The following is a 72,089-nucleotide window of genomic DNA, read 5'->3' as shown; positions in this document are numbered from 1 at the left end:
ACAGCCCCGGAGGTAAACCTGTCACGTCCTCGAACATGATGTTTATCTTCTCAAGCATGTCAATCTGTAAATTGTGACACAAAATACTGAATAAGAAACTAAGAAACGACTGATTAGAAACTTATTTATTAAACGAAAATTAATACTAACCTGGTCTTGCCTCATTCTTTCTAGCCTGCGACCGTTCGTACTCAGTGCTCTCAAGACGGTTGCCAGAGAATGTATCATTTGATTCCACATATCCTCCATCAAAGCCCACGGAGCAGGATGACCGGGTCGAGCGGGAGGTACAGGATGATCGTGACTTTCGAGAGGAGCGGGATGATCAGGACGAGCGGGAGGTGCGGGATGATCGGGACGTTCAAACTGAAATGAATAATAATAAACTACTAACTACTTAATAAATTATAAACAAATCACTTATTAATAAATAATCTAACCTAACTAATTAATAAATTATATAATTATAAAATTTATTAGTAAATAATCTACTAACTAATTAATAGATTATAAACTAATCACTTATTACTAAATAATTTAGCCTAACTAATTAATAAATTATAAACTAATCACTAATTAATAAATAAACTAGAACTTACGCCGGCTTCGTCATCGTCTTCATCACTGCACAACTTCTCCTCTTCGTGTTGTCTGAGTACGCCGGCTTCTTTCGCCGTTGACTCTACTAAGTCAATCTCTTCCTCAATATTACATGGCTCAACCACGTCTTCGCCTTTAGTCGGATAGAGTGATTGACTGAGTTGCGTCTCTAGTAGCTCGAAGAACTCGTGCTCTCCGGTCCGTGGTCTCAACATTTGAAAAACACCGAGCTACAAGACAACAAAATTTATTAATATTTATAAGTTAGATAATTGTAGTTATAAAATATTTTTAAAAATTATAAATTACCGTTTTTTTGAGCAAAATCTTCTCCACGTCCTTGCGCGTGATCACTCGAGTGCTTGATCAAGAATTCGTCCTCGGTACTCGAACACCGGCATTATTCCCGAATTGCTTACCAATCTCCGGGATCGCCTCGAACGCCCAATATTGCACCGCGTGCAAATTCCCTGATAAGGAATACTTCGCCTCCTTCTATAGGACATTCTCTTTGAGAGATTTCTCCTTTACTCGTTCGTAGTACCGCAACAAGTTTACCGAGAGGGAAGACATCGTCTCAGCCCACGAGATGTTCCCCCATGGCAGAGAATAGAAGAACGGCAAATCCTCAACCATGTATAGGTACTTGTCGTTGATTGCCTTGTTGTGTTCTAGTCCGAGGAGATATCCCAAGACAAACACACATAATCCAAGCTTGTACGCGTCGTTTGGATCTTGACATGTCTTGAACGCGCTAATCAAGACGTCGAACCTGGCGTTTGACACGCCGTTCAAGTAATCTTTAATGAGCCTATCGCTCCTCTGCTCATTCTGCTCCTCCTTCGATGGACCATCTTCCATGCTCATTCCGGTTATCAATGCGTATTCGAGTCTCCCGAATCTCATGCGTTTATTTCCTATTCTGAAATGAATCTCCCCCCTTTTTGTTGGGTTGATCTTACGTAGAAGAAGAGAGTGTAGAAGTACCGTAGTAAAGTTTAGTGTGCTCCCTTCGAAGAATTGAGCGAACGGACTCTCCGCGACCATTTGAAGTAGACCGAGATCGGTGAATTTTTCTTTCACCGTCTTAAAATGCCCCGAACCACCGTATGTGATTCGACCGGCAAAGTCGTGGTCGCATAAATACGTCAATTTATCCTACATATTTAATTATCACAAAATATTAATAGAATTAAACATAACTCCAAGAATTCATAATAAAAAAAAAACAACAACAAACTTCTGCCTTGTTTGGTATGCATCTCAAAAACAATTTTTGAGTTTTTGAGATAAAAAAAATTGGAAACAAAAAGTGAAAATTGTGTTTGGTAAATTTTTTTAAAAAATTTTGAAGTTGTTTTGTAAAAGAGTAAAGAAAACTGAAAACAAATAAAAGGTGTTTTTGAAAAAAAATAATAAATTATTCTCTTCTCTCCTCATTCAAAAACAAAAATGAACACTGTACCAAACAGTTTTTTCAATTTCTCAAAAACAAAAATGAAAACTGTACCAAACAACTTTTTGAAAACAACTGCAAAATAATTTATCAGTACAACTACAAAAATTAGAAAATAGAAAACAAAAACTTTTTGAGTGAACTACCAAACGGGCCATTCATAACTCCAAGAATTCATAATTAAAAAAAAAACTAATTACATAAAACAACTAATTAGTATGTTGTTCATCATTTAAAAAATCTAGTTACAAAAAACAACTAATTAGTTTGTTGTTCATAATAAAAAAACAATTAATCATTAATTAGAAAAAAACAACTATTTATGATGTTCATAATTAAAAAAAAAAACAACTAATCATTAATTAGACAAACAACTAATCATTAATTAGACTAATTATGTTGTTTATAATTAAAAACAATACAAAAAACTCTTTTTCTTTATCTTAAATTATTTTAAAAAAAAAAACTGTCGGAACTCGTCGGCCATCGGAAACTGTTGGAATACGTCGGAATCGGTCGAAAATTTCCGATGAAGATCGTCAGAATTCATCGGAAACTATCGGATCCGACAGTTTCCGATGGATTCCGATGGTCTTCATCGGAAATTCCCAGAAATTAAAAAAAAAAAAATTCACCTCCAAATCTCATTCAAATCAACCTAAAATAACTAATAACCACTCAAATCTTGTATCCTATCATTCCTACACTAATCAAACCATGAAAAAACTATAAAAAAAACTAACCTTTTTTGTCATTTGGTGAAGGTTGGAGCTATGGTGGTTTCGGTCTCTTCGGTCGGAGGTGTGTCGGAGCTTCGGTCGGAGGCGTGTCGGAACCCGTCGGAATGGGTGTGTCGGATTTGAGGGGGGTATAGGTTGAGATTTGGTGTGGAGAGAAAGTGAGAGTGAGAGAGTGAGAATAAAAGAGATGAGAGTTTATTTTGAAATGAGGGTATTTTCGTCTTAAAAGTGTCCAAAAGTCCAATTTTGGATATTTTTTAAGTAACGGGTCTAATGGTGATATTTTCATAGTTTTTTGGTCTAACTTTTAGCATATAAAAGAAGCTTTATTCGCAAAACCAATGACGTCACCAAGAGGTTACTCGAACAAGAGTTGGGGAATATGGAAAAGTCAGGTCATAGCTTTTATTCATCATCAAAGCTCTCTAATGCAATTCTGCTATGACGAGGTTTTACTCGATTTCGGAAAGTGCCCGCCAAATGTTCGACGAAATTCATGAACCGAATTTTAGCTGGGTTGACGCCTAATTTGATTCAATTCTTGCTCGCAAGCTCTCTAATTTAATCCCTTTTTCTTTTTTGCTATAGTTTCTAGTTGACTGAATTTATTTTCTTGAGCTAGAGCTTTGACTCTTAAGAAAAATGTCGTCATGGAATTTCTGAGAAATTATAAAGACCAAGCACCAGTCTCAGGTATCAAATTATGTTGATGCGTTTTATATCATACTTTTATGATTTATTTGATAACGTTGTAAATTGTGTGTTATGATTTAGTTGATATGGAAACAACTAAATATCAAATTATTACGTTCAAACTTCAAACTAATCATATATTGATTTTTTTTTTCTCCGTAGCTATGCACTCATTTGGCTGATTTATTAAGAAGACGAGCATGATGAAAAAGAGTAAAAACAGATCTGGTGGCAGTTTTTATTTGATTGCCCAGCTTATTGCTGTTGGTAGTTGCTTAATATGCCTTTGACTTGATGATCTCCTTACTCATCTGACTCGCTTTTTCCATACAATCTTGTATTTTGTACTCGATCTCTTATCATTCATTCCACACAATGTCACCTCATCTAATTAATTTCAAACTCATATCTCTTCTTTAGATGGGGGAATGAACTATGGGCAGAGATCTTGGGGTTATTTGGCAATGTCGTTTTGAGTTCGAGATTTGAATATAGTAGGCTTTGCTTCCTCTTCTATCACTGGTGTTCCTTGAGTTGCTTTGAAGCTGATGTTCATGTAATCCGATCATCAATCAAACTATCACAAACTTTAAGGATTACTGCAATATTTCATGTAATCCTATTGAGGAGCCACGATGCCTAACTAATAGCAGCTCGGGGAACTGAGGCGCTGAAGATGGACACTGGCGAAATTGGCGGGATTTAAGGCAGTCTCTTTGGCCCGCTCTTGGGCAAAAGAAAATATGGCTTCTTTCTAATGCAAAAAACATGGTTCAGCCATGTTTGGATTCTGATGACTGCCCAGACTGGAAGCTACTGGGGAACCTCGAACGTTGCTGTTCTCTTTTTTCAGTTTATTGCTTCTTTTAAGCTTGTTTGGATACAAAGAGAATGTAATGTAATCGCTCTTAAGATTTTGTAAATGTGCAGTCGACCCAAGCATTTTGCTGGGCTATGAGTGACAGCTATTTTATGCCTTCTGATAAAAATAAAAATAAAGTTTATGCCTGACTACATAAGATATAAGGTAGAATCAAATTATTGAGTGGTTCTGAAATTGTTTGAGAAATTTGGTGAAATATGATCAACATTAAATCTGTTTAATATCTTACCAGTTAAATATTAGGAAAATATGACTTATTTGACCAAAATACCTTAAAAGCTAAAAACTAATTGAGAAAAACTATATAATTTTGTAGTTTGTCGCATAACATGTCCTTTTTTTCTCTCCCAATGTCCTAATCCGGTCCTGCGCATTAATTATTTTAGCCATTAAATATATTTTACTTTTAATGAGCTTATATATAATTATGTATTTTACTTTTAATGAGTCATATATTGACACTTTGGAGATAAACAAAACTTGTTTTACCAAATTTCTCAACTGTTTCTTCACTTGTTCTTCAAATTCTTAATTTTTAAGTGGAAGCTACTGGGGAACCTCGAACGTTGCTGTTCTCTTTTTTCAGTTTATTGCTTCTTTTAAGCTTGTTTGGATACAAAGAGAATGTAATGTAATCGCTCTTAAGATTTTGTAAATGTGCAGTCGACCCAAGCATTTTGCTGGGCTATGAGTGACAGCTATTTTATGCCTTCTGATAAAAATAAAAATAAAGTTTATGCCTGACTACATAAGATATAAAGTAGAATCAAATTATTGAGTGGTTCTGAAATTGTTTGAGAAATTTGGTGAAATATGATCAACATTAAATCTGTTTAATATCTTACCAGTTAAATATTAGGAAAATATGACTTATTTGACCAAAATACCTTAAAAGCTAAAAACTAATTGAGAAAAACTATATAATTTTGTAGTTTGTCGCATAACATGTCCTTTTTTTCTCTCCCAATGTCCTAATCCGGTCCTGCGCATTAATTATTTTAGCCATTAAATATATTTTACTTTTAATGAGCATATATATAATTATGTATTTTACTTTTAATGAGTCATATATTGACACTTTGGAGATAAACAAAACTTGTTTTACCAAATTTCTCAACTGTTTCTTCACTTGTTCTTCAAATTCTTAATTTTTAAGTGTCAAATAAGGTGGGGAATTGATCTTTTTATAGCAATCAAATAGCCCAAATTATTGCTTGTTTATATATATTTTTTTCAGAGAGAAATCTATCATTAACTAGAAACGACCATATCAATTGCAAATGCAAGTTGAGTACAAGATGGGTTTTAAATGGGTTTCCACAACGGCAGAGCTTTTTGTTGTGGAAGTCCCGTTGTGGTATCCAATATTCGTAGTAGTGTTTCAAATAACCAACAAATAGTATATTTATAGTTATAAGCTTCTCGGGCTAGTAAATGGGCTACATTGTTTTCCTCATGGAAAATGAATGAGCAAGATCCACCACTAGCCTTTTTCCGATACTCTTCAGACGATCGAGTAGACTCCCGGCGGGGGCACCGCTACAAACATAATCGTTTTCCACTGTGTCACCTTCAGGTGATGTGTCTTGGCAAGTAAGACTTTTGAGTATGGTTAATCTTTGTAAGTAAATGTATGAAAAAAAATTGAAAAATCGTAAATCGTAATCCGGACAAGACCACTAGTTTTTTAACAGTTAATTCGGTATAAAACGATTTTTGTCTAATTCTATATGGTCCGGTTTTTCTGTGACAACACAGTTTCTCGACCGTCCTTCATAACTTAATTCTTTTAGTTTAGAAAAAAATGTGGATAATTTTTTTTAATTTTTTTTAAATATCATTTCATTTATTTATAAAGTTTAAACTTTTACATAAAACAACTTTGAAAATAACCATAACATTCAAAGTCTTACAAAAATCGTTTGACGAAAATAAGAGAATTACTTAATTCGAAATTCAAAATCAAAGTAGATGGTTGAAAATACAGAACGGAAATAAAGTCATGATACTCAACATCAATTCGTAAAAAATAATTGAACTTTAAAAATATCGTAAGCATAAAAAAAATCTCAAACCAAGTGTTTAGAAATTTTTGTAGTGGAAGTCTTTTAAATAACGAGCGGAACCAAAACTCCAACCCCATAGCCATCGAACGCCACTGATCCATTTTCCTCACTTGTTCATTTGTTGTTTACCTACAACACGGACAAATACACATGGAATGAGATAACGCTCAGCGAGTATAACTATAACTCACAAAAATGATGAGTGATACAATGCATGAATCAATTATTATTGTATTAATACTAAATGATGACATAAACTTCTCTAATTTATGTATAACATATTTTAGTTCGGGGTGTCTCTAGAGTAGTCGTACCAATTTCAGTGTACGCTTTGGAAACGAACTACGGAGCTGTGACCTCCCATAGTTCACACCATCTTATAAATATATATCGTATGAGAAAACTCTTTATGAGTCGTAGGTCGGCTCGGCAGAATTCTCTTAATAACTCTGTAGCTCGAGGCGGTATGATTCTCTTACTTATCTTATCATTTGATTATTTGCGTTGCATGCAAAGATGATATATGACATAAACATAAATAATAACATGGAGAAGCATAGGAGTATGTTATGAAAAAAAAAATGAACTAATCTCATACATTAGATCATCAGAAAAGACAAATCATAATTTATCACGACAATCCACTCGATAACACATAAACACACATATAAAAATAACAAACATAAATACGATAACGCATATCAATCAATCCAGATCACACACCCATCATATTTAATTTTGAACAAATCCGTGTGGTAGTGAGGTGTTATTATTCTCACCTTATTTCGAGAACGTACGACCTTAGACTTTTGGACGATTGGAAAAGCTATTCGGCTCTAGACCTAATCGAATGAATAACAATTAGGTTCCAATAGTCACTTTTGGACGTAACAAAGTTTATGAAAAAACTCAGAGACGGGACGCGAAAGAGAAAATACGAAAATATTCTTTGCCCTATTTCGGCAAAATCTCAATTTCAGAGAAAAATTATGGAAGAAATCCAGAAGCTAGAGAAAACTAATTTGAACGTTTTTGTATTCAGTGGCAAGACCAAATTCGGATTCCATAATAACAAAAATTAAATAAACGGTATGAGCAACGGTCTAAAATAAAATATTTGATATACTTTCACAGATTAAAAACTCATAAAATTTTATTGTATAACAACAACACGTAAAAGTATCTCGTATAATAATTTCATGCCAAAATACATTCCGTGGATATTTAAAAATTACAAAACTATTTTATAAGCTTGTTTGGATTCAAAGAGAATATAATGTAATTGCTCTTAAGATTTTGTAAATGTGCAGTCAACCCAAGCCATTTGCTGGGCTATGAGTGACAACTATTTTATGCCTTACTTCTGATAAATATAAACAAAAAGTTTATGCCTTACTACATAAGATATAAAGTAGAATCAAGTTATTGAGTGGTTCTAAAATTGTTTGAGAAATTTGGTGAAATATGATCAACATCAAATTTGTTTTATATCTTATTGTGTTAGGAAAATACGACTTATTTGACCAAAATACCTCAAACGCTGAAAACTAATTGAGAAAAACTATGGGGCCGTTTGGTTATGTTTTCTGTTCCCGTTTTCTGTTTTCTGATTCTAAATTCTATAAAACAGTTTTAGAAAAACTGTTTGGTTATGAATTTAGAAAACAGATTTAGAATCATGTTTATGTTTTCTTTGAAATTTGTTTAGAAAACAGAAAACAATGAAAGTTGTTATCTATTTTATCTCTATACAATTGAATGGAAAACATAATCAAACAACATTTAAAATATTCTGAAACGTAATTCTAAATCTGTTTTTTAAATTTAAAAATTAGAATCAGAAAACAGAATTTAAAAACAGAGAACGAGTTTAGAAAACTAAACCAAACGGCCCCTAATAAAAAATTTATAGTTTCTCGCATAATTTGTCTTTTTTTTTTTCAATGTCCTAATCCGGTCACGCGCAGTAATTATTTTAGCCATTAAATATAGGGCCGGCTAAACAACTAGCCAAAACAACACACTTAGGTATTAGGAAAATAGCCAATTTATCATAGCAACATTTTAATATTCCAATAATACCCTTATGTTAATATTATTAACTATCATAGTAAATAATATCATCCATAACAAAAAATATTAGTAAAATCTTATTAACAATAACGAAAACTACAGTAAATCTTATTTGTTGTAATAAGAACAACAGTAAATCTTATTTACTGTAACAAGAACAATAGTAAATATTATTTACCGTAACAAGAAAACAACAAATCTTATTTACCGTAACAAGAATAACAGTAAATCTTATTTACCGTAACAAGAACAATAGTAAATATTATTTACCGTAACAAGAAAACAACAAATCTTATTTACAGTAACAAGAATAATAGTAAATCTTATTTACCGTAACAAGAACAATAGTAAATATTATTTACCGTAACAAGAAAACAACAAATCATATTTACCGTAACAAGAATAACAGTATATCTTATTTACCGTAACAAGAACAATAGTAAATCTTATTTACCGTAACAAGAACAATAGTAAATCTTATTTACCGTAACAAGAACAATAGTAAATCTTATTTACCGTAACAAGAACAAAAGTAAATCTTATTTACCATAACAAGAACAATAATAAATCTTATTTACCGTAACAAGAACAATAGTAAATATTATTTACCATTGAGTAAATCATTCGTTTCTATGGTAAATATAATAGTAAATCTAATTTACTACATATTTGTTAGACAATTCTAGGACAAACACTTTCAATAGAATTGCTAGCACATTTTCTAGTTAATTTAATAGTAAATCTGATAGTAAATCATATTAACCATTGAGTAAATAATTCGTTTATATGGTAAATATACCAGTAAATCCGATTTACTACATATTCCGAAGAATGACTCACGCTTGGATTTTTATATATAAATATATTTTTGGAAATTTACATACAACGTAAAAGTCATATTCATAATAGAGAAAATAATTTCGAAAAAAAAACTCTCTAATACCATTTTTTGTAGTTGTTGAGTTTGGTTCATGTTGTTTCTGAGAATTTGAGAGTTTTCTTCTCAGTTTTTTTTTCCTTATAAAAAATAGTAAAACAACGAAAAAGTAAAAGAGATTTTACGGAAGACATAGATTAGCGTTGTCTTGATCGTTCCATTGGTTCTGGCTCCAGTACTGTTGATCAACGTTATTCGTGAGATCAAACAGTCCTTGATCTTTGCACTGTTGCCAATTGCCCAGCGATCCGAACCTTCCGCCGTTGGATCTCTCTTGCTGCAACATCGATAGATCAACCTGAGCCGTCTGATCGATCATCAAACTCTCCAGAGCCTTGAGTTGATCGTTTTCATGACCCGGATTAACGTCCTTCTGGCATATTCCACGATTGGCTGATCAGACTGGTTGAGCCTGAACAGCGAGATCGAGCCGAACTCGAACGACAATGCCGATCCGACTCCGACTCGCCGAGGCTCCCGATCTCCGAGAAGAGTCCGCAGCCGGAGGAGCCTCCTTCGAGAACCGAATTCGCCGCCGCGGCGGGAGGCTTGGCGAGTTTCGGCTCGGGATTCGACGGCGGCGCCGACGCGGCCTCGGCGGTGGTGGTTGTCGCCGTGAGGCTGGAGCTCTCGCTGCTGGAGTGAGAGTTCGTCGTCGTCTTCATCCTCTCCTCCTCCGCCGGCGCCGCCGCGGAATTCGCCTTCTGTTTGGATCGCTTGGTTTTCCGGCATCCGCCGCCGACGGAGACGTTGCGGAGGACGCCGCCTTTGGTCCAGTATCTCCGGCAGCTCTTGCAGAAGTGACGTGGCTGAGAGAGGTTGTAGTTGTTGTAGAAACCGAACTTCGTGTTCGCTGAAGGTGTCTGTGAACTTTCCTTCACGAAGATGGGTATCGAAGATTTGGACAAAATGGATACGGTTATGTAGGGATGAGGGTATTTTTGGTAACCTAATTTCACTTTGGCTATTATTTTAAATAAGTTAATAGATTGGCTATAATTTTAAATTACCCCTTATAAACAAGTTAGTTGTTAACAAATCTCTTAAATATATTTTACTTTTTAATGAGTCATATGTATTACGTATTTTACTTTTAATGAGTCATATATTGATACTTTTGAGATAAACAAACATGTTTTTACCGAATTTCTCAACTGTTTCTTCACTTGTTCTTCAAATTCTTAATTTTCAAGTGTCAAATAAGGTGGGGAATTGATCTTTCTATAGCAATCAAATAGCCCAAACTATTGCTTGTTTATATTTTTTTTTTCAGAGAGAAATCTATCATTAACCAGGAGAAACCATATCAATGGCTAATGCAAGTTTAGTACAAGATGGGTTTTCAAATAACCAAAAAATACTATATTTATAATTAGAATTAATCCCATTTTTACCTCCTGGACTCGTACCTCGGTTACATTTCACCTCCTGGACTCGGAAATGTTGTATAACTCAACTCACAACTCAATCACGTGTTGCAAGGCCCCACTTCTGTCAGTATTTAGACGTTAAATTTCACGTTTTGATGACATGACAAAATTTTAAAGGCTATAAGAGTATTTTATATTATTCTAAATACTTTTAATATTTAAATATTGTTATCAGATATATAAATTGTTATTAAATAATTAAATATTTCTATTATTCTCTCTCTCTCTCTCTCTCTCTCTTTCCTTTCTTCTTCTTTTCTTCTCTGCAATTTTTTCCTTCCATTAAAAAACAGCATTATCAAACTCAGGTAACCCAAACAATAACAATCCTCCTGAACCATGTAACCCAACCAAACAACAACACACTTTATATATAAGACTAAACCAAGAAATGACCTATAAAATCAAACCCAGGATTTCAATACAGAATATATTGCTAGCTGAGGAAGAAAATAATTATTCTTGGATGAGATATTGTAAGGTGGCAGTTGCAGAAAACAAAAAGTACATCGCATCGCACTTGATAATGGTTTCCAGATTTTTTTTCTAATTTTAAAGACATAAAATCAAGGAGTAATAATAATCTCTCTCTGCATATTATATATACAAACGAAACGACATTCAAAGACGGAATCATATATCCATCGGAAAAAATGGTGACTCGGCGGAATCCAAGACGTTCCTGACAGCACCAACTTCAACATCGACGCCCTCGCTAGTTTCGCCGTCGAAGACCACAACAAGAAACAGGTTCCAATTCTTTCTTTCTCTTAATCCTAGTAGTGTTTGTTTGTAGATTTCGATTTCGATTTCGATTTCGATTTCGATTTCAATTCTGTGGCAGAAATCGTTGAAACCTTTTTTTCTTCTTCTTTTTTTTTGCGTTTGTCGATCGAAGAACGCGCTCCTGGAGTTTGTGCGGGTCGTTCACGCGAAACAGCAGCCCGTGGCAGGCACGCTGTACTACCTAACCCTGGAGGTCATGGACAGTGGTGTTAAGAAATTACGAACCGAAGATTTGGGAGAAGAAAGAGAGAGAGAGAGAGAGAGAGAGAGAGAGAGAGAGAGAGAGAGAGAGAGAGAGAGAGAGAGAGAGAAAAGAAGAAGAAATATAAGAAGAAGAAAGGAAAGATAGAGAGAGAGAGAGAGAGAGAGAGAGGAGAAAGAGAGAATAATAGAAATATTTAAATATTTAATAAAAATTAATATATCTGATAACAATATTTAAATATTAAAAATATTTAGAATAATAGAAAATACTATTATATCATTTTAAATCTTGCCACGTCATCAAAACGTGAAACTTAACGTCCAAATACTGACGGAAGTGGGGCCTTGTAACACGTGTTTGAGTTGTGAGTTGATCAGTTTTGCAACATTTTCGAGTCCAGGGGGCGAAATGTAACTGAGGTACGAGTCCAGGGGAAAAAATGGGATTTATTCTTATAATTATAAGCTTCTCGGACTAGTAAATGGGATACATTGTTTTCCTCATGGAAAACGAATGAGCAAGATCCACCACTAGCCTTTTTCCAATACTCTTCAGACGATCGAGTAGACTCCCGTCCACCGTGCTACAAAAATAATCGTTTTCCACTATGTCACCTTCAGGTAATGTGTCTTGGTGTGTAAGACTTTTGAGTATGGTTAATCTTTGTAAGTAAATGTATGACAAAAATTGAAAATCGTAAATCGGACAAGACCGTCAGTTTTTTTAAGTGCTAATTTGGTTTAAAGCGGTTTTTGTCTGTTCTTGTTGGTCCGATTTTTCAGACCAGTCTAAAACAGTTCAGTTCGATTCAAAGGTTTGGACTGCGGTTTAGACCGGACGGACTTGTCTTAATGTTTCAAGTATTTTTTTTTTAAAATAAAGTAATTATAAGATATTTTAGGTCGAACAACTTAACTTAACTTATATATGTTTAAAACAGTTTATAATGGTCTAAATCGGATTGGAACAATCTCAAATGGTCTGGCCGTCTAGCTTGGTTTATTTTCTCAAATGGTATGGTCCGGTCTAAAAGGTTTCAAATCTTGAAACTACAAAGACTAGATTGTCAGTGATTAGTGATGGTGTCCGGACGAGTGTAGCTGCAATCCTTCAGCACAAAAAAAGACATAAGTACGGAGATAAAGGGCATTTGTGGCGGCGACCATGCTGCAAAATCTCATTGCGAACAACCGTGTCATTGACCCCGGAAGATTATAGATGTAATCCATCGCATATTGACACCAATGAGTACTGGAGCCCGATTTTCGCATGATAAGGTCCACTAATCCCCATTCGGTTCTGTCGTAGACCTTGCTCATGTTGACCTTAAGGTTGATCCACTCGCTCTTCCCTTTCTTTCTCATGTCCAAGGAGTGCATGAGCTCAAAATTCATAATGATGTTTTACATGATTAGTCGACCAGACACAGGTGCACTTTATTTTTTTATTTTTAAAACAGAGCAGTCCAGAAAAAGCTTTAGTCGATTAGCAAGAGTCTGTGTAACGGTTTTATGTACCACATTACAGAGAGTACTAGTCTCCCATTTTCCATGGTTTCTTCACTCTCGACATAAGAACATAATCGTCGTATGATTTCTTACGGATGAAGAAATATCATTGAGGATGAAAAGACTAAGAATGGAGAGTTAACTTCCCACGATATACTCCACATTCTTTGGTAAAAAGCACATTGGAATCCATCCGGACCAGGTGACTTGTTGAATTCCATATCAAAATCCGGTTTGACTTAAATAGTATTAGTTGATTTTGTTAAAATTGGTGATGAGGTTTGTAATAATATATTATGATAATCATCGGCCATTTTAGTCCTACAGTTTAATTATATTCCTAAATTTGAATGGAAAATTTATGCGATAGTGTAAATTTAATTTCCATTCTCACGTATTACAAACGTTGAAAAAAAAAGCGACCAAAACATTAGTAAGAACTTAATTACACATACTACAGGTGTTCTAACAACATGAACACGTTAAAGTGGAAGCAAAAAGGATCGAGTTACCTCCGACCATTATTGTGTTTTCAACCTTTGAATAACTCAAAAGATGTCATTAAACAGCTTTGGTTGGAACTCTGTTTATTATATAAACATTATTATAGAAACAGCCGTCTTTAGTGTTTCAGTCCACAAGAATTGAGGAAGTTTTGTGTTACTCCTCCTACTTCTCACAATGTCCATTAAATTTTAGTTTCTTCTTTCTGATACACCAATTTGGTCCGGAGTACCAAGCATAGTGTATTGGACAATTATCCCATGTTCATGATGGAACTTCACAAATGGCCCAAGTGCTTGTCCATTCTCAGTATATCTACCATAATACTCTCCACCTCTATCTGATCTCACTATCTTGATTTGTTTACCGCATTGTTTCTCTACTTTAGTTTTGAAAACTTTAAAGGCGTCTAAAGTTGCGTCTTTAGACTGAAGTAAATAGAGATACATAAATCGTGAAAAATCATCTATAGAGGGGATAAAATATTTTGGACTACTTGCATCCATGTCAGGACAACAAATATCTGTATGTATGACTTCTAACACTCCGTACTTCTCTTTGCAGACTACTACAAAATACTTATTAGAGGTCGCTATATTTGCGTCGGGTACATTTTAAAGTGATGCACAAAAAAATATTTTGGAGCTCGGTTGACGTGGAGAAGAGTAAAATAAAGGCCATTAATTAAACCAAAATTGGTCACGTGGCCTTGCGTCGCTCAAAAAGCGAACGACGCCACGTGTCGTGGGGCCTCGCTCGCTTTTTAACGACGTCAGGCCACGTGTCGTGGGGCGTCGCTCGCTTTTTGGGCGTCACTAGCATACGCGTCGCTCAAAAAGCGACGTCCAAAATATAACACGTTGCTTTTTGAGCGACTCTAAAGGGGTATTTTGTAGTAGTGGCACCCTTTTTAGAATTGTTGGTTTGTTTTCCCTTAATGCAATCCACACAAGTCTCAAAGTTAGTAAAATCAAGAGCACTAAGTACTCCTTCATCCACTAACCTTTTAATTCTCAAAATGGAGATATGTCCCAATCTCCGGTGCCATAATAGAGAAGAATTTTCGTTCATAATACAACGCTTCAATCTAGCAGTAACATTCAAGGAGTTATAAGCACCATCATTTTGCGATGTAATTGAATAAAGACCATCAAACAACATATCATACCCAACAATTTCAGATTTATTTAATAATGTAAAAATAGTATCCGGAAAGTTAAAGTTAAAACCAAAGGGCACAAGTCTTGAAACTAAAATTAAATTCTTTGAAAAACTGGGAACATAAACGGTTTTTTTCCAAATGCAAAATAAATCCACTACTCAACACCAAATTGCAAGAATCGATAGCCTCCACATATGAGCCCACTGGCTTCCGTAGGTTTTGCATACCTTGCTAGGTATTTGAGACATGGATTGTAGAACTAGAGTTAATCCACCAAGTATTATGACAAACATTTATTAGATTTGATTTATAACACACAAACAAAAGTTGAATACCTTTCTTGTCAAGCCAATTTTTAAATTTAGAGAAATCTTTCTTCATGTGCCCCTTCTTCTTGCAAAAGAAACACTTTGACTCGTTCTTAATGTCCGGTTTGACAAGGATCTTGCCTTTGTCTTTGGCACGATCTTTCTTCTTACTTTCAGAGAAGGTCAGATTCACTTTCTCACCCTCTTCCATAGTCAGTCGATGCTCTCCTTGAACACACATGGTCATAAGTTCATTAATTGACCATTTATCCTTATGTATGTTATAAGAAATCTTAAAAGGGCCATATTGCTGGGGCAGAGTGCACAGAACGAAGTGAAACCAAAAATGTTTATGAAATATCAACTTCTAACGTCTTTAATTGAGCCGCAATATCCTTCATGTGCATGATATGATCACGCACACCTCCAATCCCAGTAAGTTTTATAGATGAGAATTGCATGATAAGGGTACTTGCCAAAGCCTTATCTAAAGTGAGAAATGGTTCGTCTATTGCTTTCATTAAGAGACGAACATTGTCATATTGCTCAATAGAACCCCTAATCCCAAAAGATACTTTGGTCTTTATGAACATAACGCAAAGGCGATTAGATTTCTCCCACTTTTCATAAAGATAGTAAATTATTCATCCATCCAGTTGAAGGAGAACTCTATCTTTGCATACCTTAAATTTGTCCCTTTTAATTGTTCGGGAACATCACATTTAACATCAGAGTAACTAACAGATTGACTAGTTGCAATTACAGAGATAAAACATGCTTATTAAAATTTGTTTTGAAAAAAATAGCTGTATCATGTTTTACCAATGTAAACTCATGTTTTTTACTCAATGAATCTAGAGACATAAAACTTGCATGTTGGCTAAAATTTTAATTCTATTAGATTCACACGATCATGAATATATAACTATCAAACTATATTCATTTTTCTAATACCTGTGGTTAATTAGAAAATATAATTTGATATTTTATCCTAATTAATCATACAAATATTACAAAATTCCAGTGGGTAGATTCCATAATATATAATATGATTAACCTCAACTATTGTTTTTAAGTGATCTTAACTGTAAATATATAATCTAAATTAATTAAAGATGCTGTGACTACTCTCTAATTAATTAAAATAATATAAATCACTAAAAAATATAACCAAAGCTAAATAATATTGTGCCAGTCATTAATTAATTCTCTAAATGTTATATGCATACTACAAAGTAATAAAATAATAAAATATATAACTTATGACATAGGAGCACAATATAATTTACACTAAATATTTGCACAAAATACTTAATATAATGCAATATAGCGTTATTTATAAATACTTAATAAAGAGCAGTATAACTTTATTTATTTTCTTTATAACATATATAATTCAAAACATATAATAAATAAATAAATATGTATCATGTACACTAAACTAAATGTGTACCATAATTATAATATCATATATGCATCAGCCCAAAACAAAGTTCTGGGGTAAAAATGACAGAAACCAAAATAAATGATAAAATTTCAGAAAAACGACAATATTCAGAAAATGATATAACGGAAATAAAACGATAATATTCAGAAATGACGCAATAAATGTCAAAGACCAAACGACATGTCGTTTTCTATCGTCTTCTCTAGATGGGTTATTACGACCCGGTTGAAACCTGTTTCATGACACTACTACAAATTAACATATTAGGTGCGGAAGGGTATCATGTCGCACCTAAATGTCGCATATTAGGTGCGACATGTCGCACCAGATAATCCTCCAAGCGACTAAAAATTTCGCTGATGATTAGTGCTATCCGGTGCGACTCTGTCGCACCCAATATGATAATGTCGCACCTGATACTATTGGGTGCGACATTTGTCGCACCTAATACCATTAGATGCGACAATGTCGCACCTAATGGGTTTAAAAATTTAAAACGGTCAGAAATTCCCCCCGAATATTTTTGGTTCTGGAATTCTACATTAGGTGCGACATTGTAGCACCTAATAGTCATATTAGGTGCGACACTTATGACTATTAGGTGCGACAGTGTCGCACCTAATAGTTTTAGGGTATTTTAAATACCCGAGCGTCTTCTTCTTCGCCCAAACCGCCTCTCTCTCTCTCTCTCTCTCTCTCTCTCTCTCTCTCTCTCCGACGCGCGTTCTTCTTCCTCCGCCGTGACCTCCCCCGCCGCCGTGACCTCCCCGCCACCGTGACCCCTTCGTCGTCCTCCTCCAATGTACGTCTCTCTCTCTCTCTATCTATCTCTCTCTCTCTCTCTCTTATTCTCTGTCTCTCCGACTTGCAGGTCGTCCCCCGCGCCGCCCGTGACCACCTCGGCTCAGCCCGGTGTCCCCCACCGCCCGTGACCTCCCCGCGCCGCCCATGACCTCCCCGCGCCGCCCGTGACCTCCCCGGCACCGTGACCACCTCGGCTCAGCCCGGTGTCCCCCGCCGCCCGTGACCTCCCCGCGCCGCCCATGACCTCCCCGTCGCCCGTGACCTCCCCGGCACCGTGACGTACGTCTCTCTCTCTCTCTCTCTCTCTCTCTCTCTCTCTCTCTCTTATTTTTGTCTTTCTCCGACCTGCAGGTCGTCCCCCGTCGCCCGTGACCACCTCGGCTCAGCCCGGTCGTCCCCCGCCGCCCGTGACCATCCCTCGACTCAGCCCGGTCCTCCCCCCGTACCCGCTGCCACCCTAACAGCCCTCGACCCGCCGCTCTCGGCCCAGCCGCTGCCGCCTAAATAGCCCCCGGCCCTCTCTTGGCTCAGCCCCGGCCTCGCGTTTAGCTCGTCGCCTCGTCGTCGCCTCGGAAAAGGTTAGATTAGAAATGGATTGAAATTATGTGTTTGAAATGGATAAATGTTTAGTTAATTAGTAATTTTGAAATGGATTAAAATTAATTAGTAATATATATGAAAAATAGTAATATGTTAGATTAGAAATGGATTGAAATTATGTGTTTGAAGTGGATAAATGTTTAGTTAATTAGTAATTTTGAAATGGATTGAAATTAATTAGTAATATATATGAAAATAGTAATATGTTTAGTTAATTAATTAATTAGTATTGAAATTGAATTTGAAATGGATATATGTTTAAATTAGAATATTGAGTTAAATGGTTGAAATTAAAATGAATAAATGTTGAAATTGGAATGTTGAGTTAAATTGTTATATGTTGAAATTAGAAAGTTGAATTAGAATATTGAAATGGATATTCGTCTGTTAATTAGTTAATTAGTATCATATGTAGTTCGATTAATTACTAATATATTTTAAAATGATTAGTAACATGTTACATTTAATGTAATTATTGAAAATTTATTGCGACCGAGCCATAGAGGCTCGGTTTAGTATTTAGTATGTTAATAGGATAGACCTGGTTGGTTATATATGTGTTTTTTTTTTAAATTGCAGATTTTGGTTAGTCAATATTTTAGGGGATACTCTGCCGAATTTTCGGTAGAATAATAATTATATGTAATATAACGAATTCTAACCATTTTTTCAAATTAATATATATTTTTCACAATTTCTCTTTCACTCTCACTTATTCGATCTCGAATCTTTCAAATGTTAACGAGTCACTCTCAATTTCCTAACAATTCATCACTCTCAATTTCATAACAATTCACTTTTAATTTCAAATATTCACTCTCAATTTTACCTCTCAGTTTTACCTCTCAATGTCAATAATTCACTCTTACAAATTAAAATGAATTCTAACGATTCATTTTTATCTCCCAATTTCCCGTCTCATTCAGAAGAATGTCAAATCCAAGTAGGGACTGGATTACCGAGAACAATCGGTTGAGTTTGCAATATAAAACAGGGGTTAACGAGTTTATCCGCGTTGCAAGCAAACTCCCGAACGAAAACGGTCATTATTGTTGTCCTTGTAAGTCTTCCAATAACGTGAGATGTCTGGACATCGGGGTCGTAAAGAATCACCTTTTGAACAAGGGGTTTACCCCGGGATACACCGAATGGTATCATCACGGCGAACGTCGAATGGTAGAAGATGCCAGCGAGACTAACCAAAGAGGAGTCGGTGGATTGCACGATGCTCTCCATGATATAATGGATCACGAGGACTTCGACGATTTTACGGTTCCGTCTACGAGTGAAGTGCGTGCAGATGAGCAAGTGGAAGATTTGTTCGTTGAGTTGGAAGCAGAATTGTACCCTGGGTGCAAAGAGTTTCGTCTTTGTCGTTCTTGGTTTCGTTGATGCACATCAAAGTCACGAACCATTGGACGAACAAGTCGTTTACAGAATTGTTGCAGCTCTTGAGGAAGTCTCACCCAATTGGTAACCGAATTCTGGAAAAAGACTACGAGGCAAAGGCGAAGCTGAAGCGTTTCAGCATGGGATACGATATGATCGACGCGTGCATCAACAATTGTGTGTTATTTCGAAAAGATCTCGAGAAAGCTGAGGTGTGCCCAATTTGCAATGAGAGCAGATGGAAGCCAACCGGGAAGAATGCATCACAAAAGATATTACGACACTTTCCCTTGAAAGATCGATTGAAGCGATTGTACGCTTCTCGACACACGTCGCTTGAGATGCAGTGGCATGAACGAGATCGCGTCAAAGAAGAAGGCGTTTTGCGACATCCTGCAGATGGTTCGACGTGGAAGAATCTAGATGAGAGATACCCAAATTTCGCTGCAGAGCCTCGTAACGTACGTATGGGACTAGCTTCTGATGGGTTCAACCCGTTTGGGGAAATGAGTCTAGCGTATAGTATGTGGCCCGTGGTACTAACTGCGTACAACTTGCCACCTTGGTTGTGCATGAAAAAAGAGTATTTGCTGCTAACGCTTTTGATACCTTGACCGAGCTCACCTGGAAAAGACATGGACGTGTTTTTAGAACCACTAGCTGAAGAGCTGAAAGAATTGTGGGATAATGGATTCCAAGTGCGAGACGGGGCGAACGATGAAGTTTTTCGGTTGCGTGCCACGCTTCTATGGATGATAAACGACTTTCCGGCTCAATCGTATTTGTCGGGATGGAGTGGCCAAGGGTATCTTGCTTGCCCTACGTGCAACATTGAGACGCCATCTATGAAAATTAGGAACATGATTGTCTACTATGACCATCGTCGATTCTTGCCTACGCCTCACTGATTGAGGAAAAGCACTGATCACTACGGAAATCGTCACGAGAAGCGCCTGAAACCTGTCAAGTTGACTGCGCAAGACATACTCGATCAGTTGACTAGTGTGTCTTCCACGACAACCGGCAAGAATATCGGTAAACGAAAACGTGTTGAGTGCGAATTGAATTGGACCAAAAAGAGCATCTTCTATAAGTTGTCTTACTGGTCAGAATTGGAGTTGAAGCACAACATGGACGTCATGCATATAGAGAAGAACGTGTGCGAGAATCTTCTCGGGACGATGCTCAGCTTGGAAAAGAAGAACTACGATACAGAGAAGTCGAGATTTGACTTGATGGACTTGAAAATCAAGTCTTCTCTGCACTTGAGACAACAAAGGAATGGGTGGTACAAACCGCCAGCAACGTACACGTTAACACTTGAGCAGAGACACCGGTTTACCGAGTTCCTCCAATATGTTAAATTCCCAGACGGGCTCGCTGGAAATTTGAAGAAAAATGTAACTGCTGACGGGAAGCTCACAGGTTTGAAGTCGCACGATTGTCACGTGATCATGCAGAGGCTGTTGGCTAATGGTATTCGCCCTTTTGTGCCAAAACCGGTATTCGCCCTTTTGTGCCAAAACAGATACAAGAGACGATCTCAGAGCTCTGCAACTTTTTCAAGTTGATCAGTTCTAGAACCCTGAGAGTGGACGATCTCGAAAAAGCGCAAGATTCAATCATTGAGATATTGTGTAAGCTTGAGATGATATTTCCGCCAGCTTTTTTCACAATCATGGTTCATGTGGCAATTCATCTACCAGATGAAGCGTTGTGTGGCGGTCCGGTGCATATGCGATGGATGTACCCAATTGAGAGATACCTTGGAACGTTAAAACAATTTTTCAGAAATAGAGCGTGACCCGAAGGCTCCATTGCGAAAGCGTACGTTGTAGAAGAGGCATTGACATTTGTTGCAAGGTATCTCGAAGATAAGAAAACTGTCGATGAAGTTCAAGTGCGGGAACTTAATGTTTTCCGATCTGAAAACTGTGTGCCTTACGGGATGATGAAGCCGATAGTTTTAGACGACGACCAAAAAGAGAAGACGGAGTGGTACATTTTTACCAATTGTCCAGAAATCGATCCGTATTTGATGTAAGAGAATCTTTCATTTAAATATGTATATAATCTAGCTCATTGATTTACATCTAATTACGTAATGTTAACAGTGAGCATTTGGAACTTATACAAAATAACTCTGAAGCTGGAACTGCAGATTCTGATCTCGAAGCAATGCACAGAAAAGAATTCAAAATTTGGTTTGCGAAAAAGGTAAACTGAAAGGATTCATTTGCTGAAAGCATACTAAAATTGCTAATGACATCATCTTAATTTGCATATTCCAGATTTATGACATGAAAGTTAGTGGTTTCGACGTGTCTGATTACGCATTGTCTACGGGATCTATGCAAATTGCTCATCAGTATCCAAGTTTCTTTGTGAATGGCGTGAAGTTCATCACTCGTCGTCGTGATAACTAACGAATCACCCAGAATAGCGGTGTTTGTGTGCCCCTGAACGACTTCAACTTTTACGGTCGAATGGAAGACGTAATCGTGCTGAACTATACACATAACTGTCGTGCCGTACTGTTTAAATGCATATGGTATGGTGACAAGTACAATGCAGGACGTATAGTGCACGTTGATAAGATCACCGGAGCAACGAGTTCGTATACCGCTAAAGAGTGGTTTACAGAAGAGCCGTTTATACTCGCGACTCAAGCGAAGCAAGTGTTTTACATCCAAGATCTCAGTAAGGGTCGCGAATGGGAAATCGTTCAGGAATGCAATCAACGTGGGATATGGGACATTCCTGAAGTAGATCCGACCACTTCAGCATCGATTCCATTGACAATAGAATTGTCAAATATCGACCGTCTTAATCATCGACACGAAACTGCTACGGCCGAGCTTGTTACTGTCGTTGAAGATGATGAAGAAGTGGATGAAGAAGATGAGGTGTTTGCCGTTTTTGAGGGAGACGATGTTGATGTCGATACTAACATTACATCGCGTGACAACGATGAATGACTAACACCATGTAATAACCGTAGTCGTCGAATACTATTTACAAAGTTATTAAAAATACTAACTACAATTCATTTTGCAGGATGTCTACTTTAGGTCAGGACCCATCAAGAGGAGAGCGTGACCCCCCGCAGATGCCGAGGAAGAAGCGGGGACCAACGACTGGCGTCGTTTCTGCGAGAGCTCGTGTTGGGACCCCTGGAGCGAACACAGTTCGCTACGATCAGACTGCGCATGCGTTCTACCAAGACGTCAGGGAGCAAAATCCGTTGATCGGGACGTTCCAAAACCGATTAAGAAACCTGATCAAGAGTACCATTCCAGTCGACCTCTCAGACTGGAATCATGTGCCTGCGTAGAGTGTGGTGGCTCTTATGAACTTGATTCATAACGAGTATAACTTCGTTTATGAACATCCCGAGAGTGGCGAGCTGGTGGCTGCAGATCCTATTCGCAACGAGATTGATATGGCTATCATTCGCGATGCGAAGAGGATGCACCGTGGCCAGAAGTCGAGGTTGTCGCAGCTCTTCTTCAAGACATTTTGCGGGAGTAAGGATCTCGCTAAAAATGAAACTCCCGAAGGCTACAACAAGGAAGCTTGGTTGAAAGCAATAGAGACGTTCGACTCGCCGGAGCATAAGGTATGAGTTGAACTTCCGATGGTTATTCGAATTTCTTAAAATTAAACTTAACGAATTTATGTCTTGCAGGCGAAATCTCTCCGCAACCGGGAAAATTCGAAGATGAAGAAGACGAAGGCGAGACAAGGGTCGCTTAGTTTTTTTGGTCATCGCTCGAGGAACGTAAGTCTCTTAATATTAATATGCAATATACATGTGATTCATATTTTAATGTTGAAAAATTACAGCGAAGCACTACTACAAAATTGATTTTCTGATGCGCAAGACTATCAGATGCGACTAGTCGCATCTAAAAGTCGCATCTAAATAACTTTTAGATGCGACTAGTCGCATCGGATAGTCAATCAGAAGCCGAAAAAATTCGCTCAAATTGTCTTTTGATTTTGACAATCCGATGCGACTAGTCGCACCTGAAAATATGTTGAAACTTTCAGGTGCGACTATGTCGCATCAGATAGTTTTAAATTTTTGAGCGGGCCTCATCTCCCCCTCTTTTATTTCATTAATCTGACGTGGCAAATGAAATTTTAATTTTTTTTTAATTACAATCCGGTGCGACTAGTCGCACCTGATGAGTTATCAGGTGCGACTAGTCGCATCTGAAGAGTTATCAGGTGCGACTAAGTCGCACCTGATGATTAGGGTTTGTTTAAAAACCCAGGTCGTGATGCTTTCTTCTCCAGCCGCTCAAACACCATTTTTTCACTCTCTGCAAATCATTTCCTCTCTGCAAATCCATTCTCCAACCACCCTCTCCTCCATCCACCCAGCTCTCCTCCGTCCCTCTCTTCTCGACCTCTTCCATCGCCGACCACCACGCCACGTACCCGTACCCAGCCACCGGTCCTCCGTGCATCTCTGGTCCTCCGCCTCGTACCCGGCCACCGGACCTCCGCCTCATCCAGCCACCGGACCTCGCCAGTCACCACTGCCTCTCTCTCTCACTCGGTATTTCTCTCTCTCACTCCCTCTCTGCCTCGCTCCCTCTCTGCCTCGCTCTCTCTCACTCTGTTTAAACTCACAGCCGTCGTCCTGCGCTCAGCCCCGGCCCCGCTGTCGAGTTCCTGTCCTCCGACCACAGCTCCGGCTCAGCACCGGTATTTCTCTCTCTCTCTCTCTCTTGGCCTCGAGCCCCTCCGACCACTCTCACTCTCACTCTCACTCTCCAGCTCTCTCTCTGCCTCACTATCGGCGTCTCCGGCTCACTCTCACACCTCGGCGTCTCCGGCTCACTCTCACTCTCCAGCTCTCTCTGTGCCTCACTCTCACTCTCTCCGTCATGTCATCGTTAGCTCTTCCGGCCGAGCTTCCGACCGCCGCGCGCTCAGCCTCGACACCTCGGCGTCTCTGCCTCGACAGCGTGCTCAGCCTTGGCGTCGCTGCAATCCCGGTAAGCTCTATCTCACCGCCTCTCTCTCTCTCTCTCTGACTGAACCGAGAACCGAGAGCAGGGCTGCTGTCGTCCCCTGTCCTCGACGAGTCTCTCTCGCCGCTGCACCGAACCGTTGCTGCCTCGATCCATCCTCCGCCGTTTCACCGAGCCGTCCCCTGTTGTCCCGAGCTGTCCAAGTAAGTCTAGCTTTTTAAAAAAAAAAAAATTAGTTTGTTATATAAGATGGCTGTTAGTTTAGTTAGTTTAGTTAATTAGGTTAGTTGATATAAAATGTTAGTTAGTTAATTAGTATGTAAATGTTAGTTAATTAAATAGATATGTTAGTAACTAATTATTTAGAATGTTAAGTGTTAGTATGTAAATGTAAATGTTAGTTAATATAATTGTAGTTAATCATTGTAAATTTTAATTACATAGTTAGTAATATGTTTAGGTTCTTTAATTTAATTTTGATTAGTATGTTAATTGTAATTGTAAAGAAATTGTAATTAATTACAATGTTTAGTAATGTGTTTAGGTTAGTGTTTAGTTTAAATTTGTTTTGTTTTAATTAGTTTTGATTTATTGTAATTTATCAATTAGGAATTGTAATTAGTCGAATAATTACATGAATATGTTGTTTAGTTTAAAATTATTTAATGAAATTAAAATTTTAATTGTAACATGCTACTTTGAAGTTGATTAGTAATTGTAATTGATAATGTCACATGTTTAGTTTTAATTATAAGTTAATGAATTTGTGATTAGTTTCATTTGATTTAACATGAAATGAAATTGTATGTTTAAATAAGAAAAATAGTTTGTGACATGTTTTGATAGTTTGTGATATTTTGTTTATTTCGATTTTTCATTTATAAATGTTGTGATCGAACCACGGAGGTTCGGTTTAGGGCTGAGATAATTTATAGGATAGTTCTGGATGATTTGTGTATGTTTTTAAATAATTTTGCAGGTTTTTGGTTTGTCAGTATAATAGGGAAAACTCTGCCGAAATTTCAGTGTCCTTGCAAACCTTGCAACAACGTGAGATGGCACGACATCGGGGTTGTCAGGAATCATTTGCTGAACAAGGGGTTTACCACAGGCTACACAAAATGGTATCATCACGGCGAGCTCGAGCGTGTTGTCCTTCCTCATGAAGAAGATTCCATCGGAGGAACAGATCAGAGAGGAATAGGAGGATTGTACGGTGCTGTGGAGGATATCAGGGATCACGAGGATTTCGACGATGCTACGGAGCCAACCCAGAGCGAGGTGCGTGCAGAGGAGAGAGTGGAAGACCTCTTCGCCGAGTTGGAAGCAAAATTGTACCCTGGATGCAAAGAGTTTTCTTCTTTGTCGTTCTTGGTTTCGTTGATGCACCTCAAAGTCACGAACCATTGGACGAACAAGTCGTTTACAGAACTCTTGCAGCTCTTGAAGAAGTCTCATCCAGCTGGTAATCGAATTTCGGAGAAGCATTACGAGGCAAAGGCGAAGCTGAAGCATTTTGGCATGGGATACGAGATGATCGATGCGTGTATTAACGATTGTGTCCTATTTCGAAAAGATCTCGTGGAAGTCGACGTGTGCCCAGTATGCAACGAGAGCAGATGGAAGCCAACTGGGAAAATGATACCGCAAAAGATTTTGCGATATTTTCCCCTGAAAGATCGATTGAAGCGGTTGTACGTGTCTCGACACACGTCGCTTCTGATGCAGTGGCACGAAAGAGATCGCGTCAGGGAAGTTGGTGTTCTACGACATCCTGCGGATGGTACGACGTGGAAAAACCTGGACGAGAGATACTCAGGCTTTGCTGCAGAGCCTCGAAACGTGCGGCTTGGACTAGCTGCGGATGGATTCAATCCGTTCGGAGAAATGAGTTTATCGTACAACATGTGGCCTGTGGTACTAACTGCGTACAACTTGCCGCCTTGGTTATGCATGAAGAAAGAGTACTTGATGGTGACGCTTTTGATCCCGGGGCCTCACTCACCAGGAAAGGACATGGACGTGTTTTTGCAGCCAATTGTCGAAGAGCTGAAAGAACTGTGGGAGATCGGATTCCGCGTTCGAGATGGCGCCAACGATGAAGTATTTTGATTGCGTGCCGCGCTACTTTGGACGATTAACGATTTTCCAGCTCGATCCTATTTATCGGGATGGAGTGGCCAAGGGTATCTCGCTTGCCCGACGTGCAACCTTGACACGCCGTCTTTGAAAGTCAGAAACAAGATCGTCTACTACGACCATCGTCGATTCTTGCGTATGCGTCACCGATTGAGAAAAAGCACCGATCACTACAAGGATCGCCATGAGAAACGCAGTAAACCCGAGAAGTTGACTCCGCAAGACATACTCGCTCAGTTGGCTAGTGTCTCTTGCACGACAGCTGGCAAACATGCTGGCTCCGTGGGCAGAAAACGAAAGCGAGCCGAGTGCGAACTAAATTGGGCCAAGAAAAGCATCTTTTACGAGTTGCCGTACTGGTCAGATTTGGAGTTGAAGCATAACATGGACTTCATGCACATAGAGAAGAACGTGTGCGAGAATCTTCTCGGAACCTTGCTCAGCTTAGAAAAGAAGAACTACGACACAGATAAGGCGAGGTTTGATTTGATGGACTTGGGCATCAAGACCGCTCTCCACTTGAAAAAACAAGGGGATTCGTGGTACAAACCGCGAGCATCGTACACCTTAACCCTTGTTCAGAGGCAGCGATTTACCGAGTTCCTCCAATCTGTCAAATTTCCAGATGGGGTCGCTGGGAATTTGAAGAAAAATGTGACTGCTGATGGAAAGCTCACAGGTTTGAAGTCGCATGATTGCCACGTGATCTTGCAGAGGTTGTTGGCTGTTGGTATTCGTCCTTTTGTGCCAAAAGAAATACATCAGACGATCTCCGAGCTTTGCAACTTTTTCAAGCTGATAAGTTCGAGAACCTTGAGAGTAGAAGATCTTGAAAATGCGCAAGAGTCTATCATCGAGATCTTGTGTGAGCTTGAGATGATATTTCCACAAGCTTTTTTCACGATCATGATTCACGTGGCGATTCATCTACCAGATGAAGCGTTGTATGGCGGCCCGGTGCATATGCGGTGGATGTACCCATTTGAGAGATACCTTGGGACGTTAAAACATTTTTTCAAAAATAGAGCTAGACCAGAAGGCTCTATTGCGGAAGCTTATGTTGTAGAAGAAGCTCTAACGTTCGTTGCAAGGTATCTTGAAGATAAAAAAAAGTGTAGATGAAGTTCAAGTGCGAGAGCTCTCTGTTTTTCGATCCGAGATGTGTGTGCCTTATGGGATGATGAAACCGATAGTATTAGACGATGAACAGAAAGAGAACACGGAGTGGTACATCTGTCCTGAAGTGGATCCATATTTGACGTAAGTTATCGTTGGGAATGTGTTTCAATTCATTCTTTTTATATATTGCTATTGAAGTAATGTTTTTAATAACAGCGAGCATTTGGATCTCTTGAGTGAATCTGGAGTTCGCGATATTGAAGCGGAGCATAGAACGAGGTTCAAAATTTGGTTTGAGAAGAAGGTAATAACACAATATCAATGCAATTTTTTGATAAACGCACAAGTGCTAATCAATGCTTTCTTTCGTAATCAGATTTTTGATATGAAAGCTAGGGGTTCTGACGTGTCTGACGAGCTCTATTCGCTTTCTATCGGTTCCCTTCAAGTCGCCTATCAATATCCGAGCTGCTTTGTAAATGGCGTTAAGTTCATCACTCGTCGTCGCGATAATCAACGAGTCACTCAAAATAGCGGTGTATGTGTACTTGTGGATGATTTCACTTACTATGGTCGAATGGAAGACGTCATCGTCGTGAACTATAGACATAACTGTAGTGTTTTATTGTTCAAATGCATTTGGTACGGTGACAAGTATCATGCAAACCGACTAGTGCACACCGATAAGACTACTGGAGAAACGAGTGCTTATACTGCGAAACAGTGGTTTAAAGAGGAGCCGTACGTACTCGCGACTCAAGTCAAACAAGTTTTTTACATCGAAGATCTTGTTAAAGGCGGCGACTGGGAAATCGTCCAGGAATGCAATCATCGAGGGATTTGGGACATTCCTGAAGTTGACCCCTCCAACTCAGCCTCGATCCCATTGACTATAGAGTTGTCAAACATCGAGCGTTTGAATCATCGACACGAAATCGATGAAGCTGAGTTAGTGACTGTCGTTGACGATGATGAAGAAGACGATGATGAAAATGAGAGACAGGTCGTTTTTGAGGGAGAAGATGTTGATGTCGATATAGAAGATGATATTAACATTATAGGCATAGATGATGATGAATGATTAATATCTTTTTTGTATGTTTATTTACTATATAATGTAACCACGGTTTTCCTCCGCCATATGTGAGGTTTGTTAATAATAAAATCCGTGGTGCCGTCCACGTTTTTTTTAAACAGAAAACTAATATTTATTTACTAATATTGTTCACATCTTACAGGATGTCAGATGCAGGTGGAGATGAGTCTCCGCTACACCGTTCAGGAGCAGGTGGAGATGAGTCTCCGCTAGAGACACCGGGTTCCCAAGGTCCTAAGAAAACAAGGGGATCAACAACCGGCTCTACTTCGGCAAAAGCAGCGCTTGGGGTACCCGGTGCGAAAGTTGTTAGGTATGACCCAATCAACCAAACTTTCTACCAGGACGTAAGAAAAACAATAAAAAAGGTAGGAGTATTCAACAACCGCGTCGGCGCTTTGGTGAAAGTCCATATCCCGGTCACACTTCGTGATTGGAACGAAGTGACGCCCCAGATGTTGGGCAATATTCTGAGCGCACTTCATTCCGAGTACACTTTCGTGTACAAGGATGATGAGACCGAGGAGCTGCTTCCGGCGGATTGCTATCGTCATCAGATTGACCAGACTATCATTCGCGATGCAAAGCGAATGAGGCGCAACCAAAAGTCTAGATTATCAGGGACTTTCTTAGGAAAATGTTGTGGGCAAATGAATGTCGCCAAGAAAGAAATCCCAAAAGGATATCAAAAAGACGATTGGGAGAAGGTGATAGAGGAGTTCGCAACTGACGATTGGAAGGTAATGTATAATTCAAAAAAATTATGTTATCTTCTATGAAATCGAATTATAACGCAATTTAATATGTGCAGAAAAAGTCTACTCGCAACAGAGACAATTCAAAGAACAAGAAAACGAAGTCCACACAAGGGTCAATTTCTTTTTTGGCTCATCGACATTTGAACGTAAGTTTATTCTAATTTTGTAATTTTTTTTTGCAATAAATACATTACTCATATTTTCATAAGAACTGCAGAGTAGGGAAGATGGGACTTTGGCCTCGGCGTTAAACACGTGGAAAAAAAACATCAAGATGATCAAGGCAATTGGACGACAGCTTGGGCGCAACAAGCATTTGTAAGTTACTTGTATTAATTACTTAATAATCAAGTTTCAATAATCTTAATAATTTTTTTAACATATGTTTGAAGGCGCGAATTATGACTCAAGTCGAGGATATGCAGCGACAAGCAGCGGAGTCAGGCCAAACGTTTGACATAGACCAGGCGGAGCAGTACGCGATGGATACTGTTCTCGGGCAACGTCGAGATTGGTATGTCGGGATAGGTCCCTCGATCCCGAGATCCTCGTATCTCTTGGCTCAGGCTCAGGACGACAGCTCGTCCTCAGGTTCTTCATCGACGCGCGTTCCAGATCCAGTGATTAGCGAGCTACAAGCAGCGTTGGCCGCACAACAAGCTCAGATGGAGGCGTTTCAACGACAGTTCTTTGCCTACACACAGCAGCATCCGTCTCCCATGCAGACATCCCCCGCGATGATGCACCCTGGGACGACGCCGCCATCAGCTTCAATGCCGAATGTTCAGACGCCGCCATCCGCTTCAATGCCAAATGTTCAGACGCCGCCATCCGCTTCAATGCCAAATGCTGATCAGACGCCAGGTTCGGTAGAATTTCAGCGACATCGTTCGAGCGGCAGCGCATCAGGCCGCCAAGGCGCACGAGCAAGATCTGGCGGAAGAGGAGGCCGTGCATTCCAGAATTGGCAGACTTCGAATGAAAAAGGGAAACAAAAAGAATAAATTGTAATTTTTTTAATTTATTGAACGTAAATTATCAAATTTTATGAATTTAATATTAGAATTTCTATTAAATTATTTATATAATTATTCTAATTAATATTATTCAAATTATTTATTTAATTTAACAAAAAATTATTTAATTAATTTTTAAATAATTTTTTAAATTATAATTTTTATATATTTAATAGGCTGATTCTATTAGAATCAGCATTTAAAAAAAAAAACTACAGACAATCAGATGCGACCTGTCGCATCTGATACCTTCGCGGGAAAAGTATCAGATGCGACTAGTCGCATTTGATTGTACTGTAACCCGCCAAATATTTCGCGGGGAATTACTATCAGATGCGACTAGTCGCATCTGATACTTTTCCCGCGAAGGTATCAGATGCAACAAGTCGCATCTGATACTATAACTCCCGCTTTAATAACTTATTTTGGAGGATATTTAGGTGCGACGTTTGGTGCGACTAGTCGCACCTAAAATGTCGCACCTGATAGTGATGACTTTCAGGTGCGACAAGTCGCACCTAAAATCATCAGGTGGGCACTTTCAGATGCGACTTTGTCGCATCTAAAGTTGCACCTGATGATACTTTCAGGTGCGACACTGATGCTTTCAGGTGCGACTTTTGTCGCACCTAATGCTATTAATTGTACTAGTGAAGGGAAGATGGGAGTATAGGCTCGGCTTTAGCGATATGGTCACAAAAACACCATGACGCTAAGGGATCGTGGACGACGGACTTCGCGAAGACGCAATACGTAAGTTAATTTTTTTTTATTTACTATATTTAATTACTTTATTTCTTCTTATCTGATAAGTTTTTTGTGGTTTTATTTTGAAGGATCAAGTCACCGCCCAGACGATAGATATTTTGCGGCAAGCGGAGGAGCAAAACGTCGTGATCTCCCAAGAAGATGCGGAGATGTACGCGATGCGCGATGTTTTGGGAGTGCGCAGAGACTGGGAAGTCGGTTTAGGGCCTTCGATCCCAAGGTCATCGTTGGGTGTTGCCCAAACGCTAGATGGAGGCTCGTCAAGTTCGTCATCTCAGACCGATCCATTGGTTGCCGAGATGCGAGCTCAGATGGATGCCCAACAAGCCAAGCTGCAAGTGATGCGGCAACAGATGGCCTTCCTCAGCCAGCAGCACAACTAGCCTCCCACGACTCCTCACCCTCCGCCTGCATCGCAACCAGGTGGGACGGAGCAGCAGACGCCAGATTACACGCCGGGTTCTACGCCTGGTTCTATGGATTACTTGCGAGACCGTCCTTACGGAAGCGGCGGAACGAGCGGCAGCGCGTCAGGCAGCGGTGGACGAGGACGCGGAAGCGGTTCTCCAAGTTCTGGCAACTTATTCGGTAGAGGAAATTCTACTATCGATAAGTTTTATAGGAAAAAAAATTAGGAATTCATTTTTTTCGCTTTTTTGGAAAGAATTTTTATTTTTAATTAAGAATTCTATTTTCAGAATATTATTTCTAATTCATTTAGAATTTTGTTAATTAATTTTTATTTAATTTTAAATGAATTTTAATTTACTTTTTTAATTTTTTATTTTTTTTAATTTAAAAAACAATGTCGCACCGAATATCATGGCGGTAACGGCATTAGGTGCGACACCGTCGCACCCGATATGTATTTACCCGCCAATTTTATAAAATTTGGCAGGAAAATAACTTGGGCATTAGGTGCGGTAAGTCGCACCTGAAAGTGTCGCACCTAAAGGGGTACTTATTAGGTGCGACATGTCGCACCCAATACCTTCTGCGACGGGTTATCCGGTGCGACGCTGTCGCACCTAATGTCGCACCTAATAAACTTTTAGGTGCGACATTGTAAGCATTGGGTGCGACATTCGTCGCACCGGAAAACGTATTTTGTCGTAGTGTGATCCGATTTATTCTCACTCATTTCAACACCGAATTAAGTGATTCAAAAGCCAGAAGAATCATAAAACACATTTTCAAAATATTTCCATAATTATTTTCATGTTTTCACATTAAAAAAAAAACTCATAAACACCCAAAAACATGGAAATTTTCAAAAACAAGGTAGAGCTTATTTGATGCTCTAATACCAAATGTAAGAACTTAATTACACATACTAAAGGTAATCTAACAACATGATCAACACGTTAAAGCGGAAGCGAAAAAGATCGAGTTATCTCCGACCATTATTGTGTTTTCTAGCGAGTTTCGAACTTCGACTGCGGCGAGCTATTTCGAGGTTCTTCTAAACTCTTGCTCTCACTCCGAGATCCTGTTGGTTTTCTGAATGTTTGAGACTCATAGCCATCAAATAGGAAAATCACAATCCTACTATTGTAAGTAATTATTTGATTTCGACCATTGATTTGAGCATGATTTTGATCATTAATTAGTTGGTCAACTTTATATATATAGAACATTATATATATTAGAGAGAATATTTCTTCATTAATAAAAATATTCTTACAATATTACCACTTGTTATCTGTACCGACATACAATAAAAGTATTTTACATTGAGATTCATGATAACTATTGTTTGATATTTCCGTTCATTCCATGTTCAACTAGATTCCTTCCTTAATTTTTCCGCGAGAAAATCTGCGATTTCACGTATTATTTATTGTTACACACACGTATTATTTTTTATAGATAACGATTTTTTTGGTTAAATTTATTTTTCCAACCCCAACGATTATAAACGATTTTTTCTTATTCTCTTTTTAGTTACATATAATGAAGCTTATAGAGCGAAGATTATAAATATTATATTTATTTATCACCACGATTTACTCCATACTTTTAGAGAAGAAAAGTATATATATTTGTTTTTAGTTGGTATATAATTCTTCACAAATGCAGCTAGGGCATAGAGAAAGAGTTTTGTGGCACTAAATTCCACAGAGCAAGAATGGAGTGGCTAAAGCCTTCAGTGATTATCATCCACTTACTCATTATTCTTTCTTTCTTTCACGTACAATCTCTACCAGTTAAAAGAGTATGTACTCCCGTTTTAATATATCAATCGTCTTTCCCCGTTTTTTTCCTTTGCTTTCTAGTTTACTGCCTGGTATCATAAATGAACTAACACCATTTATTCTTCTTGTTTTTGTTTTTGCAACAATATATAAAAGTCGTACATAGTGTATTTGGGATCACACAACCACGCTTCTAATGTTTCAGAAGCCGATCTTCATGACCTCGTGGCTGATTCTCACTATGAATTCCTTGGTTCTTTTTTGGGAAGGTATATATACATACTGGTATTGGTATAAATATCATATTTTGTTTATCATCTAGATGTATGCGTTTGAGTTTAATATTCTGCTATTGATTTTACAGCAAAGAGAAGGCAAAAGAGTCAATCTCGATTTCGTACAAATGGCACGTCAATGGTTTCACTGCGTTTCTTAACGAGGATGAAGCTGCTGAAATTGCAAGTAATGATCTATTAAAACATAATAAGTGCAAATCCGAAATCACTGTTCATAACGTTTTTATCCAATTATAATACGACACGTAAGCTTTTTTTTTTTTCTTTTCCTTTTGTTTTTTTTTCGCCCAATAACCGGACTTTTTGTTCGCTCGGTTTCTAATCGTCACAAACCAGTTTTATGTCCATTGTCGCCATTTCGTACCCCTTCCATTTGATTACCATATTGATTCAAAGAGGAAAAAAACCCGTCCGTGTTGGAGAGAGATATAGGCGGTACATTTTGCATGAGTTGTTTATGGTAAGTCCCTGACTTATTCTTCTTTTCTCTTCCGAATTTTAAAGTTGGAGATTTTAGGTTTGAGCTTCTCTTCTTTTGTTCTTCTAGAGGTGGGTGGTGTGAATCTGTGAGGAAGAGAAGGAAGTGCGTGTTGTTCCTCTCCATAACAAGGTAAAGGCCAAACTTTGATTTTTGGTTAGTTTAATGCCCGATTTGGGGTTGAGAAATTGAGTTTTGTGGATTTAGTGTTTGAATCTATTAGTTAGGGTTCGGGTCTTGATTATTGAGTGTTGAATTGATTGATTCTTTGTTTGATTTCAGATTTCTTGTTGGAATTGAGTGATTCGTTTGAATTGGTTTATAAATTAGGGCCCTCTTATCCTCTGGCGACCTTGATTCAAAGAAATGTTGTGATGACTCGACTGGGCCTCCGATGACGTCCTTTATCTGGTCACTGGTCAATCTTTGTCGTCTGCGTTTCCGGAGTATACCCAAATTCTTATATGGGTCTGACCTAATTCACACTAACTTCATGCTTCATGCTGAATAGCAACGTGGCAGTGGTCCTTGTTCTTTGTGTTGCTTCACAAACGAAATCAACACACAAATAGGTAGTCCTTTTGTTCTTTTTATTTGAAATCTGATTTATGTTTCATTTTATTCTTTAATCTAACGATTTCGTCCAACCTTTTTTTCTCACTTTTGTGTATGTTTAAGAATCCATGTTATTGAATCGAGATTTTCCCTTGATTTATGTCTCATTTTTCTTCCAATAGATATGATCCTTTTTCTCAGTTTTGTGTATGTTTAAGAATCCATTTTATTGAATCTAGGCTTTCCTTCGTTCATAACAGCTCGTGTTTTAATTTATTTATTTAATTTTTTTTGTTTTATGGTATTTTAGCGGTCTTCCCTAATTTGAGAAACTCTCGGTTTAATCATAATAGAAGATGACTATTGTTATTGGTCCTGTTATACCTTTTGTGTAGAATATTGTACGCATGGCTAATGCGTTTTGTGGGCTATTTTTCTTTAAAGAGACGGGATTTTTTTTTGTTAATGAGTAAAGTTATGCATCACAGATTACAATACAAGAGTCCAGCCTAAAAAAAATTAAATTCCTTCTATCTAGACTCTAGAGTGTAGCCATCGAGCTATTCTCGAGTTTGTCTTGTCTCAGAATGATTCCTTGGATTTCGTTGTGGTTCGAATCCAAATTTTGATCATTTGTTCATCGTATTCTATTGTCCATTTACCTGCTTCTTGTTCTTACCTTTCGAAGATATCTTTTGATGGTTTAATTTGATGCATTGGTTCTGTTTTCAGAGGGGAGAGAAATGATGCGAATACTACTTAATGCTGAGGCAGATCCTACATCTCAAGATGCCCAACATGGTCGAACTGATCTTCATACAGCTGCAATGGCTAATGATATCGAGCTGGTCATGGTATACCCGACATATCTATTTCAGAAGAATGCTATAAGTATTTCTTATTGTAACTTTTGAATGCAAGTTTCTTTCTCCTCGGTTTTCAAGACATGTCAGACCTCGAGTTTGTTATTGTTGAGCAGATTATTCTTGATGTTGGGGTTGATGTGAACATTCGGAATGAACACAATACAGTTCCTCTTCATGTAGCATTGGCTAGAGGAGCCAAGTCATGTGCCGGGTTGCTTCAGGCAGCTGGGGCAAATTATAATTTGCAGGTCTGAATTTTTAATATTCTTTCTTCATCTTGTGTAGTTTGAATTGGACTATTCCTTTTATCGATGTCTTGAAATGGGTAAATCTCAGAGTTTCTTTGTTGTGAGATAAAACATGGAATGTTTAGGCAGTCCTAGAATATATGCTAGGCCAATCGGCTATTTGTTTCGCTCACTTGATTAATATGATTTTCACTCGCATGTTTGTGACGCTTCTGCTCGTGTTTTTTTCCAGGATGATGAAGGTGATAATGCTTTGCATATAGCAGCTGAGACAGTTGAAATGACTCGCAAAAATCTTTAATGGCTTGTTAGTATGCTTCGGAATCCAGATGTCGCTGCAGAAGTAAGAAATAACAGGCAAGCACATGGATTTTTATCTATTTATTTATTTATATTGTACTTGTTTCAGGGGAATTTGAATTCCAGTCTGCACTATTTTTTTTCTTCCAAAAAAGCTGCACTTGGCAATTCGTACGGACATTTCTAGGTGATATCATATCACGAATTAATATATATCTATATCTATATCTAAAATAATGATCATTTCTGTTCATTTTCATTTTCCTTTTCAAGCAATAAGAGCTCAACACATCAGCAAGGATTTTATTACAGTCAGAAGGCTCTCTTTCCAATTCCTCGCTTCAGGTATAAACCATCTCAACTCTCACGATTGACTTTTATGTTATCATTATCCCATGAAATCTCGAGTTTAATCAAAATTTTAACAGAAATTCAATATGAAAGAGAGTTCTACTTGAAATCAAATTTCATCAATGTGAAATCTTGAGTGAATCTGGTTACTATACTTTTACATGGCTGCTTCTTCAATTTACCGGTCTTTCGTTATATTGTTACATCCCATTTCGGTCGGGTCATTTACAAAGAAGATTCTGAGAGTAGAGCTCTGTTTCATGAGCTCTGCTTCGATGCCAATTTTCGCTAATCTGATGTGAGTAACTCTCTCTTCTCTCGATTGTTTGCTATTTCAGCTTAACTTGGCCGTCCGATTCCGCTCTCGTCATCTTCCAGAGAATTGTGGAGACCGGATCGACCGTCGACGGGACTTGGAAGGCTCTCTCTCCGATTCCTCGCTCCAGGAATGACTTATCTCGACTCTCACGATTGACATTTATGGTATCATTATTTTTATTAAAGCATTCCTTAGTTTTTGGTTAAGTTAATCGCAGAACAAGTGAAAAAAAAAACGAGTTCAAACTTGGATTCCGTTGACTTGCAATCATTTGACTAAATTCGTTCTTGAATACCCAATTTCCCAGAAGAAGTCAATTTTTATTCGTGCACTTGAGCTCGCCTGTAAGCGGACATGATGATTGATATATTCAATTCTCTGTTATAAATTGTCTCGAAAGTGTTTGTTTCCATGTTGAACTGTGAGTAGAGAAGGTGGAGCTTCGAGTACGAGTTCTTGGAAGGTCGGGCTTTAGTTGGTTATAGCTTGGGATATTAATTTCATAACAGGGTAAAGTTTTGATCTTGAATGTGCTTTAAAGCCATCCCTCCCAGTTTACTTTGATATCACTTTTTTTTTCTTTTTTTTTTAATCTCTTTTCAAAATGGCATGTTTTTTTTTTTTTCTGGGTTTGTTAAGTAATAGTATGATAAAAGGTCCAACATGCAGCTGTTTTTTTCATCTTACATCTTCCATGTTAAATTGGTATTTTTAAACCTTGTAATTACAAATTGTGACATAGCCAACTAGATATGTCAATATAAATGCTTAAAAGAAAATATAATGCATGGGTACACAATCACAACACACACTATTTGCGGCCTTGTGCCCAACTAGATATGTGTAGCGACCCTCCGAATGAGACTGCAATAATATTTTCTTATTAACTTTATCCCGGGTCCATTTGCTTATTCAAAATAAAATGGTAAGCAGAATTTATTATTAAGTTGAGCGATATAACCGTGTAGACAAAAATTTGATATGATTTAGTACCTTAGATGTGATCACAATCAAGATTTTAGTTGGGGGACATGAGAGTGAACTTCGCAGCGGAGATCATTTCGCATATTTTGGTTCAAGTCTAAGCCAGAGCCAAAAGTTATTTATACCACATATACATCGTTACACGTTAAACGACGGAATTCAAAGACATGCTAAGCATTATACCAGGAAAAATAAAACGGAGAACAAACATGCAAAAAATAAAAAATAAAAACAAAAACATGCATCTTGGTCGCTGGCCAGCTGGTGATCAACAGCCCGAGGGTGCCACTACTCAGTCAATATTATAAAACAATCGGAAAATTTAATTAAGATTATGACCAAGGCTTAACTCTTTTTATGGTGATCTTGATTCTCTTCTTCTCAATCTCCTCTTCTATTCCTTATCGAGCAACACGTTGCAGCTGCTGAAGATCAGGCTTCCTGAGTTCTGAACTAGAAAATTAGAAGAAAACTTATGCCTATCTCGGTTATAAATATTTTAATCCACATTTCAGTTAATAGCAAAGTAAAAAAAACTATGTTGAAATAAGCCTTATCATACATTTTAAATAAAGAAGTCTAATTTTCATCTGAAGTTTTAGTGAGCACACAACTTAAACAAGAAATCAAAATTTAAGCCAAATCTTGACTTGATCAAACACCAAATTAATATATAATTTAAATAAAAGCTTGCAATCCTTGACTGGGAAAATTTCATGACAACCCATGGTCATAATGGTATAGCTCTGAACGGTATCCCCATTGATTTCGAATCCAAGTTCCACAACAATGGTAGTTGAACTTGGATCTTGGTATAACAATGGTACAATTAATTCGCTACTAAAAAAAATAATTAAAGCAAAGGAAGTTAAGAATTTAGCTTCACAATCGTAACTGGCATGCCAAGAAACCAAAGTCTGAGAATAGATTTCAAATGCATCTCTAATACAATTAACTAACTTTTTGAGAAAAAAAAATCAGATTTTGACCTGATTCATAGTCGGGCAACGAATCGAAGACTGATATATACACAAAGAATATCATAAGTCTCTCTCTCTCTCTCTCTCTCTCTCTCTCAGATTTGATGTGTCAATTAATTATTCATCTCTGAACAAAGGTAGTTATTTTTCAATCTTTTCTTTTCTACAATTTTAACGACTCTTTGCCTCTTAAGCAAGCTTCCCTGTTTATGTTTACGGTTTACCTTTCTATTTATTATTGCAGGTTCTCACGGTCTGAGAGACCATCCCAAAATTTTATCATCAAACAGAAAATTTGTGTAACATGCATCCTAACGAGACCGCTCAAGGTTCTATCTCTTCTCTATTAGTTTTTCTCAAGTTTATATTTCTCTATATTTCTTTTCTTTTTCATGTTACCTAACATTTATCTAATAGGAGGTTATCATGTTACATAAAATTTATCTAATTGAAATGGAATTAGATTTTTTTTAAAACTCAGAATTTTTATTCTATATTTCATGATTTTTTTTGTTTATCTTATGTGTCCAACTCAATTTTCACTGGTCCTAAAGTATGATTAATTGACCAACTCAATTTAGCAGATCATTTCAGAACGAGAGATGGTCGAATCAATTTCTCTTTCCTTCTTTGTTCAGGTCTTATAATGTGAACTGGTATAACGTTTTTTTTTTGGGTGCCTTTCCTCCGTCTATAGGGATCTTCACCTATCTTTATTAGATGAATATTCTCAAGCTTCAAATCAGGGACGCAGTAAACGTCAACGTCGTCTTACATCGATGCATTGCTCAGATGATCAATTTGAGGTAAGTAGTTATTTATCTAAAAGAAATTAAATTTTTTTTCCTCACGTATTATAACAAGGATAAGTATTTTTTTTTATTTGTTTCTCACATTTTCTATGTGACTAGGTGGATTATTTACAGGGCACTCACAATTATTCGAAAAGGCAGAGACAACGGTGTTCAACTTCTATGATTTTTCTCTCCCACATAGAATTTATTGGGTGTGTGTTTTATCTTTTTACACGATTTGAGTTGTGGAGGTCATGTTCCCGTTCAAGGTGTTTATCATAAGTCTCTCTCACTCTCTCTCAGATTTGGTGTGTCATGTCTTGCTCTACAAGATTATTATTTCATTTGACTTGTCGTTTCTCTTCTGGAACGTGACTGAGTAACGATAATTTTTCATTAAAGTAGAATGCAACGTAGACTTTAATTTATGTAGTGACTGATTATATTTAATTTATTTTATCATATTTACTATATAGATTATACTGGTCAACTGTAATTTTTTTTTCTTATTCTCGTTTTTTGATTTAGAATGATGTACATCGATTATATTTGTATACTTTGAATTGCTTATTATTTATATAAAAAATAATGACTGCTGATTTTAATAAATTCTAAATTACACACTATTAATCACGTGCGAAGCACGTGTTACTATCTAGTATTAATATATATATATATATATATATATATATCATTATATATACGCTATACATTCATAACCGTTCGTGCTAGTGCTAGGGTCACAAAATACATGTTGGTGATTATATAACTGATGAATTTATTTTGACTTACATCGCAAAAACATATTATTATATAGATATGAAGCCCTATGTAGTGAAACACTAATTCAGTGCCGATTAATGTATTGTAGAGCACCCAGAAGTTGTGTCGGTCTTCTTGAACAAAGAAATAAAGTTACACACCACAAGAACATGGGCTTTCTTGAATCAGGAATACAATAATCCGGAATACAAAGATATAACTCGTTTTCTTATTCCTGGTTCGTTGTGGGGTAAAACCAATTTCGGAAATCATATGATCGTCGCAAACGTTGACAGTGGTATGTACAGTAATCACATGTATAATATAATAAACCCTATATGTAGTTTTATTCATTCGTTTATATTTTTTAAATCGAGTTATAGGTGTTTGGCCGTCATCAACGAGCTTCAACGACAAAGACTACGGACGTATTCCATCAAGATGGAAAGGCACCTGCGATAACTACTCCGATGGATTCGCTTGCAATAGGTCATTCTACTAAATTATATTATATATATTCAATATATAGAATTTTATATCATATGCGTAAACATTGAAACTATTTGTTTTCGAAAAATATTAAAAAATTAGGAAAAAAACTAATTTCTTTTAAAAGCAATATGCATGCGATCAAGGTTTAAAATCTCGGGGAACCGGTCTGTTCCCGTCCGAGAACTGGAAAATGGAGAGATCCTGATATGATTCCTTAAAAAACCGGAGTTTTTTTTCCGGGGAATTGGGGTAAACCGAACGGGAAGCGAACCGCTTTTTGAACACGAACAAATCTCGCGAGTGTCGAACACTTCCCGACTTCATCACGTTCATTTTCTCCGAGTTACCGCCGAGATATGTAAATAAACTTCCAATAAAAATTGCAGAGGTTCAATGGTGATTTTAAAACATTTTAAAGGTTAGTTTGAGGAAGAAAACGAAGTGATAGGAGGAGATAGTAAATTTGGGCCACTTAATATATATATATATATATATATATATATATATATATATATATATATATATATAGGGGAATTGACACAAATAATACCATCTCAATGTCACTTACCAAATTTAGCCAAAAACAAAAAAATTGACAAAACTAGTACTTTTGGTATGAGAGAGAAATTAAATTTTCCCCAACTACCATCAACACTCTTATCTTCTCAAATACATCTTACGTTTCACTTCTCCCATCTGAAACTTCTTTCACGGTTTTTTTCAGCTTTTTCTTCCTCTTGGGCTCAGCTGGAGAATGAAGGAGTGAAACTTCTTGGGTCGCCGGAATCTTCATCTCTTGGGTCGCCGTAATCTTCTTGCTCGCCGAGTGTAAGTTTCTTAAACCCATTTTGCAATAATGTTAAACCCATCTAAAACCATTTTGCAATCCAAGGTTGTTCATCAAAACTTCAAGATTCAAGTTTGTTTTCTGCAAATTATTCATAAAAGCTTCAAAATCCAAGCTTCTTCTTCCTGCAAATCCTAGATCCAAAATTTCTTCAAACATATTTTGGTAAGTTCTTCCTATCCTTAACATACAAGAACATGTTTAATTGTTTTGATTCATGTTGAAATAGGTTCCATTGTGTTTGGGTGTGATTTGTTTGTCAAAAATGGTGTTTTTTTGTTGAATTCCCGATTTTTCCAGGGTGTCATGAAGTGAATTCACTTCGTGACACATGTGTCACGAAATGGATTCACTTCGTGACACATGTGTCACGAACTGGAAATAACAATTTTACCTTGTTGTTGATGATTTTTATTTATTCTTTCAGAATTAAATAACAATTAATGTTGATACAATCACGATGGAGTCGAGTGATTGCAGTTCGTCAACACATCGGAAGCCGCGCGTTTAAATAACAATCATCTTGATAAAATGCTGGTTGTTGTTGTTTTGTTTATAGGTATTGTGTTATTGTTCAAATGAGTCGGAGATGTATTGAATGGTTTAAAAATGAAATTACATTTGATTTGGTTTGACTTTTGTTGGACTCGCCTGTGTAATGTGATATTGGAATTGTGATATTGAATTCATTGTTCATATGGCATAATAATAAGAAGAATATAAGGCTAATGGATCTTCAGTACTAAAACATAATAGGCTAAGGAAAGCCAATAATATAAGAATATTCATAATATAGCTGCATTATCATAAAGTACCAAAACATGTTTTGATATTCTTGTTACCTTAAATACACACGAGCTAAAGTACCAAAACAAGTTTGACATAAACTAAGCTTGGAGATATTCTCCCTCGAAGCTCCCGGTCCTCAACACCAGGTGGCTTATAATCGCCGATGATCGGACTATTTTTTGTTGCCCCACAAACTGCCCAAAACATGATTGGGCGAAACCAGCTTGAGTTTTGATGCTATGGCCAAGTAAGAGAGTGAGGAAATTTTCCAATCCCCCGTGGAAGTTAAGCGAAAAATCTTCAATGTTGGCCTCGGGTATACACTGTTTCCACTCCTACACATAATTAGTGAAACCATTACATAAACTCAATTACATCTACTATGTGGTCCGAACTGGTTGAGTTCGTGACCGATGTGTCATGAACTCGCCCACTCCGTGATTGATGTATCACAGACTCACCCACTTCGTGACAGATGTGTCACGAAGTGGGTCAGTCCGTGACACATCAGTCACGGAGTGGGCGAGTTCGTGACACATCGGTCACGAACTCAATCAGTTCGTTACCAGTATGTCACGAAACAGGATCAAAATGTCACGAACTCACCTTTCTGGAAACCTGAGTGGTAGGACTCTCCGAGGCCGCCGTAACGCCTGATGACACGGCCTTGTTTTTAATATATATCAAACACAAAACAAACCAATGCGTCACCAAAAAATACTCTATATAAGCTACTTAATTTTTATTCTAAACATTTTTCATCTTGGGTGGTGCGACCATGAACGCGTCATCGTCGGAACTCTTGGACGACTCAATAATCTTCCTTTTCGAAGCCGTCCTAGGACTTCGTCGGACAACTTTTGAGGCCTCATTTGCCTTGGTATCTTTCAACTTCGTCATTGAAGATAAAACTTAAAACAAATCAAATCACCAAACATGAACCTAGAAGCTAAAATACTCATCAATTAGAACAAAAAAAATTGTGAAAACATTACAATCCTTATTTTGAGTAAATACTCATCAAACCGGCAACACTCTACTGTTTTTTAATCCAAAATCAAAATTTCATGAATGAAACATTGTAAACATTGAATCTTCTTCAACAAACATGGATTTCGGACCAATTTATCTCACACAAACTCAACAAACATAAACTCAACAAACATGCAATTTCGGATGAATATTTAAATAAACCTCCTTTTTTTTACAATGTTATCCAAGATCTAGAGAAACTCACTGTAGAAAAATGGGTAACCGGAAATGGGTCGCCGATCGAAGAGAAACACAATGAGGATGGGTCGGGTCGCCGAAATTTGGGGTTGCGTGTGGGTTGAGCGAGAGTGCTGGTCCGCGCGCGTTTTGGTTCGCCTAAATTTTGGGTTTTTCCAAGAGAGTTGAGCGAGATAGAGAGAAAGAGAGAATGGTTATATGGATGCCGAAGACGATAAAGAGGGACCGACTAGGTAGTTGCGCGTGGGTATGAGATGTGATGAGGGGCCAAAATCGTGGGTTGGGCGAGAAAGAGAAAGAGATGGGTGAAGATGAAGAGAGAGGCCAAACATTTTTTTTAGGAAAAAGAAGATGAAGAACCGGGAAATGGGTAGGGGATGGCCGAAATCGTGGATTAAGCGAGAAAGAGAAAGAGAGGGATGAAGATGAAGATGAAGAGAGGACCAAACAATTTCATTTTTTTTTTAGGAAAAAGAAAATGAAGAACCGGGAAATGGATTGGGGATGGCCGAAATCGTGGGTTGAGCGAGAAAAGAAAGAGCGGGATGAAGATGAAGAGAGGGAGCGAACAGTTTTTTTTTTTTTTTTTTTTTTTTTTTTTGTAGAACAAAGAAAATGAAGAACCGGGAATGAGTTGAGGATGTGTTTAAAAGAATTCTGAGGGTATAATAGTCTTTACATTCTAGGTACTATATGCGTCAATTTTTTGATTTTTGGCAATATTTGGTAAGTGACATTGAGATGGTATTATTTGTGTCAATTCCCATATATATATATATATATATATATATATATATATATATATATTATATTTAAAAGCTGAATTGTGTACTTGACAGTCTTGACTTTTGAGTTTTGAATATATATATATATATATATATATATATATATATATATATATATATTTACTATATATAGCTATTTATCAGCCTACGTGTATATATAATATATATATAGTAAATATATATATATATATATATATAAGGTTTTTGTTTTTGTTCTCTTTTATTTATTCTTCATTCTTGTATTTTTTATTGATTAATTTTTATTATTTTTTTTTAACTTAGCTTTGTATTATTTACATTGACAAACTTAATTATTATAAACTCTTAAATTTTTTTTTATCTAATTATTTAACAATATAATAATTACTTATCAAATATAAAAGAAAAATTATATCATGTGTGATCATTTAACTTTAGAAGATTGATAAAAAATACTTAAATATAATAGATTAGATATTAATGATATTTAATACATCTTATTATTATTATTATTATTATTATTATTATTATTATTATTATTAAGATATATATGGCTTGTGTTATAATGTAATAAAGATATCGTATATTATTTCATTTTTATCTTATGTTATGTATGAACTTTTATAGATACTTATTTTCTGAATATCCTCTCGGCAAGTCCGGTATTTAATACCATGTCGGTAATGGTAAGGTCACCGGTACGGTTTACCTTTACTCTCATTAGATACCCCGGTAAATCAAGGGTATCTCCCGGTAACCCTGCAAAATCTAAGTCTCGGTACGGTATCAGTAACGGGATTCGATTCCTTGAATGCGATGCACCGTATAAACAAAATAGATACTTATGTATATAATATAATGTTAGATAAAAAGTAATAATTTTATTAGTAAATATTTGATACATCGTATTAATATTTTATATACATTTGAATATATATATTTAGCTGAAAATTTTGCAACCGCTAAGATTTATTGGTAGTTAAATGAGCTTAGAAGGACTATTTTGCATAATATTTTTTTTAATATGTATATGATCACATAATGGCTATGTTTGGTTCAGCTTATTAAGCTTGATTTTAGTTTTTTCTAAAAGTTAAATCATACTTAAGTGTTTGGTAAAATTGCTTTTTTCTAAACACTAAAAAGTGTTTTTGAATATTTTAACTAAAAAACCAAAAGCTACAATTTGTAGCTTTTATACGTAGCTTTAGTTTTTGGTTTGTAATTTCTCTCTCTTAACTTTTTTTTCTCTTACACTAACTTTTAATTCTAATTATCTTTACATGCTTTTATCAAATAATTTTTTTGACGTCACCAAAATTTATAATTTATTTTTTACATTCTATAGACACCCACTTTGATATATTTTTTATATAACAAAATATATCTTATTATTATTGTTAATTACATTTTATATAAATAATTATACTTATAAATATTAATATATATTTTACCAAATACTAAATCAGCTTTTGTTAACAGCTACAGCTATTTTACAATAGTTTACCAAATACTCATCTGTTTTTTAAAACAACAGTTTTTTCGTACAGCTATTTTAAAATCACTTTTTTAAAAAGCAAAGCTATGCCAAACACAGCCATTATAGGAAGCTCATCGGAGCAAGGTACTACTACAAAGGCTCTGAGGCCCTAAACGGAAAAATCAAGAGCACATGGTTGAAATCCCCGCTGGACCACGCGGGGCACGTGACCCACACACTGTCGACGGCGGCAGGAGGGCTTGTGTCCGGAGCGAACTATTCGGGGGCGGCGGCGGGGACGGCCAAGGGCGGGGCCCCACTAGCACGCGTGGCCGCGTACAAGGCTTGCTGGCCGTCCCCCGACGGCCTCGAGCTCGTGAGCTGCTCCTCCGCGGACGTCCTTGCGGCAATCGACGATGCTGTCCACGATGGCGTCCACGTCATCTCCCTCTCCCTCGGTGGGGCCCCCCGGCTCCGCCTTCAAGGACGCCATCTCCGTCGGCACTTTTCACGCTGTCCAGCAAGGAATCTCCGTTGTTTACTCCGCCGGGAACAACGGGCCCAACGGAGCCACCGTCACGAATGTCTCGCCGTGGGTCATCACCGTTGCCGCGAGCACCCTGGATAGGGATTTCCCGGCTTATGTTCAGCTCCCGAATGGATTGCGCTTCAAGGTATTGGTTTTGATTAATTTGTGTGGTGAATTGAATTGAATTGATTTTTGATTGATTTCAGGGTGTGAGTTTTTCCCCTGCGTTACATGAGAGAAGATTCTACCCGCTGATTAATGGTGCTCAAGCTAAGATGTCAAATTCTTCGGATTCTGATGCGTAAGTCCCTTTGTTATGTTATTTATGCCCTAGTTATAATAGCAAAATCAATGAGTATGAGATCTGTTATAGCAAAATTGCCGTTTAAAATTAGGATTTGCTAAATAGTCCATGTTAAAAATCAACGTAACTTTGATTATTTTGTTAAAATTTATAATTTTATCTATTTTATTTGTCAATTAGTTTCAAGCAATTTTTTTAGACAAATGAAAGTTACTAACACTGTAAAAAATATTATTGTTTGGTTGTGGAACAGCATGCTGTGTAAGCCAGGAAGCCTAGATCCATCAAAGGCAAAGGGAAAGATTGTGGCGTGTCTCAGAGGTCAAACAGCCAGGCTGGACAAAGGGAAGCAAGCAAGCCTCGCTGGAGCTGTGGGCATGATTCTGTGCAACGACATTTCCACTGGAAACGACACCGTTCCAGATCCCTATATCCTCCCCGCCTCACACATCACTTACAACGACGCTCTCTCACTTTTCGCCTACATCAACTCCACCAGGTAACTAATCCCCAGTCACATATTATAATACAACGATACATATGTGCATGCCATTTTGATCTTTAAACACTAATTTTATCTAGAATAATAAGCATCTGTTTTATTTTTTATTTTCGTATTTAGTCAATTTGAAAAAAAAATATTGAAATTTTTAAGTGAAATCTATGTTCTAAGAAATTTCAAAGATAAATTAAATAATCTATTAGAATTATACTCTAATTCTATTTACACACTAGGACAAACCATTATAAATAAGTTGCTATTTTTAGATGGCTAGAATAAGATGCTTTGTATTAATGATACTTTTTAAAATCATGAATAAGTTATTACTTTAGGTGTTGTATTTCACAAAAAAAAAAAAAAAAAACAAAAATTCAGATATTAAGATCATTGTGTTATGTAAATCTCAGGTATATTATTTGCGGTTCCCAGTACCAATTTTGTAACCCACAAAGCTAAATTGTAGAAGTTGTATGTATAATAAATAATATTGTAGAAATCCACAAGTGACGCTGTTTCCCCCAAGCACGGCAATAGGCACAAAGCCTGCACCAGTAATGGCAGCTTTCTCGTCAGCCGGACCCAATTCTGTTGCCCCTCACATCCTCAAGGTATTACTTATACACTTAATTAGTCACTTAACTCTGATAACTAATTAATATATGATATTGATCAGCCTGATATAACGGCTCCTGGAGTGCAAGTGCTGGGTGCGTACTCGGGAGCACAAGAAAAGAGTAGTAATGGGGATGACGTCATGAAGACAAGTCCGTACATGTTCATGTCTGGAACGTCCATGTCATGCCCCCATGTCGCCGCAATCGTCGCTCTTCTCAGAAAGATCCATCCTCGTTGTAGCCCTGCCGCCATCCGATCTGCCCTCCTGACCACCGGTACCAATTTCATACCATTCATTTCACTACCAAAATTCATATATATATATATATAATAAAGAGCATCTCCTCTCTCACTTTCATCCTGAGGCTGTCACATGACGACCTTAATTTTTTGTTTTCGGCTTTTAATTTTTTTTTCCTCTATCATCAATATATTTTGTATAATTTTTTTTTTATATATATTATAATTATAATTACTAACACTACTACAAATGTTGGATTACACAACGGAACACAGTACCGTTGTGAAATCTATATGCTTACACAACGGTACAGTTGTACCGTTGTGGAATGTCCGGGATTCCACAACGGGTCACTGTACGGTTGTGGAATGTCCGGGATTCCACAACGGTACAACTGTACCGTTGTGGAATCTTTATGCTTCCACAACGGTACTGTGGTACCGTTGTGGAATCCCGGACATTCTACAACGGTACAGTGACCCGTTGTTGGATCTCGTCGCAGCCAAGGCATCAACTCGCCGCGGCCAAACGCTTCCACAACGGTACAGTGTACCGTTGTGGGAGATCTGTAAAACCAAACATTTTGCCGCGGCGAGCTTAAGCCTTGGCCGCGGCGACATGTCGCAGACTGGAACTTAAAAACTTCCCTCTCGATTTTTTATTCAAAAATTTCAGAAATTTCATTCTTTTCTTCTTCTTCTTCTCTCTCTCTCTCTCTCTCTCTCTCTCTCTCTCTCTCTCTCTCTCTTTCTTTCTCTCTCTCCCCGACCAAAACCCACTATCTCTCTCTCTCTCTCTCCAACCCACGCCCACTCGCCGCCCCTCCTTCTTCCCCCGCCGCCGTCGCCGCCCTCTCTCTCTCTCTCTCTCTCTCTCTCTCTCTTCTATCTTCTTCTTCTCCGCCCTTCTCTCTTCTTCCTCCGCCCTTCTCTTCTTCTCACCGTTTTTTCTTCCCCGCCCTTCTTCTTCCCCGCAACCCTCTCCTTCTTCTCCGCCCTTCTTCTTCTTCCCTGCCCTCCTTTTTCTTCTCCGCCCATTTCTTCTCCCCCGTCCTCATTTTCTTCTCCGCCCTCCTTCTTCTTCTCCGCCTCTCCTTCTTCCAAACCCACCAAACCCACTCTTCACAAACCCACCAAACATTCCGACCCACCCCCACACAAACCCACAAACTTGTCTCCGACCACAACCCACATCTCCGACAACTTCATTGACTCACCACACCCCATGCTCGTCGTCTTCACTCCGGGTGAGTATTTTTTTTATTTAATTTGTATTTTTATGTTGAAATTAGGTTAGAATTGTTTATTTGTGTCTAAATTATATAGATATTGAATATTGAATTTGATATTTATGTAGAAAATGAGTGTGGAATTGAATTTTGGTTTGAGTTTATGTTGGATTTGAGTTATAATATTTGATTACCTTCAGTTTGAGTTGGAATTGAGTTAGAATATTAGATTGAATTTCGGTTTTAGTTTGTGTTGGAATTGTTTTGAATTGAAATTGAATTTCGGTTTAAGTTTATGTCGGAATTAGTTTGAATTGAAATTGAATTTCGGTTTGAGTTTGTATTGGAATTGGTTTGAATTGAGATTATGTTTAATTTTGTTTTTTCATAGATTATAACTACTACAACCAAGGAAGTGGATAAAAAAGTAAATTAATTACATGTTATTTGAAGTATTTCATTTACACGAATATTTGTTTTCTAATGTTTTCTATTGTTGTAGTAGACAATAACAAAAACATTGCCTCCGACCACAACCCAAATCTCTGACAACTTCATTGACTCACCACACCCCATGCTCGTCGTCTTCAATCCGGGTAAGTATTTTTTTATTTAATTTGTATTTTTATGTTGAAATTAGGTTAGAATTGTTTATTTGTGTCTAAATTATGTAGATATTGAATATTGAATTTGATATTTATGTAGAAAATGAGTGGAATTGAATTTTGGTTTGAGTTTATGTTGGATTTGAGTTAGAATATTTGATTACCTTGAGTTTGAGTTGGAATTGAGTTAGAATATTAGATTGAATTTTGGTTTTAGTTTGTGTTGGAATTGTTTTGAATTGAAATTGAATTTCGCTTTAAGTTTATGTCGGAATTAGTTTGAATTGAAATTGAATTTCGTTTTGAGTTTGTATTGGAATTGGTTTGAATTGAGATTATATTTAATTTTGTTTTTTCATAGATTATGTCTACTACAACCAAGGAAGTTGATAAAAAGGTAAATTAATTACATGTTATTTGAAGTATTGAATTTACACGAATATTTGTTTTCTAATGTTTTTTGTTGTTGTGCGTATAAGGATTTTTTTTTTCGGATTTCAAGCTTGACAACCAAGGAGACCGAAGTAACAGTCAATCAAAGTTTACGTACAATTGAAGAAGTCATATACACCGGATAACTTAGAAAAAGTTCGAGAAGAGTGAGTATTTTACGTACAAACTTTTATAGAATGTGAATATTAGTTTGATTTTGGATGATATAGATATTTGTTTTGGATGTTTTTTTTTTATATATATTTGGTTTTGGATGTTATGAATATCTTGTTTTGGATATATAATTTCATTTCAGGTTTTTTAATTAGAAAACTACAAAAATAGCTCTCAGGTACGATTTCGCCGCGGCTACGTGTAAAATTTCGCCTACCGTTGTGGAAAGATTCGCCGCGGCGAACTATACACGTTGCCGCGGTGAGATGTTTAAATCTGTTAAATTTTTCCACAACGGTACTGTACCGTTGTGGAATCATTACACAGCGGAGGATTCCACAACGGTACAGAACCGTTGTGGAATCAACGGTACTGTACCGTTGTGGAATCCCCTGTTTGTAGTAGTGTAATACTATATTATACTATATCAATAACATACATTATTTTGAGTATATGTTATTATATATATATATATATATATATATATATATATATATATATATTCTTGAAAAAACTATGTGCTATTAATATTATACGTAGATTTTATATGTTATCACTTTTGCAATTTAACATAACAATATATATTATGAATATAAATATAAGAAAGTTTTCTTACTATCTATTTCTCTATATTTTTTTATTTATTTTTTTTTTATCAAAATTTAACTTCAACTTTTATTTACCTAATTTTTTTTTATCCATAATATTTCTAAGAAATCTGAAGAATAGGAAAACATGCAATATTTTGAAAAACTTTGAATCATAAAAGATTATTTTTTCTACCTTTTTGTTATTTTTAAAAATCATTGACAACGATTTTGATAAATTTAATTTAATACAATTAAAAGTGTTCAACTCACTCTATTTTTCTTATTTTATTTTCTATTTTTTTTAAAACAATAATAATTTTGTTGACTCGCGCATTGCGCGTTGTTGAAACTATAGTATGCTTAAGAAATAAAAAATAAAAACTTGAATATATGTAAGTGTCTCATCTTTTCTAATTATTCACGCGTTTCTCTCCACTTAAATTATGATAATATATAGGATAAATTACATAAATGCTCTCTGAACTTTTGACCATTTAACAACGTGGTTCTATTTTTATTTTTCTTACAACGTCACCCTTGAACTTTGACAATCTTACAAATTTAGTCATTCCGTCTATTTTTCTCAACAATCCATCTATTTTGCCAATGTGATTGACATGTGACTATTTAAACAGGGACAAAATTATAAAATAACAAAAAATATTGATTTTATAATTATTTAATATTATTAAAAATTATTATTATTATATAAAAAATAAATAAAAATAAAATAATTATGTAAAATATGAATTTTTAATAAAAATGAATTGTAAAAATGAATTATTATTTATTATTAATTTTCTATTATCGTGAAAAAAAGTATAATTAAAAAATGTATTAAAAAAGACAACAAACAAAATGAAAAATGAAATTTTTTAATTTTAAATTATTAATTTTAAATATAAAATAATTAAATGAACGGTATATAAGTAATTTTAAATATTCAAGTTGTAATATGTCGATTACACAGGTTAAAATAGACGGAATATAGAAAAAAATAGACGGAATGACTAAGTTTGTAAGAATATGAAAGTTTAAGGGCGACACCGTAAGAAAAATAAAAGTAGGGACCACGTTGTTAAATGGTCAAAAGTTCAGGGGGCATGAGTTTAATTTGTCCTAATATATATATAAAAAAAAGAAGTTAAAGTTAACTAGAGACACCAAAAAGGGGACATATCTACATACCTTATTAACTCTATACTATACGGCAACGTCAGTTATTTTTTTTAACCTGAAAGTTGTTTAAAATGATGCAGCTCTTTTTCATTTTGATAAAGATTTATAGTAATTGTTTAATTTAAAAATGTAGTTAAAATTCTAACCCAATTAGTTTTATCATTATTGTTGATTGTGGTGTGATGAATCATAACAATAATAGAATTAATGTAATGAAATGCAGCGACGACGAGGGACAACACTGGAAATCCGATAAAAGACTGGAAGGGCGAAGAGGCGACGCCGTTCAACTACGGGCACGGCCATGTGAGTCCGAACCGAGCGGTGGACCCAGGTCTAGTGTATGACCTCACCATCCAAGACTACCTCGACTTCCTCTGCGCCACCGGCTACAACCAAACCGCCATCGCAACCTTCTCCGACCACAAACCCTACTCTTGCCCGGCCCAAAACATGGCTCTCACCGACTTCAACTCTCCTTCCATTGCCGTCCCCAGCCTCTCTGGCTCTCTCACCGTCCTCCGCCGCCTCAAGAACGTTTACCGGCGGCCCTGCATCTACACCGCCCACATCCGGGCCCCGCAAGGGGTCTCGGTCCCGGTTGAGCCTAGCGTTTTGAAGTTCGAGGGATTCGGGGAAGAGAAGAGCTTTAGGGTTACTCTACGAGAGAAGGGATTCGGGTTCAAGGGCTACCGTTTCGGGAGCCTTGTTTGGAGTGATGGGATCGACCACCATGTCACAAGTCCCATCGTGGTTCAGATATAGCTTCTTCTTTTCTTCTTCTTCTTATTAGCTACCTCTCACAAATTTTGATTTTTTTTTTTTGTTTATATTTTTATCGTTTATTTTTTTACGCTAGTGATTTTGGCTGGTTTTCTTACGGGTTATATTTATATTTATAGAAAGTCTTGGCTTTCGTTACTATTTTTTTTTTCATCTCTCCTTATTTCTCACTTTCCCCCGGCCGTCTCTCATATTCGAACCAGATGCTAGTATTAATAGGTTGGTCTATCATTTTAAAAGAAAAATAACTTTTGTTGAATTTTATTGACGAAATTGAAACAAATAGTCAACGCACTTCTGAATATCAAATTCAGTCATTGAACTTTTAATACATTTTTTTCATTTTGTCCTTGGGTTTAACGATTTAGTTTATAAATTGTTGTTTTTTCTAATTTCATCAAAAAAATTATAGTTATTCTTACTATGTCAATAAGTTAACTATCATACAAACTCCAATGATTACCAACGTAAAAAATGTTTGGGGACGGAGCATAATAAGGTTTTTTAATGACCGGAGCCAGAGTTGAAATTAAGGGGGCTAATGCGTAGGAATTTTTTTTAGGAAAACTAATTTGTAAATTTTTAGTGTAATTTTTTTTTTAAATGGACAAAGAATATAATTTTTTTATGAGGAGGGACTTCAGTCTCCCCTGGGCACACTGTGCCTCCGTTAGATTTAACGACGATAGCAAAATATGCAAAATTGAACAAATTTCGAATATCAGGTGAACATAAAATGTTTTCCTTTGCCTATAATTTATATACGGGTTTGACATTTTATCTAAACATGTATATAATTTTTGTATAAAGTTAAATATTTTATCTATACTATATATTTTATATATAGTGTCAAATCTGTTTTTTTTTTTTTTTTTTACAACACAAACTTTTGGCTAATTTGCTTAACAAAATAATTTTTTTGCTATATTCTTAATCAATTAGTATATAATAGTTATTTTATCCAATTTCTCTAGATTTATCGAGTATTAATATTTTAAACAACGATCTACTAATGAATATCTGAACATAAATAATTTTATCGTTAATATAATATTTCAATTTTATTCTTAAAATCGTAAAGTTACTAATATTATCCTTAAGGTGAAAATTTTTAGGTTGATTTTATTGAAATTTAAATTTTCCAATTTCTTCTCTATTTTTTTATTTGTCACCAAAGGTTTATTATTTTGAAAATTATTAGAACTATGTTTGACGTAGAGTAATGATAGATGAAAAACTTAGTATAGCTTAATATATTTTATATTTTCATCTCCTTGTCTATCAATATTTGACAACCTGATTCCTAAATGTATGTACGTGCGTGTATATATATACACACACATATATATATACACACATATATATACATATATTATATATATATATATATATATATATATATATATATATACACACACAGACGTATGTTGGAAAGGTAGTAAAATGTGTTACGAAATAATATATGTTACATAATCTCGATCTGTAACTTTCATTTTGATCTTAATTTTTTACAATTGAAAGCAGTACACATAGTGATGATTCCTGTAACAATAGGAAAGAGAGAAAGAAAAAGAAAACTATATCATAATAAATAAAAAAAAAGCTGAAGAGAGGCAACAAAGATTTATTTTGTTGGTAATTTCCTGAGACTTTTAAGGGTTTGGGAAATGTCGTAGGCGATAACAGTGGCATCGGAAGAAATCCCGGAAAGTCCGTTTCCGGACATTCCTGCACAGTACTATTAGAGTCAAAGTCCTAAGTGTAAGCCTATGTTGCATCTCTTATATATTTCAGCTGAGTTCACTCAACCACGTGTCATGTTATCAGTGTTTATTTGGGTGAATTTTGTTATAACCGTCTCAGTTTCATATATAAGCTTGTCAGACTTCATTTTGATCAAGTAATGAGAATCTCTCTTTCCAATCAAAACTGGATCTAGATTCTTCCTCTCTTTCGAGCTCTGCTTGTATTATGGTATCAGAGCATTCGTAATCTTCTGCAACGATCGTTTGATTCGAGCTTTGAGATTATAGTCAAGATTAATCCAGTTATTGTTTTCAATGAATTCGCCATCAATGATGAGCGTGGATGAACAAATAAACTCGCAGTCAGAGAATTCATTCGCATGCATTGGTTCGCAATTGATATCCGCCATTGACGATCCTTTGAGCGAGTACTATCTTCATCACGCAGACGGTTCTCGTATGGTTCTCATTTCGCAACTGCTCATGGAGATTGATAGTCCAGATATACTGTATTACCTGTCTTGTTAGACAACTTAAGAACAACTGAAAGAACAACAATCAACAGATAATAAAAGCTAGTAAAAGACACCAAGATTGGTAACCTAGTTCGGCCTCAACTTCCTACTCTTGGGGGATTTGTATCTCGGTGAAAAGAGTAACTCTACTAGACAATAGAATTAGTACATACTAGAATACAATGGATGATTACCTTCCACTATTCCTAACTCCAAACTACCCTATGGTGTTACTGGCCTATGCTCCCCCTAGATTTGAGCTCCCCTCACTTTTCACTCTTACACTCTCCCAGTGTATCAATGTATATCAATAACAACAATAACATCAACAATTGTAAAAATGCTAGGTTTGTCTCACTACTACAAATGTTGGATTATACAACCCACTTTCTACAACGCTTAACATAAGCGTTGTAGAAACTAGGGATTCTACAACGCTTTACATAAGCGTTGTAGAAACATAGTGTTTCTACAACGCTTATGGATAAGCGTTGTAGAATCTGATGGTTTCTACAACGCTTAAAGCTAAGCGTTGTAGAAACTTAGTTATTCTACAACGCTTTTGTTAAGCGTTGTAGAAGTACATAAATTTCAGATTTTCCACAACGTTTACACTATCCGTTGTAGAATCCTCACCGCGGCACCACGTGATTTATGCCTCGGCGAGAAATTTCTACAACGCATGGTAAAAGCGTTGTAGAAGGATGGGCCTCGCCGCGGCACAATTTCAACATCGCCGCGGCGACACTTTCTACAACGCTTTTTACAAGCGTTGTAGAATCTATTCGCCGCGGCGATAAATATTTCTCGCCGCGGCGACATAATTTCGCCGCGGCCAGAAATATCCTCCGCCGCGGCGAGGTGGATACCGTGGTCAAGCAGTTTTTTAAGAAACTGTCTCGCCGCGGCGAGACGTTCCTACAACGGTTATAATATCCGTTGTAGGAACTCCACGCCGCGGCGAAGACATATGTTCGCCGCGGCGAGGGTTTTTAGGTTTTCACTATAAAAGGCCGTTTTCAGTTTTTTTTTCTCATTTTTTCCAATACCCACACACGAGACAACCATTTTCGGCCGCATCTCTCCAGTTTTTTTCTTTCAAAATCCCTCGCCACGTCCTCGCCGCCCCAAAATCTCGCCGTCGCCTTGTCCTCGCCGCCAACTCTCTCTCGCCTTGTCCTCGCCGTCATTTATCTCTCGCCGAGTCCTCGCCGTGCTTCCTCTCGCGCCTCTCTCTCTCTCTCTCTCTCTCTCTTGCCGCCTCATTGTAAGGTATGATTTTAAAAGTTTTTTAAGGTGTATATTGATTTAATTTCGTGTTGTTGATATGGATTTCTTGTTGTTTACCCGAATTGCATATAGTTTGATTTTTTTAATTCACAAATTTAGGGTTTTGTTTGATTTTCTCTTTTTAGAACAAGAAATTAGGGTTTAGGTTAGTGGAATTTGAATGAGTGAATTTAGGTTAGTGGAATATGTATGAGTGAATTTAGTGAAATTAGGGTTTTGTTGATATGAATGAATTTGAATGAGAATTTGAGTTAAATTGAAATGTCCGGATTGTGTTTGACATATTGTTACATAGGTTAGTGGTTAAAATGGTTATGTATATTAATGTTGAGATTGAATTGTTTATGAATTTGTGATTGATCGAATTGTTCATGAATTTGTGATTGGTCGAATTGTTTATGAATTATTTGTGAATGTTGGAATTGTTTTAATTTGTCATGTTTAAATATATATTCTTGGAATTGATATATAATTTGTTATATGTTAATTGTAGAATTGTTTATGATTATGTTTTGTAGGAGCTTGAAAATGCGTCGAACTAAAAACACGGCCTTCAAGGCTCCGAGCTCTTCCAGAGGTCAGAGTAAAGTAAAAAGTAAGCGACCTCGTCAACAGTCTCCCGAGGAGGAATACAACTCGAGTATCTTTACTAGCAAGGTCGCGGAGGAACGCTACGACAAAATCTTGCCGCGTAACATTATCCATGAGAGAGGATTCAATGTAAGCAATACGTCGGATATAGGAAAGCTAATCCGCAACAGCATAGTTGGTCATGATTGGGGGAGGTATTGTGATGTACCCGAGTTTGATTCGAACGTCAACTTCGTGTACGAATTCTACGCAAACTTGCCGGACTCCCAAGGTGATGTTGTGACGGTCCGTGGGAAACCGGTCGATATGAGTATCGAAGCTATCAACGATCTTCTTGGGACCCCAGATGTGCCTTTCGAGAACGAGGGCTATCGAGAATGGCTAAGAAGTTGCAGCCATGAGGAGATGTCGCGGGTGTTGTGCATTCCGGGAGAGGATTGGGTAACTGAAAAAGGAAAAAGGGTACTCAAGCGTGACCAACTCACCAGGATCGCTAAAGCGTGGATTTACTTTGTTTGCGCTCGTCTCTATCCGATCAAGCACTTCACCACTCTCGACGAGGATCGTATCCAGGTGTTGTTCTGCATTGTTAAAGGCCTTTCCATTAACGTCGGTCGATTCATCTATAATTGGATGAAGAAACTCGACTATACTAATGAACGACACGGTTTGCCATATCCGGCGATCATTACCGGCCTTTGTACAAATGTGGGGGTACCACGCTCGAAAAGGGATACAATCAACAGTATAATAGGGCCTATTACGGATTCCATTATTGAGCGGTACAAGATTAGGGAGGATCCACAAGCGGAGGAAGAGGAAGAAGCGGAGGAAGAGGGGGAAGAGGGGGAAGCGGAGCCCCTATTGCGCTTACCAGCACCTCCGGTAATCGACCCCGCCACCATCGACTACATTGCTCATTGCTCCAACTATCTCGTCGGCGGGTTCCAACACATGCAACAGTACATGCACCAACTAGCGGAGTATGGCGCCTCTCACATCAATTAGTTGAACGATCTCTACTCTCGGTGGGACATCAACCAAGAGAATCAGGTGTTATTTCCTCCATATCCTCAGTACTCCGACTATTCGTACGCACCACCACAGTGGCCACCGCATATGGCACCTCCTCAATATCCGGCGAACCCACCACCACCACCACCGAATGACGAGTAAATTTCAAGAACCAACAACACCAACTCTTCCATATAAATTTCAAATTAAGACTAGTTTGGTTTATTTGTTTATGTTTATGACTCGCTTGGTTTGTTTATGTTTATGACTAAATTTAAGTTTCAGTTTAAGACTAGTTTGGTTTGTTTTATTGATTGTAGAAATTTTAATTGAATGATCATTTTTAGTTGGAGAACAGGTTAAATATTGGAAAAAAAGTGAATGATTAGGTGGTAAACTGCTTCTTCGCCGCGGCTAGGTACCTTTCTCACCGTGGCGTGACTATTCTCGCCGCGGCACAGTATATTCCCCGCCGCGGCGAGTGCTCTACGCCGCGGCTAAAATATTACTTCGCCGCGGCGAGATTTTGATTTTTTTAATACCGAGAGTCTGTGTTTTTTAAGAACTTGTCTCGCCGCGGCGAGGTGATATTCCCGCCGCGGCGTAATGACCTCGCCGCGGCATGGAATATACGTTGCCGCGGCGAGGGTTCTACAACGCTTATTTAAGCGTTGTAGAAGGGTCCTCGCCGCGGCAGGATTTGTATGTCGCCGCGGCGAGAGTTTGATTTTTTAATACCGAGAGTCTGTGTTTTTTAAGAACTTGTCTCGCCGTGGCGATGTGATATTCCCGCCGCGGCGTAATAACCTCGCCGCGGCATGGAATATACGTTGCCGCGGCGAGGTTTCTACAACGCTTGTTTAAGTGTTGTAGAAGGGTCCTTGCTGCGGCAGGATTTGTATTTCGCCGCGGCGAGATTTTGATTTTTTAATACCGAGAGTCTGTGTTTTTTAAGAACTTGTCTCGCCGCGGCGAGGTGATATTCCCGCCGCGGCGCAATAACCTCGCCGCGGCATGGAATACACGTTGCCGCGGCGAGGTTTCTACAACGATTTTTTAAGCGTTGTAGAAGGGTCCTCGCCGCGGCAGGATTTGTATTTCGCCGCGGCGAGATTATCCTGCCACGGCGAGAGTTGTACTCAGCCGCGACGATGTTGGAGAAATGTAATTTTAATGTAAATGACATTGTATAGAGAAATTTTGAATGAAAAATAACGTTGTCCACACAGGAGAATAACATAAAATCCAAAATGAAAATACATTATCTAAATGTTCAATATCAAACAAAAATAGGATCTATATCCTTACGAAGTAGATGTGACATATCGTCATCATTAAAATCATCCACCTCTTGATCAATTGGCGGTAATCCTGATGTGAACGGAGGAATGCTAGACATGTCTTCGTCTTCTTCTTCGTTACCGTTTCTCGCTTTCATATGAACCACTAACGATAACTCCGGATTTGCTGGATCCGAAACAAAAAACACTTGACTTGCTTGCGAAGCCAAAATAAATGAATCATTCTCGTAGCCAATCCGTCTAAAGTCGACAATTGTAACTCCTTCATTATCAACTTTAACGTGATTATTGTCTGCCCATTTGCACTTGAATAATGCGACTCGCAACCCGTAATAATCAAGTTCCCAAATATCTTCAATGTATCCGTAATACTTCATAAAAGCATGTTTTGGATTCTTATCTTTTGCCGACGAAACATGTAAAGCTTCAGCAAACAATGTAACACCACTATTTTGTACGGGATGCTTGTTGTCTCGTTCCCTTGTGTAAAATGTAAAACCATTAACAGACCAAGCAGTGTACCTTGTAACCATTGAGGAAGGCCCGCCAGATAGTTTACTCAACGTAGATGAATGTCCTGCCTCTATAAATATGCGTTTTCCAAGCCAGTTTTGAAACAAACGGTTGTGCTCTTCTTGCAACCATTTTTCATTTGTACCCTTCTTTGGATTATTCACTCTCAACTCATTCAAATGAATATCCACAAATGGCTTGACCTCGGAAACGTTGTGTAGCACATGGAGACTTGCTTGCTCCCATTCTTTTCGGTTGACGATCGAATAAGTACCTATAATGAAACAAATACTTAAAAATAATGTTCATATATAATTTAAATAAACAAATAAAGTGTTAAAAAAATACCTTTAGATAGAGCTTTTGAATCAAAATTGGTATTCTTGGGTAACCCAATTTCGTCTGTTTTAGCTAAATACTCAGAACAAAACTCAACCGACTCTTCTGCTATGTAATTTTCAACTATGCTTCCTTCCGGCCTATTGTAGTTCTTCACGTAGCTTTTTAACACTTTCATATAACGTTCGATTGGATACATCCACCGTAAAAATACGGGCCCTCCTAATTTCACTTCACGTACCAAGTGGACGGTTAAGTGGATCATTATGTCGAAAAACGAAGGTGGAAAGATCTTTTCGAGCAAGCACAGAGTTTTCACCAATTCTGACTGCATAAAATCCAATCGAGTTGGATCGATGACCTTCGAGCAAATCGAGTTAAAGAATACACATATCTTTGATATTGCAAACCTCACATCTTTTGGCACAATTCCTCGCAAAGCAAGAGGCAACATTTGTTGTAGCAGCACATGACAGTCGTGCGTCTTCATTCCAGTAAGTCTCAAATCTTTCAAAGACACGAACCTCTTATAGTTTGACGAATGACCTTCGGGGACTTTAATAGAAGCAAACCAGTTACACAATTTCTTTTTCTCCTTTCGATCTAGAGTGTACTTTGCCGGTGGTAATTTTGTTTTTTTCCCACCCCCCTCCTCGGGATGCAAAATGCTTCTTATATTCATCTCTTTGAGATCCAATCAAGATTGTATTCCGTCTTTCGATTTATTTGGATCACCAAGAAGTGTACCAATAAGCGAGTCGCAAACATTTTTCTCGATGTGCATAACATCCAGACAATGCCGGACGTAGTGTGTCTTCCAATAAGGAAGGTCGTAGAAAATCGATTTCTTCTTCCAAGGATTCTCTTTGAACGATTCTTTAGTACTAGCACTCCGCTTTCTTTTCCCAAGCACTTCATTGATGTTTTTAACCATCTCATAGACATCTTCACCAGACAAAATTCTAGGAGGGGGTCGTTCTTCTGAATTTCCATCAAACGCTTGTTTCAATCTTCTATACGAGTGATCTCTTGGTAAGAATCTTCTATGACCCAGAAAAACAGTTTTCTTACCATGCTTCAAACGGATGGAAGATGTGTCTTTCATGCAAATCGGACAACCAATCGAGCATTTCACAGAGTATCCTGACAAGTTTCCATAGGCCGGAAAATCGTTAATAGTCCACATTAACATTGCCCTTAAGTTGAACGAATCTCCATGGTAAGCGTCTTTAACTTCCATCCCTTTCTCCCATAACATCTTCAAATCATCGACCAACGGTGCCAAATAGACATCAATATCATTTCCTGGTTGATTCGGTCCTGAAATCAAAAGCGTTAACATCAAGAACTTTCTCTTCATACATAGCTTTGGAGGGAGATTGTAGTTCACAAGTATAACCGGCCAAACACTGTATTTACTGCTCATCATGCTGAACGGGTTCATTCCATCAGAAGCTAGACCAAGGCGCAAATTTCGAGTATCAACACTGAAATCCTTATACTCTAAATCGAATGATTTCCACTGTGCAGCATCAGCAGGATGTCTCAACATACCATCATCGATACGCTTTTCGGAGTGCCAAACCATGTTCTTCGCGTGTTTGACACTATTAAACATTCGACGAAAGCGCGGCATTGGAAGAATGTACCATAACGACTGAAATATATTTAACAAAAATCAGTAATAAATAATGAATATGAGCTACATGTATTTCCTAATCAAGTGATGAAAATGTACGTACCTTAACTGGAACTCTTTTAACCCCGTTACATGGAATTTTACCCTTCTTCCACCGTGACTCTTTGAACGTCGGACATTCATCTAGATCTTCATACTCGTGTCTATATAAAACACAATCATTTGGGCACGCATGGAATTTCTCGTACTTCATGCCTAATGTACCCAAAGTCTTCTTTGCTTCATACATACTTAAAGGTACTTTATTGTCTTTCGGAAATGCTTCTTTCAGTGTTTCCAACAACAGAGTAAAACTAGTGTTTGTCCAACCCCCCGACGCCTTCAAATGAAATAATGTAACTAAAAATGACAACTTCGAATAGCTTGTACACCCTTCATATAATGGTGTCTCCGCATCATTCATCATGGACTCAAACAATTCCGGTCGCTCAACAAAATCGTCCTCCAAATCATTCATCATTCCGCACATATCATCAATATCATCTTCAACATCATCCTCATTTGCCGTAGAACGAAAAACCTCACCATGGTAGAACCATCTTTGATACGAGGTCATTATTCCATATGCAAACAAATGGGTCCGAACGACATCAATCGAAAAATGTCTATGATTTCCACATTTAATACAAGGACAACGAATAGATTTCAAATCTACCATGTTCTCTCTAGCAAAATCACAAAACTCATCTACACCTTTCCGATATATCTCATTCAATCTATTCTCCCACATCCACTTTCTCATATTCATAGAAAAACCCTAATTATACAAAAAATTGCCAATTCTAATTAGTAAACTATCAAGAGAACAACAATTAGAACAAGTTAAAGAAGAACTTACAAGATTTGAATGTGTAGATGAGACTAGTAAACGAGGACGCTCTAGAATGAGGTTATGAGAATTTTTTCGAGTGAGGTTATGAGAGAGTTCAAAGTGAAAAAGACCAGAAATGAGAATTTATATCACCAGTCTCGTGTCACTCGCCGCGGCGACATTTCTACTTCGCCGCGGTGAGACATTCTACAACGCTTCCATAAGCGTTGTAGAATGTCCTCGCCGCGGCAAAAATATGCGTTCGCCGCGGCAACAAATCACGCCGCGGCGAGGTACAAATCCCGCCGCGGCAGAAGTTCTGCGCCGCGGCGGGAACACGTCGTCGCCGCGGCGAAAATCTTACCGAGAGCACCATGTTCCAGACATATAGTCTCGCTGCGGCATCGTACATTTTACGACGCGGCGAATGTATTCCTCGCCGCGACGACAATTAGCTGTCGCCGCGGCAAGGATTCTACAACGCTTGTTTAAGCGTTGTAGAAAGGTGTCGCCGCGGCGAAAATTGTATACTGCCGCGGCGAGGACATCTAGGGTTACCTCGCTGCGGCGATGGCACATTTTCGCCGTGGCGAGAATTTTCTGGGTAACCCTTGCTGCAGCGAAAATTTGTTTTCGCCGCGGCGAGGATCCTACAACGCTTATTATAAGCGTTGTAGAAGCATCTCGCCGCGGCGAGAAATATACATCGCCGCGGCGAGATCCTACAACGCTTAGAATAAGCGTTGTAGGAGCGTCTTAAAATCTGAAAATTTCAAATTTTTTTAACTACCCGCCCATTTCATATCTATACTTAGCAATTTTTTTTTCAATTTTCCCTCATTTCTCATTCCTTTCATTTCTTCTCATCTCTCTCTCCACTCCTCATCTCTCTCGTCCCTCTCTCTCTCTCCGCCACTCTCTTGCCGCCCCGCCCCTCTCTCCCCACCACTCTCTCTCTCTCGGCCCCTCTCTCTCTCTCCGTCCCTCACCTCGCTGAGCCCCCGCGCCCTCGCCCCGCGCGCTCTCTCCCTTTCTCCGACCCTCACCTCACTCATCTCTCTCGGCGCCCCCGCCCCCTCCCTCACCTCACCGTGCGCCCACGCCGCCCTCCGGCCCTCACCTCACTCGCGCCCACCCTCGCCGCGCTCGCGCCCACCCTCGCCGCGCGCCCTCACCTCGCCGCCTTCGGCCATTACCTCTCTGGCCCTCATCTCACCACCTTCTCTTCGCCGCCCTTGTGCTCGTCCAACTCCGGGTAATGTTTTTGAACATTTTTACATGGACTTATTTAGTGTGAATTCGATATTGATTTGAAATTAGGAGATATTGTATTGGATTTGAGTTTATTGAATTTAAGTTTGATATTGATTTGATTTGAGAAATATATTTGATATTAGATTGAATTGGGATTGAAATTGTGTTTTTGTTTAGAATCGGATTGGATTTGTGTTTATATTGTGATTGGAGTTGAGTTTATATTGGATTTTTGTTACATTTGAGTTGAAATTTTGATTACATTTGAGTTGAAAATTGAAATTATGTTTTGAATTTTGTTTATTAGATTCAATGTCGTCCACTACTACTACTTCTAGCAGTAGTGGTAAAAGAAAAATTAGAAGACAACTAGCGCTTAACTCCGATGAACAAGGAAAACGAAGAAGCACTCTTATGGGTCGGGTTAATAAGGCTAAAACACTTGGTAAAAAAATCTCGGTACAATTTGATGATAAAGGGCAACCAATCGGTAAAGAGGGTGCTGAGTTGTCGAGTTACATTGGCGTGTTAGCAAGAGAACACGTTCCACTTTCGATGCGTGATTGGAGATGTAAAGACAACGCCCAAATTAAAGAACGGATTTGGAACGAAATGCAAGAAGGATTTACGATTCCTATTGTACAAAAACACGATTGCCTTATGAGAGTCGGAGAAGCCGCAATGTTATTTCGTCATGAGATATACAACGATCTACTCAAAGACATAATCAACGAACCAATCGCCTTAAAGAGATCGGCTTGTATTTTGAAATACTATACAAGTATCACCGAAGAAGATTGGATAGCATTTGTTGAGTATAGACGAACCGAAATGTTCAAACAAACATCGGAACATGGGAAATCAAATATCGGAAAAAGTGTGTACAAATCTCGAATGGGCCGAAATGGATATCGAAAGCTTGATCAAGAAAATGTTAGATTCATTTTTTTCTTTTAGTTATTTCAAATGTTGCAATTATTTTTTAATTTATTATATAATTACTTCTTACTAGCATGACGAAACGGGGGAATGGCCTACGAAAGAGTAACTTTGGATTGACTCGCGAATGAAAGACGTAGATAACTACAAGGATGAGAAAGACAAATTGATGGGAGAAAAAATCGTAAGTTCTTTACCTTTGTTATAACAATTAACCTTGTAATTTTATTTTCAAATAATTTTATGTGTAGAAAACGTTATCACAACAAGCATCGCAAGGGACATGGTTGTCGGAATCGGGAAAGAGTGTTTTGCAAGAAGCTTTGGGAACGTCGCGAGGTTGCGGTCAATCCAAACACACGTCGCGTTTTAAGTACTTTCTTCCTCCAACGCCCAACGAAGAAGTAATGAAGATGCGTCGGGAAATGAGCGAGTTAAAGTCTTTGGTGATGAAGGCCTTCGGTGGAAATGGTAGCATTAATGTCGAGTCGCCTAGTGTCGAGCAAGTGGAAGAGAATCTCAACGCGAAGGTTGTTGATGATAAAGAGATGGCAAATGTAGAAGAACACGTCAATGAAGCGGTCTCTTTAGGTATGTTTAATTTTTTTTTATCTATTTATTAAAGATAAATGTTTTGGTATTAAGTTATTGATAAAATTCTTGATTCGCTTAGAACACGACGATGTTGATGATCGTCCGAAGATCGATCCTATCATTGTTGATGATCGTCCGAAGATCGATCCTATTGTTGTGGAAAAACCCAATAGTGTTCGTGCTAGTTGCTCTTTGAATCCAACCACGCCGGTGACACCGAGTTCGGATGAAAGCGTCGAGTGTCTTCTTTTCATTGATGACACCGAGTTCGGAGGCACAATTCATGTTGCAAATGGGCGAGCGTACATGAATAGAGGCGTAGTTCATTTCTCACCTTTGGAGGAAGGAAATTTACGCGTGGCCGTTTTTGGGGTTTTGATTATAAAAGCAAAATTGCCAATTCCCACCGAAGAAGCTCAAACCATTGAAGATGCTATAGGCGGGTTTGTCTCATGGCCGAAGAGACTCATGGAAATGGACACGGGAATAGAGAGTCGCGGTCCGGTTGTCAAACAACTCTCAAAGCTCGGGGTTGAGAGTGAAGCTAGCATCGATGATGCTAAGAAGATTCCGTACAAGGTGATTAATCCCAAGTATCGATTGCTCGCTCAACATGCCAACAAAGTAATGTTACCAGAAAGGGATGTGATTATGGTCAATGTTAGTCCAAGTCTCGCGGCTATCCCGATTCCGGTGTCATTTGAAGACATTTCCGATTTTTTGCAATACTTGGAAATTGGCGCGGGGAGCATAACGGTTTATATGGAGTAAGAGTTTTCTTTATATGCGTTTTTTAATATCAATATTCAATATTTAGTGTTTGGATCAACTAAATATTTGTTTGTCATATCTATCTACGCTCGAGGCTAGAAAAGGCGAAGAAGACTCGAAATTATTGTTTTATAAATCCGAGCATAAGTTCGTACATCGAAAATGACGACGAGAAGGCTTATTTGTCAAAACGAGTCAAGGACGTTGGAAACGTGGTACGAGATTGCAAATTTGGTGAATTAGTTTTGATGCCGTATAACAAAGGTGCGCATTGGATGCTCGTTGTCCTCGACCTTTGGAGAAATATCGCTATGTTCTTTGACCCGTTGAGAAATAAAATCCCAACCGATTTAAATCGATTGATAAAAAGGTAATATTTTGATTTCTTAAATAATTTTTATTATAAATCGTTCTAGATGTTTTTTCTCTTATAATCTCCGTGTAATATAGGGTTCTTGTTGATTTCAAGCTCGAGCATCAAAACGCCCATAATAACGGGCAATCAACGTACATCAAGGCTCCGGACGCTCCGAGACAAACGGGAAATACGGAATGCGGGTATTTTGTGATTTCTTATATGCGTGATATAGTTGTAGGAGGTGTAGGAAAATTAGAAAATAAGAAATCCTATACAAAGGAGGATTTAGAGAGAGTTAGGGAAGAATGGGTAAGTTATGTACAAACATTTATTAACTGTGATGATTAGCTAGTTTTTTTTATTGAATTATGGATTGGTTGTAGATGTATATATTAGATTTTGAATGTTTTGAAGATGAGGATATTTGAAGATGAATGTATATATTAGATATTTTTTGTATTGAAGATTATTTTCAGGTGCTAGTATCGTGTAAAAACAGATTTTAGATTGAAAATAAATGATTCTCGCCGCGGCGAACTATACTTCTCGCCGCGGCAAGTAATTCGAGCCGCGGCGGGAAATATTATTCGCCGCGGCGAGAAAAGATACCGAGAGCAGGAAAATTAGAAATCTTAGTCTCGCCGCGGCGAGATTTTTTCTTCGCCGCGGCGAGTTTTTTTAAAAAAATTCATCGCCTTCCTACAACGCATAATTATCCGTTGTAGAATATGTCGCCGCGGCTAAGATTTGACGTTGCCGCGGCGAAGTGTAATATTCGCCGCGGCGAGTTGATTCTACAACGCTTGACAATCCGTTGTAGAATGTTGTCGCCGCGGCTCGGAACGTACCTCGCCGCGGCAAATAACTCGCCGCGGCGACGTATATTTCTCGCCGCGGCGACGTGATTCTACAACGGATTGAAGACATTGTAGAATATGTCGCTGCGGCGAGAAATATACTTCGCCGCGGCGAGATGTTTGAAAATATTTAAAAATTACACAATGGATTCTAACCGTTGTAGAAGCTTCTACAACGCTTGAAAATCCGTTGTAGAATCTTAGTTTCTACAACGGATAATTAAGCGTTGAAGAAAGCTGTTGGATTCTACAACGGATTTTTAAGCGTTGTAGAAGCTTCTACAACGCAGGATTCTACAACGCTTAAGAAGCATTGTAGAATCATTCTACAACTGTTTTTAAGCGTTGTAGAATCCTAGTTTTGTAGTAGTGTCTTCACCAAAAAGAACCAAAACCTAGAGAACAAAAACCCACACACTTTTCTCTTGAAGAGATGATTTCGACGTGTAAAGTGTGTTGCCCTTTCCTAGGGTATGAAATTCTCTTTTATAAGAGACAAGAGACGAGAGTGTCCTATGATCAGACACCAGGACTAATGACACACATCAAGACGAGGACAGACAAAAAGCTGGCAGCGAGGCCACGTCGTATCCTGGCGACTTGGGGATGTCAAAGGGAGGGATGTCAGAGGAGGTGTTCCCAACATTAGACTTCCCAGACTTCCCTAGGTTAAGCATAGCATCTGCTGTAGAGGTTGACTGTTTCTCTTTCAGGAACATCAAGGCGAGAGGAGTTACCTTGTTGCATGTCAGTATCAGCCTGGCCTTGCTCTTTCGAGCGATCTTCATGACCGGGCGAAGAAATGGGATGTGGAAGAACACTTGCTTTCACCTGAGGGAAATGGGACAAATTTTCCCGAAGATCCACAGAGGCCCCCTCCCCGTCTGGTTTTCCTTTGATGAACCTAATGCCATGTTTGTTGACTTCACCAATTCTTTTCTTAGGAACATTTGATTTCTTGGTCTTCTTTTCGTGGGGAGACCCACTGTCTGAACCTTTTCCTCGTCTTGTAATCACCATTTTTTTTGAGCAACGAGAGAGGAATAGCCGACCATGAAGAATAGTGAAGAGGGAAAGAAGAGTTCGAAAAGTAACTGCAAGTAAAACTGTACTAAAAAAAAGTAATGATGGAAGTTGAAAAAATCGCACCTCTCCTTGTGAAATAAACTGTTGAACCAAGCTTACGAAATAACAGTGAAACGCAGCGTTTTGACAAAACAAGAGTAGGGAGCTTAGCATAATGGGCCTTTTATTTACCAAGACATAAGCCCAAACACGTCTTGACCAACCCATTGATTGCTATGAGTCTAGGATACATACTCCGAAAGCAGAGCGGAGTTTTAAAAAACTTAACCATATCCAACGGTTTTGTAAAAATGTCAGCCAATTGACCCTCTGTGTTTACATACTCCAGGGACAGGGTTTTGTAATTCACAAGATCCCTGATGTAGTGGTGACGAATCTCAATATGCTTAGTTTTGCTGTGCTGAACATGATTCTTAGCAATGTTGATGGCACTGGTGTTCTCACAGTAAAGAGTTACAATATCCTGAGGAACATCGTACTCTTCCAGCATAGATTTGAGATAAACAAGCTCTGTGTAGGAGGCACCAGCAGTTATATACTCGGCTTCAGCCATCGAAAGGGAGACACAGCCTGCTTCTTTCTAAACCAGGAGATCAGGTTATTTCCAAGAAAAAACATCCTCTTGAGGTGCTCTTTCTATCATAAAAAATAACTCCCCAGTCTACATTAGAATACCCAACAAGAAAAGAGTTGGTGTCAAAGGAATAGAGAATACCATAGTCAGTGGTGCCATGGATGTTCTTGATGATCCTTTTGACATAGCTCAGATGAGTTGAGGTGGGTTGAGCCTGAAATATAGCACAAAGACCCACTAAATAAGAAATGTCAGGTCCTTGCTGTCAAGTAGAGGAGGCTCCTTATCATGCTTCTGTACAGTTTGGTATCAACTGGCTCAACTTCATCTTCTTTGGAGAGTTTGACTGTGGCAGAGGCAAGAATCCTCTTTGGTTTCCCAGATTCGAGATCAAATTTCTTCACAAGTTCCTTGGCATACTTGCTCTGGGATAAGAAAATGCCTTCTTCAAATTGCTTGATTAGAAATCACAGGAAGTATGAGAGCTCTCCAACCATACTGATCTCAAACTCATACTGCATTTGATCTACAAAGTGGTCCACCATAGTCTGGGACATCCCTCCAAAAATATATCATCCACATAGATCTGAGCAAACATCATCTCTGAGTCAGATCGTTTGATGAAGAGAGTTTGATCCTTCACACCTATGACATGCCCCTTCTGAGTGAGGTATTCTGCCAGGCGCTCATACCAAGCACGAGGAGCTTGCTTCAGACCATACAAAAGCTTTATGAAGTTTGTAGACATGATCATGAAACTTAGGGTCCACAAACCCCTTAGGCTGCTCGACGTAGACCTCTTCATTAATTATACCATTCAAGAAGGCACTCTTGATGTCCATCTGGAACAATTTGAACTTTTTGAGACAAGAAATACCAAGGAGAAGGCAAATGGCTTCGTTTCTTGACACATGAGAAAACGTGTCATCAAAGTCCAGGCCCTCGATCTGAGAGTAACCCTGAGCAACCAGCCTAGCTTTGTTCCTAGTGATGTTGCCTATAGAGCATGACACTTGTCGACTTGGTACCAATAACATTTACCTCTTGTGGTCTGGGCACAAGCTTCCAGACTTCGTTCCTCTCAAACTGCACTGGTTCTTCTTGCATAGCAATCATCCAGAACTCGTCACTGACAGCCTCAGTGACATTCTTTGGCTCAATCCTGGATGTGAAGCACACATTGCTTATCATCTCCTTGCAGTTCACTGGTTCCTTTCTCCTTGTGGTGAGTCCTTCATGTAGGTTGCCTATGATGGCCTCTGCAGGATGATTCTTCTTTACTCCACTCAAAACTTTCTTCTCATGAGAGTAAGATGTATTCCCTTCCTTTGATATCGCGGAAGCATCATCAGTGTCTGAGACATCCTCTAGGACATTGGTAGGAATATCATGAGAATTGCTAACTTCATCTTCCTCAGCGACCCTATCTTCATCATCCACCACCACATTTCCTGATTCCATTATACAATGAGTCCTCTTGTTGAAGACCCTAAAGCAGCACCACTAGAGTTATACCCCAAGAAGATGGCTTCATCACTCTGGGCATCTAACTTCTTCCTGGGTTCCATATCAGCAAGGACAAAACATGTACGGCAAAATATGTGAAAATACTTAACATTGGGCTTCCTCCCCCGCCAAATTTCATAGTTGGGGCAGGACATGCCGGGACGAATAGAAACGCGGTTGTAAATATGGCAAGCAATGTTGACAGCTTCTGCCCAAAAGTGATAGGGAAGAGACTTCGCATGAAGCATAACTCGAGCCATTTCCTGAATTGTCATTTTCTTCCTTTCCATAATGACATTCTGCTGAGGAGTGATAAGAGTTGAGAACTTATGCATGATCCCTTGAGAATCGCAGAATTCAAGAAATTTGTTGTTCTCAAATTCTCTTCCATGGTCACTGCGAATCTTCATAATCTTCCCTGAAGAGTTCTCATTCTCCCGCTGCAACCTCAAACTCAGAGTGTGGAATGCACCAAAGGAATCAAACTTCTCTCTGAGGAATTCAACCCAAGTGTACCTAGAGTAGTCATCAACAATTACAAGGATATATCTCCTGCCACCGAGACTCTCAACCTGCATGGGACCCATGAGGTCCATGTGGAGAAGCTCCAAGACACGAGAGGTGGTGAGAAAATCAACTTTCTTCTATGATGCATGAACTTGTTTCCCAACTTGGCATTGACCACAAACCCTTCCTTCTTTGATCCTGATCTTAGGTAGACCTCGAACAACCTCTTTGGATACAAGGTTGCCCAAGCTCCTCAGATTCAAGTGCCCAAGTCTCTTGTGCCAGAGATCTGTAACATCAGCTTTGCTTACAAGGCAAGTAGAAGGAGAATCTCAGTCCCTTCATGTACACTGAATTCACTACTACAAATTCACATTTATGGTGCGAAGGGTAATAGGTGCAACATGTCGCACCTAAGCTCATATTTGGTGCGACATGTCG

General features: G+C 37.9%; 1 protein-coding gene, 1 long non-coding RNA gene and 1 pseudogene across 9 annotated transcripts; all 3 read left to right on the top strand.

The window, feature by feature from the left end:
* Positions 1–3,145: 3,145 nt before the first annotated feature.
* LOC149401455 (uncharacterized) lies at positions 3,146–4,453 on the top strand. The gene is made up of 2 exons (XR_016296703.1): positions 3,146–3,489; positions 3,652–4,453. It is a non-coding gene; the product is annotated as an uncharacterized LOC149401455 (long non-coding RNA).
* Positions 4,454–33,600: 29,147 nt separating this feature from the next.
* On the top strand, positions 33,601–53,614 carry LOC149401453 (subtilisin-like protease SBT5.4; annotated as a pseudogene). Its single transcript, XR_016296320.1, has 11 exons — positions 33,601–33,687; positions 33,824–33,936; positions 34,032–34,129; positions 40,710–40,898; positions 40,984–41,089; positions 46,329–46,876; positions 46,938–47,032; positions 47,289–47,534; positions 48,031–48,145; positions 48,211–48,427; positions 52,825–53,614. The product of XR_016296320.1 is annotated as a subtilisin-like protease SBT5.4 (transcript).
* LOC149401454 (E3 ubiquitin-protein ligase KEG-like) lies at positions 34,260–37,207 on the top strand. 7 transcript variants are annotated; one of them, XM_089613833.1, is made up of 8 exons: positions 34,260–34,423; positions 34,511–34,573; positions 34,724–35,013; positions 35,729–35,850; positions 35,976–36,110; positions 36,343–36,453; positions 36,520–36,755; positions 37,100–37,207. In XM_089613833.1, exons 4-6 carry the CDS (start codon positions 35,740–35,742, stop codon positions 36,409–36,411), a joined length of 315 nt encoding a protein of 104 aa, XP_089469959.1. In that variant the 5' UTR covers positions 34,260–34,423; positions 34,511–34,573; positions 34,724–35,013; positions 35,729–35,739; the 3' UTR covers positions 36,412–36,453; positions 36,520–36,755; positions 37,100–37,207. The 7 variants fall into 7 exon arrangements, with proteins under 7 accessions (XP_089469959.1, XP_089469956.1, XP_089469958.1 ...); XM_089613830.1 differs by having other exon boundaries at positions 36,343–36,467; positions 36,684–36,755; XM_089613832.1 differs by having other exon boundaries at positions 36,343–36,597; positions 36,691–36,755.
* Positions 53,615–72,089: the final 18,475 nt, after the last annotated feature.

This window comes from Urtica dioica, chromosome 4, assembly GCF_054948205.1.
Source record: "Urtica dioica subsp. dioica isolate 48M chromosome 4, U.dioica_male_clone48M_v1_H2, whole genome shotgun sequence".
NCBI classification, from domain to species: Eukaryota; Viridiplantae; Streptophyta; class Magnoliopsida; order Rosales; family Urticaceae; genus Urtica; species Urtica dioica.
Note: the sequence above shows the minus strand (reverse complement) of the source record. Positions and strands in the feature narration are given on the sequence as shown.

Excerpts from the sequence above, each read along its gene's own strand:
- LOC149401454 (XM_089613833.1), top strand. The coding sequence starts at position 35,740 with ATGATGCGAATACTACTTAATGCTGAGGCAGATCCTACATCTCAAGAT. Across the intron at positions 35,851-35,975 it reads ATGATATCGAGCTGGTCATG|ATTATTCTTGATGTTGGGGT; the intron begins GTATACCCGACA and ends ATTGTTGAGCAG. Across the intron at positions 36,111-36,342 it reads GGGCAAATTATAATTTGCAG|GATGATGAAGGTGATAATGC; the intron begins GTCTGAATTTTT and ends GTTTTTTTCCAG.